Source organism: Salmo salar, chromosome 26, assembly GCF_965601325.2.
Source record: "Salmo salar chromosome 26, fSalSal1, whole genome shotgun sequence".
Taxonomy (NCBI): domain Eukaryota; kingdom Metazoa; phylum Chordata; class Actinopteri; order Salmoniformes; family Salmonidae; genus Salmo; species Salmo salar.
The window spans coordinates 13,714,078-13,786,166 of NC_138316.1; the positions used below are offsets into that span (position 1 = coordinate 13,714,078).

General features: G+C 44.5%; 1 protein-coding gene across 1 annotated transcript; it reads left to right on the forward strand.

The window, feature by feature from the left end:
* Positions 1 to 5,681: 5,681 nt before the first annotated feature.
* Positions 5,682 to 54,822, forward strand: LOC106587290 (A disintegrin and metalloproteinase with thrombospondin motifs 18). The gene is made up of 23 exons (XM_014175539.3): positions 5,682 to 6,206; positions 6,327 to 6,405; positions 7,176 to 7,495; positions 19,768 to 20,035; positions 20,559 to 20,758; positions 20,973 to 21,056; positions 21,164 to 21,314; positions 22,148 to 22,253; positions 23,180 to 23,317; positions 23,460 to 23,613; positions 24,572 to 24,667; positions 25,180 to 25,328; positions 32,502 to 32,674; positions 34,377 to 34,507; positions 34,637 to 34,760; positions 35,486 to 35,730; positions 39,483 to 39,603; positions 40,125 to 40,251; positions 49,382 to 49,586; positions 50,439 to 50,633; positions 51,022 to 51,255; positions 51,698 to 51,896; positions 52,000 to 54,822. The coding sequence occupies exons 1-23, from the start codon at positions 6,105 to 6,107 to the stop codon at positions 52,116 to 52,118; spliced, it is 3,720 nt and encodes a 1,239-aa protein (XP_014031014.2). The 5' UTR covers positions 5,682 to 6,104; the 3' UTR covers positions 52,119 to 54,822.
* Positions 54,823 to 72,089: the final 17,267 nt, after the last annotated feature.

Here is a 72,089-nt window from a genome sequence, read left to right on the forward strand (position 1 = left end):
TATATAAACTCATCTGTGAACACAGTGGTGTGGTGTGGCCTTGTTCAGTTTGGGGCCATCTGTGGCCACTCTACCCTGCATTGTCAGGACTGAAAAGAGAGAAGAAAGAGAAACATTGGAAAACAAGAACCATCTGGTAAACAACCACATTGTAGTCAAAGCAAAATGTGCTTTCCTGCCCTCTGTCCTACTTGCAATTTAACAGTTCCATAGGTTGAGCACATTAGGAGGGCTGTGGGTGACTGGCCTGACACCGTCGATGGCAACCGCAGTATCTCCGAAAGATAATAAATATTAACTGCACAGACAACCACACTCATAGAAAAATGTGTACATGCAGAACCCTTTACACAAAGGGTTCTACATTGAACCAAAAAGAGTTCTCCCTGGAACCAAAAAAGGGTTTTCCTATGGGGACAGCGTAAGAACCCTTTTGGAACCCTTTTTTCTAAGAGTGCAGAACCAAAGCTTTAGCTCTGAGAGCTGTTTGGTAACTAATTACACACGTATAGTTCCCTCCGCTACATTAACAGCAGACGTGCTTATTTTACCCTTCACAATCTCGTCACTTACTTATTGAAACTTTGGTAAGGTGAACAAAATCATATGTTTTTATATTTTAGCCCTAACTCTAATATCTGCAACAAGATGTTTTAAAATTATGTCATAAATTGCCATATTTTGCTTTGGCTAAGTGCAGTTTTAATTTTTTTTATTTTATTTAACCTTTATTTAACTGGGCAAGTCAGTTATTAAGAACAAATTCTTATTTTCAATGATGGCCTAGGAACAGTGGGTTAACTGCCTTGCTCAGGGGCAGAACGACATATTTTTACCTTGTCAGCTCGGGGATTCCATCTTGCAAACTTTCGGTTACAAGTCCAACGCTCTAACCACTAGGCTTCCTGCCGCCCCAATAAGAATAAGAATCATAAGAATCATAAAATATAATAATGCCAATCATAGGTACACAACCGTATGGTAAATACTGTCTATAATAGCAAATAACAGGCAGGGAGCTTATGGCACTGAAAAGCTATAGACAGAGAACTGCAGAAGTAGACTATACCTTAAGATGGCCCAGTCACAGCTGTCCTCTGTCAGCTCCCAGACATGGCAGGAGCTCAGGGGGCTTGCTGTGACACAGGTCACAGATGTGAAAGTGTGAAAAGTTGGTGGAGTGAGAGGTAATGGGTAGCTACAGCAGAGGTGTCAGTGTGCTACAGGTTGCCTAGACTGCGTCATGTCATGAGTGCAAAACATCCTACCCATACAGCCCACAGATACATACATATTTTAACACATGAATAGGCAAATACTCTGATTCTGAATCATTTCACATGGTCTAGTGAGTGAAGCTGGTTGGCCGAGGCGAGTGGCTTGGCCCCCAACCTTTTTAGATACCCCTACCCGAGGTATAACAAAACACAATCATGTTTTTCCATATATCCCATATTTGAAATGGATGGATGTGTAAAAATATTTTACTGCGAAAGTGGTTAAATTGATAGATTGTGACCCACCCCTTAACTCATTACAGAATAATGTAGGGCTCCCGAGTGGCGCAGCTGTCTAAGGCACTGCATCTCAGTGCTAAAGGCGTCACTACAGACCCTGGTTCGATTCAAGGCTGTATCACAACCACTCGTAATTGGGAATCACATAGGGCGGCGCACAATTGGCCCAGTGTCTTCTGGGTTAGGGTGTAGCCTGGGGTAGGTCGTCATTGTAAATAAGAATTTGTTCTTAACTGATTTGCCTAGTTAAACATTTTTTTAATTAAATAATGACTGGCTAGAGGGGTTTGGTCACATAAGCTCATGTAACTCAATATTGCTCAAATTTGGAATACAAGTAGTCAATTGTCTGCCCATACAGAAACAAACAATATTAGGATTTCTGAAATAATTGTGGAAATATAGACCTGTAAACACACAGATACAGTAGGTGGAAATACCAACTAGGAATATTTATTTATGAATGTGAATTACATTTTTTGGTAGCTGTTCAATAGACAACTTTCCAAGTCAAATGTGCTCTTATTCAGTGATGTATGGTCCTGCCTGACAAAAATACATACAGTTACACTTTTGTTGATGTTGTGGCTATTGTAATCGGCTCTAAGGAAAACAAGTGGGCTCAGACATTGAAATTACATTTTTTCCTTAAAGGATTTGGTATCTTTAGCCCCTAATCTTGCAATTAGGTCAGGGGGCCATCACAGATTATCATTATACTGTATTTTGCCTCAAATCCAATATGGCGTCCAAAATCCATTATGGCTGCCATAATAACATTTGATGGAGGTAAAATCACATGTAAATATAAAATGTGTAAATGAGAGGCCTTTTTCAGAAATGTGTACATTTTATTCTGAATCCAATATGCCCAACATGATTACACTCAAACACTTTCGCCTGCATGTTAGTAGCCCTTGTTCATTTTATATTGTGTTATTCTGTCTTTAAAATTGTTTCATAAGGTTCTTGGTATATCTAGGACTATGAGTGGCACTGCCATGCCTCTGTTGTGTTTGAATAGCCGAAGCCAACTAGTTTTTCAATGTGTGTTCATGCTTAATCTCAGCATATCAACAATGGGCAATTCCACACAATATAACAACAAGCCTTTCACAACACAAGCACACAGTAGCATAAGCAAGTTACAGGAAATAAACCATTATACAACAGTAGTGTATATGTACAGCCCTATTTTCCCCATTAAAGGTAAGTGTAGAAGGTTGATTCAAAGTCTTTGAGGTGACCAGGACATGAGTGTGTCCTCAAAGGGTGTGGAGACAAAGTAACCAGTGGTGGGTGTAGTTCTGGGGTCTGACCAGTAGCCAGTGGTGGGTGTAGTTCTGGGGCCTGGCCAGTAGCCAGTGGTGGGTGTAGTTCTGGGGCCTGGCCAGTAGCCAGTGGTGGGTGTAGTTCTGGGGCCTGACCAGTAGCCAGTGGTGGGTGTAGTTCTGGGGCCTGACCAGCTTGCACAGCTAACTGGTCATTCTGGGCAAGCTGAAGCAACAAGGGTAATATCCTTCATGTATGACTGGCAGGGTATTGGGGCTGTGGGGTGATCAGTTTCCATTTCTACAGTTAGCTAAAGGCATTCAGGAGATGCAGCTTGCATACCAAAGAGACCCATTGACTAACTGGAATGTTATCCTAGCCAGAATGATGCTGGGAATATTCCAGTAGTGGAATGGTTGGTTGTCTGGTTGTGAAGGAAAGTCTGTGAAAGGGCTGTCACAAACAGACTTGCCTTTAGATCTTTCCAATGCCTAATTGGCCTGTGGGTGGAGTTGTCTATGTTGAATGTGGCAAAAAAAATAGCACAGCTCCACACACATATACATTTGAAGATGATCCCTGAGCTTTGACAGAAAAGTAAAAAGGTTGCAGAGGATCAAGCATTGTACACAGAAGCCACTATCTCACAGTCAATCCCCAGCCACAATAAATAATCACATACAGCAAGTTTTACCTCTTGTTTACCATGGCATATGTCCTTATAGGGTTGTTGGAATTACTACACAGAACACCATATTGGATTTGGAATCAAACCTGGGGGGGCTAACCAATGTTCACTCAAATTTCTTTGGGCACTGAGCGCAAACTTTAACGTTGTTAATATTCTGTGCAACTTCGAGCAAGCATATTGGCTCCCAAGTGGCGCAGCGGTCTAAGGCACTGCATCGCAGTGCTTGAGGTGTCACTACAGACACCCTGGTTTGATTCCAGGCTGTATCACAACTGGCTGTGATTGGGAGTTCCATAGGGTGGTGCACAATTGGCCCAGTGTCGTCCGGGTTTGGCCAGTATAGGCCATCATTGTAAATAAGAATTTGTTCTTAACTGACTTGCCTAGTTAATAAAGGTTCAATTAAAAAATAAAATATATATATACTGTGAACACTGAGGCTGTACCTGCTTTAAGTTACAGTTATGGCTATTTGATCATAATGTAAGCCTACCAGAGTGGCCTACCATCAAAAACAATGGAGGAAATGCATCCCATAACATGGAAATAGCTGTTCTATCCTTCAGCCTACAGTAGCAGCAAACGTGTGGTGTTCAATGTAAGCCTACATTCCATGAGACTTTTGAAAAAAACATGCAGGGCTTGACATTAACCTGTTTATCAACTTGTCCTTCAGACAAGGAGGTGACTGGACATATTGTTGTGTTGTTTGATGCAAGAAACCACTTTACAAAATACAACTCATTATTATTCCCATAGCCTTATTACAGAGAATCAGACGAATTATGCTGCCCTCTGCCTATTGGCTACTTACCGTAGTTTATTGAAACCGGTCTCCAAATACACCACTGCACCATTAACACACACAAACAAATGCTCATTACCTGACTTACTTTTCAAAGAAATGTTCACGTTTTGTGCTCTTGTAGGAAGCAATCACTCCCCTGTTGCTGACTTCAAATGATCTATAACTGGGCCAATAACTCACTAATTAGCAAACAAAATGTGCGCAAGTGGCTACATGCAGCTCTTCCTTTGATCTCAAAACAAGCGCATGTACTCATGACCGCTCATTCTGTAAACAGTCCAGTTCAAAATTAACTTCACAGATGAAAAAAAAGTAGGCCTACTGCAGCTCTGATTGGTTATACCGCACTGGTCTGTGCAGATTACGGGCTGTGTCGTGCGTGTCACTGCAAATCGTGCGTGTCTGATGCGATCTGCCTTCAACAAAATCTCCTGCAGTTAGTATTGCATACTAAATCTTGCATAGTTCGTTTTGTTTCGGTATGTTGCATTGAAAGTGGCTAACATTGCGTTGATTCGATCACAATTTCTACAGTAAAGGGAACGTTGATATTGTTACCTAACAGGGGAAACTCTAGAAAATTGAGTGAAGTTCGATCTCGTGCTTCTCTGCATGGGTTGATAATGTTTTCTTCTGCGCGGCAGTCCGGGGGGAGCTGGGCGGCAGTCTTTAGAAGCGTAAATTGCCCCTAACATAATTTCAAGAGTAGGGGCTAAACAGGGCCGGTTTCAGGCATACACGACGTAAAAGGTCGTTTAGTATTGGCCACTAGCCTATACTCTTCTTGACAAAGGTGGGATAGTGACAAAGCCACTGACACATCCGCTAAATGAAAAAAACATACTAGGCTGCACGACTGAAAAACTAACCCCAAATGTGCAAAAAAGTATCCCTTTATGTTTACACGTAATTCACCAATTTGCGTGAATGACCTGTTGTAGAATATAAAAGGTTGCCTATAATAAGCCTATAATAACAAATAGTTCATTAATCTCTCTACTCTGGCCCTACATTTCATACAAAGGTCAGTCAGGTGGGCAATTTCTTATACAACTCCAGAAGTGGAATGAAAATCTGACCTTGAATTATAGGCTACACAGTTTACATCCAATCAAATACGTTCTGTATCTTCCTTGATGTGGAAAGTTGCATCGACCTGCAATATTCATTGAAGAGCTTTATATTCTTTCCCACTGGTTCAACGTCTTGCTTTGATTTACATTTGGTTAGTTGTCAACTATGGTCAATTCAACAAAAAAATGTGTGAAAAAAATACGGAATGTCCTGATGATGATGCCTTTTTGCAAATCCAATCAGTTTCCACATGATTCAACTTTATCACATAGATTTTTGGGGGGTTGAAATGACGTGGAAACAACGTTGATTTAACCTGTTTTTGCCCGGTGGGTTGTGCGGGGAGCACGAATTTGTTCAACTCAACACCGAGCCAAAGAGAGTTAAGAGTTTCCCTGCACAACAGTAGGCTACTCATCTCAGAGAAGATGATGCTCTTTGCTGATTGGCCCATCTCCGTTTCCACCCGCTGGTGCTACTTACGGTCTGCAGGAGCTGACTGTCACTGTTCACTGTAGAGAGCACAGTCAGCACTCAGGCGATTTGCTACCTGTTTCAGAAAGACGCACGAGTGCGCTTTACCTCTCCAGGCACAGCCAAATGGACCCGGCGGGCTAGACGTGATTACATGTAAAAGGCACCGAAAGAAATCAGCAATGTCTTACAGTTTCATTATCCGCTGCCACAGGTTATTACTTCTGTGTTTTCTGAGGAGGTAACAGAGGAGGTATTGCATGCCAACATGGATTGCCTTTTTCTTTTGATATGGACTTTGCCTATCCCACTTGTCAGCTGCACATCAGTGAAGATTTTATCCACTCTGTGGTTCTGGAACACATTGAAGGCAGGTGACAATTAACTGTATCATCAGATATACTTTTAAATTGCAGTAGGCTTGCCTGTTACAGTAGTACACTGTTGCGCTAGTTGTGCCATTAACTTGTTGCTACCTGTCGTTTTGCAGACGCTGCATATCTACTGCTCACATTCCATTTACTCTGTTTCGTCCACTTTTGCCAGTGACACCAGTGGACTGAATCATGGTTTGTATTTTGCACGGGCCGGTTGTTTACTTCTCTCCATAACTGATAAGACAATGGTTACTAACAGCATTGTAGTCTTCAGCAGTCTGTGACTTTTACAATCCTTCCGAATGAAACAAGAACAAAGCTACTGTTCAGAAAGAATAAAACGCATTACTTGTATATGTTGTGTCAGGTTTATCGATGAGTCACCAGGTAAAGCGCTCATGGTGCCTTGCGCGCATACTGCCTCTCGTCTTCTTGGCTGGTAAATTTAAGCCACGCGCGTTTTGCCGGTGAAGGAATTCCCTGCAGAAGCGGCAGTTTCCTCCTTGAGCAGCCGGCAACGGGGCGGGTAGAGTTTAGATGATTTACATTCTTTGATTTACCAATGAGAGTGGATGTGACTGTAAAAAACGATTTGGATTTGTTTCTGGGCGTTCCTATTAAGCCTACGTGGCGTCTGATACTCATCCTAACTGATGGGTGTCTTTGTGTTCTTATTGAGTAACTGTTTATTAGATTAATATAGCCTATGGTAGTGTAATAATGTTTACAACTTTTGGATCTGAAACTTGGTTTGATTATGAAAGGCCTGAATACACAAGCCAGTATGATATCAAAGACTCCCCTCATAAGTCACTTAAATATTATAACACTGTTTGATCAATTATATGTGATCAGTATAAATAGACTAGAGGGAGTTGAAATGTGTGCAAATGCTTTGTGCCAATAAGATGAACTTCTTGGATGTGGGTTTGGTGGTGACCTTCTCTGTGGTTCTCCCCCAGATTACATGTTTGTGACGCCAATTGAGGTGGATGCTCGGGGTGGGTATGTGTCCCACGATATGCTGCGGCGAGGTCGGAATAAGAGGTCCCTGCCGTCCATGGGGGGCCCTGTACACTACAGGATATCTGCCTTCGGGAGGGACATGCACCTGGACTTACAGCCTGCCATGGTAGTGGCAGAGGGCTTCACAGTACAGGTGCTGGGGACAGAGGGCATCACCACATTGGCACAGGAGCCAGCCCACCAGGACTGCTTGTATCAGGGATTTATACGCAACCTCACAGCTTCCTCTGCAGCCATATCTACATGTTCTGGCTTGGTAAGTGTCCCCTTGAGTCTTTAAACTTTATCCTGCGTCAGGAAACATACACCTGTTTTTTTTCTCGTGATTTAGATTTGTCACCTTTTGTCAAACCACCTTTATAATATGCAATGTAAGCAATGAAAGAGAAAAAGTGTGTGTGTGTGTTTCTGTGTGTGAGGAAGAGAGAGAGGGAGAGAGGGGTGTGTGTGTGGGAGTGAGAATGAGAGAGAGGGGGAGTGGGGAGAAGAAGGGAGGAGAGTGGAAAAGAGACAGTTCTGTTTTTTTTAAGTTGCTGGCCTTAGTGCCTCTCTCACTATTTTCTCCCTTAGGCGGACAAGCAGATCACATGTCCCACCCCGGACACTAGGCCTCCATAAAACATGCCTTTATTTTTGCCAATAGCCTCTACCTCCTTTGCTCCTTGCTCTTTTGTCCCTTGTTTGCCCTGCTTCCCCATCTCCGTTGTTCAGTGCAATTAAACCCAGGGTGAAGTTTCAGCCGCTTGGCTGGCAGTGCTAATCTTTGTATTGTTCTTTTCATTAGTAGTAGCTTCTCCACAATAAAACAGTAGTGACCCATTATTTTAAAACTGTGCAAGGACACAATGTCATTTGGGAGCAGATGCATTTGAATAGACTGGAAGGACTCTTTGATCTGTTTTCCTCCTCCCCAGTTTCCTTATTCTTTTTTTTCTTCCCAAGGATGACCTGAGGGCCATCAGAAATTCACTTAGTCTATCGTTTCTTAAAATGTGCTTCTACTTTTAGATTTCAGATGGAAGGGAGGGAGAGCCACATTAAAAGACCTACTTTTACAGTAGTACATTAAAACTGAAAAAAGGGGAAGAGAGAGAGAAATGCACAAGAAAGAAGGTCTGTCTGTTGCACTGAAAGAGGGCATAGCCTGGAGGAGTTTAACCCCACATGTCATCTCTCCTTCACGAGGAGCTTTGGATTAAGTACAAATGAGGACCCATTCATCCCCCTTGATCCTCAGCAGCTTCTTTTGCCTGGAAACAGAGGATAACTGGCAGTCTGTTTGGGTGAGAGCTTGATTTTTTGTGCAAGAAGAATGTTAATTCCGAGTTTGGAGTGGCGCTCCGAGGGAGGATGGTTGCTCTCTCTATGGGCCTATGGAGGCCCTCTTTGTGGTAGTGTAGGTCTCCACTGCTGGCACGCAGACAGACGGTCGGTCAGAGAAGCCCCAGCCTCCACAGTCCACCCACGCTGGTCCTCTTAACTACTGTTTGAGTGCATCATGCCCCAGCAGATGGAGGGGGATTCTGTTTTTAAATCAAGAACAGGCAGACTCTGTATTAAGACCGGGGATAGGGGATTTGCTTAGTAAATCCTGAATAATTTAACATGGTGTTTTTAATTACACTCCTCATGAGAAGGACATGTACTTCCTTTGTGAGTCGAAATTATTTTCTCTTTTTCTCTTTTCCGCTGACCTCAAATGACTTGAAGGCATCCGTTTAAAAAAACAACAACTAGTACAGCTATTGCTGGTTGCACACAGGAGTTCTCTGCCTGCATTCTCTGGTCCAGAGGTCACGGTGGTTGACCTCAGTCACTCCCTCTTTCAGGGTCACGCTGGTCTCAGTTCCTCTGTAGTGCAAGTTCAAAGCTGCTCTCCCATTCCTCTGTGAATGCAGGGAGAGATAAATTAGAGCTCCGCTGTCCTCGCCAGGTCATCGCTCCGTACACTGGGTGACAGAGCCAGCCCTTCCTCACAAGGACCAGTCCCCAAGAGCTGAACCGAACTCAACAAGAACTGTTCCAGCCCATTACCAGTAGGCTTGGATGCACTCTCTGAGACCTTCATTAATATGTCATTTATTATCTTATTGGACGGCGGGATCATTGGTGTGTGGGCCAGCTATATTGTTTGGCTGTTGAGCCATTAGATTGCCCCTTCAGCGGATTCCGGTTCTCTGGCTAAGCGTGTCCGACCATGACAAACTCGACCATGACCTTTCCCAAGCCCCCTCTTCCACGTCAGGGTGCGTGTCTCTCTAGTCTATACAGTTACAGCCACACCTTTGAAGGTTTTAAGTGTTAGCTGAGAAAACGATGAAACGCGCCTCTGATAAGACTTCAAGTTCATCTAGGGGGCATATTTTATGTGGTTGAAATAGTCTGCTTGCATAAAAGTGTCAACGATAACACGTTACGCACGCATTCACATTTTCTCAGGAGATGCTGAAAGAAAGAAATCATATTTCTCCACTCCTGTTCCGAGACAAAATTGACATTTGTTGTATAATTTTACTGCAAGAAATGCATAATTCTGCAAGAGTTAATATTATATTACTTTACATGTGAGAGGTTATAGGCCTGCAGTCAGTGTCCAGATTTCAGTCACTATTCCATTTAACCCTAATGAACTTCAATCAGGAATATTCTGTTTATTTACAGATACAGAGATACTCGCGAACGGGATATCAACGGTTCATGTAAACAGCTTATCCCGAGTAAGACCGAAAGCGGGATATGAGCTACCATCCGGAATACTGTGCGCATGTAAACGTGGTCTCTGTCAGACATCTCTCCTTTCAGTGTTTCCTGTGGTATTAAAGCAGGTCACGCTCTCTTAGGTAACCACATATATTCTGAGAACTCGTTTTTGTTGTTCTTCTTTATTTTATAAAAGAGGCTGGGAGGGTTAGGTGTATTCATTTCCCACAACCCCTGTAGAGTTTGGTGACCGGTTCTAATTAGGGAGGTAATTGAGTCTGTTTTGATGTGTTCTAGGGGTCTTTTTAATGATCCCCATGTACTAGGGGATGAGTGTGAAAACAAACCTCCCCTTTTCCTTTTCTTTCTCTCGTTCCCCTGCTTGTTGCTCGCAGACACCTCAAAGGAGGTTGTTTATTTTGCTCGGGGCCTTATTGCAGGGACAGTTGTGATGTCCTTTAACAATGATCTGAGGAAAGGAAACACGTCAGCAGACATGCACATTTGACCTTCTCAACAAGGTGTAAGTCGTAGGATGTTCCACTGTGTGAAAAAAAAGACACTCATTCTCTTCCGGTGGTGTGGTATTGGTCATGTAACCGGTTTAGTGGGATTATTTTTTATCAGAATTATAGTCGTACATATATTACTAAACATGAGTTATAGGTGATGTAGTGGCCATAAATGATTGTTCTGGAGTGAACTTTTCTCTGGAGAGTATCATATTTAAATGCTGTGCACAGGCCTGAAATAAACAAGATGGCTGATGATCAGTTCTTTCTCAGCACCTCATATGACCTACTGTAAACCACAACTCTCTCTGCTCAGTGTCCCATGGGCGCCATCTCCCCACAATGGGCTCCATATGGATGCAGGGCATACAGGGTGTAGGGCTGAGTCTGACACATGATGAGGAATTCTCAGGTAAGACTTTGGGCATTTGTACTTGTCCATTTTCATAAGAGGACCGGACCAATTGGAACGTCTGTTGGAACTCTGTAGTTACTATGGCTCCCTAGTCCCACTCATAACTCATAGGCTGTTATGCCACATACGATGTGAGCCGGTCATGTTGTGAGCACTGCAGAGGGAGATTCCCTGGTGGTCTCCGTGGTGACAGTGATGTAGTGCCCACCGCTAGATGCCAGTAGGCGAGGGAGCCAGGCCCTCGCCATTCTGCTCTTGTCACAGGCATTGTGCTCGGGTTTCTCACACAAGACGAATGAGGAGCGCCGAAGTGGTCGTCACTTCACAAAGCAGAATCCATACATATTCCTCGACCCGTCTGTGTCAGCACAATAGATGCAGTACCCCCTTTGTTAGGCAATATGTTATTTTCCGACAACGGTTCTGGCATGTCGTCAAATGAGGATAACGTTTTGACCTGTATGGCTGCTTTAGTGAACAATTTTTCTCTGTGTATAAGACGTGCACAAACATGGTTGCAGAACAAATCAAATCAACATTTATTGGTTGCAGATTTTGCAGATGTTATCACAGGTGCAGCTAAATGCTGGTGTTTCTAGCTCCAACAGTGCAGCAATACGTAACAATACAAAATAATACACACATAATCCCACACATAAAGTAAAAATAAAGAAATTAAGAAATGTCGTAACGAATCCAATTAACAACCCAAATAGCAATGTAACAGTAATCCAAATGCAACCTATACGTATCTACACTGGATTAATTTACACAAGGAATATTCTAGGAATGATATGTACAGCAGTAGATATATTAGAGTGAGCTATGTCAAGAATCCAGTATATAAATAAATATGCGGTGTGCATAAACAGTGTAACTAAAATGCAATGTACAGTAGTAGAAATATTAGTATGAGCTATGTCGAGAATACAGTATTTAAATACACAGTACACAACCCCATAGCAAAATGGATAGAATTGCAGGAAATTAGCTTCCTGAGTCTGGAATATAAATGATACATATGTATGTGAATGGTGAGTATAGACAGTATGGACAGTATGTGAATAGAAAAGGTGTGTATAGCAGTAGATTTTTTATTTATTGAACCTTTATTTTATCAGGGAGTCATACTGAGACCAAGGTCTATTTTACAGATGAGCCTTGAATTACAGAAATGGCAGAAAGTACACACATCAAAATATGAATACAAAATTCAAGTAGAAAGAAAAGCACAGTCATAAAAAACAAACACATTCATCAATAAGAAGGTCCTCAATCAGCTATATAGGATGAGCCATGTCTAGAATACAGTATATACATATAAAGTGGGTAAAACAGTATGTAAATATGATTAAAGTGACTGGTGTTCAATGACTGTACATAGGGCAAAAGTCTCTAAGGTGAAGGGTAGAATACTGGATGGTAGCCGGCTAGTGACCGTGTCCAAGGTTCAGGGCAGAGTACTGGAAGCAATGGAAACAGTAAAGATGTTAGCTTAAATTGAACACAGAACCATATACAGTATATCCCATATTTACTTCAATGTCTCTTTTCCCCTCATATCCTCTCCTTCTCTCTATTTCTGACCTCTGGTGAGTTTGGGAGGGACTGAGTGCCTGAAATAGTGGACTTCCCAATTTGGCCACCTGCAGAGTCATCATCCACTGTCAGAGGAAGTTGCTTCGTCGCAACTGGGCTGACAGGAAAATGAGGTGAACCTTGCCCATTCCATTCAGCTGATAAGGGGGCTGTATAACATCATTAGCCATGGCGTTTCCAGGCCCACCTGTGCTTTATTTGGAGAACAAGAGCTGCTCAGTGGGTGTCTATGCTCTTTAAAGGCAATTAGTGACGCCACACACTCTGTGGAAGGCTCTAGGCTAACGCTGAGGGAAACTCAAATCATTATTGGCCAGGTCGAATGATAGACATGGAGACATAGGCCGCTCACACAGACGAGGGCTGTATTTTGGACTGATAATGGCCTGTATCCTTTTACCATAGCTGACAGACACTGAGTGATGTGGATGCTCTGGTCTGCATTCGCCGACCCTGTTGTCACATGTAACGTTGAGCTGGAGTACAGATGTGTTTTAGAGCTTTATAATCACTGGCTTTGGGTTTCTCACACATCTCTCCCAGTCAACAGCATGTAAGCACTTACTAATTTAAAAATATAATGTCATGGTTGGGAGCCTTAAAAGCAGCTACAGTTTACACAAAGACAAGCTAATTACGTTTTCCCCCGCAACAGATCCTAAGGAACAAGCTGTAAATTGTGACCCGCACTTACACTGAAGACATGCATGGTCGAAATGTGTAAGGTTACAGTATGTAGTCACAGGCCTCAGAAAACCACATGAAAGCAAAAGCAAAGTCATGTTGTAATAGCTTCCATAGGAAAGTCCTCTGAGACCATTGGTGTATTAGCTAATTCCCAACATGTAGACTGTTGGGTTCGGAAAACTGTCTACTCAGAGTAACCATGTGCATTTTATGCTGTAAACTGAGAATGGAGGTGGGGGGGGGGGGGAGTCAGTCGTCTGATGTCTGCAGGTCTGAGGAGAAATAGACTGGTGTTTAAGAGAGGACATCTCCCTCTAATCTGTGTAACTCTTACAAGTGTACATTTAAGGAAATCACTAGAGGTCTGCCACATCAATATTACTTGAAGTCTGAGGACCTGGTGTCTCTTTACTCCCTGTGAAATTCCATACATCTCAAGTACCTTTCAGATGATATATGTTGTCATGAATAACATCCATTTAACAGCATGTTACTATACATAGCAAGACATGTATTAAATGTAATGCCAGATAGACGTTACTATCGGTATCTGCTTTTTCTGATATTTCATGGCTACTACTATGCTTATGTTTTCTTTGCATGTTGTCCCTCCAGTGTTCTACTTTTACATTTCATCTGGCAGTTCTTCTAGTCTTCTCAGGACTCTCACAGACATACAGTTCAGGCAGAACAAGAAGAGAGACGCACCACATCCCGACAGATGGAATCAATTTCCTCCCATTATCAAGCATAGGCACCTCCATCTGCTAACTGCTGGAAGATGTTGCTAGATATTTTACAGTAACGTTTGGTATGTTTCTGAGACAAATGGAATACATGTGTGATAATTGAGTGTGAGGTGGTGTGGGGGGTTGGCAGACAATGGGAAGCGCTAGCTAGCTAACAGTGGATTTCCTCCAGGGTGTTGGTTAACGTTTGTTGTGGGTTAAAGAGATTCCAGGCTAATATGCTAATAGATTTACACAGATAGAGGTTGGAACCTGGAAGAGGTTCTTTGTCTCCTCCATCTTTGTCTCTTTTACAGTTTCAGTCTGTGTGAGTAATTCGGTCGCTGTCAGATTTGTTAATGCTACAGGCTTCGTTCAGGGTAGCTTTACAAAACATATGCAAATGTTAAAAATGGGCTCATCTGGGGTGAGGTACTACTGTCACCACTGCAAAAATGAGCAGGAAAGATATATCTTTATTGATGTAATGCATAGCAGAGATTTATACAAATAGCATCCATATATCCATGCGTAGGCCTATATTGCTTGACAGTTTGCTGAGAGTTAGTTGGTGAGATCCCTAAACTCGTCAGTTCAAAGGGCTGGAGCAGTCACCAGGCTGCCAGATCTTTACAATGCAGTGGAAAAGTGTAATGAAATGACAGTGCGGGTTACTCTCAAGTCTTGTGGCTATTAAGTAAGTGGAATGGTTTCTAAGTCCAGAATAGCATTGTGTACCCTCCCCAAGTTTGTCAGTGTCTCCCTGCTCTCTGTCCTCACGCTGTCTACTCCTAGATTACGGCCTGCGTCGGGGGCTAGCTAGGGCTGGTTCATAAGGAGGGGTCCTGGCTGTTCTGGCTGACCAGCTGTGATGAAGACATGTTGTACTGTTATTCTCTCTCTGTCTGGACACAGTGTAAGGCCTGTGGGGCTCTGCCGAGGTCACGTTAGAGAAAAGAGGAGGAAAATGTGACACAGGAAGGCAAGGCACACAAGGTACCCTGTGGCTCGGCCAAAATAGACGTCACTGCATTTAGTGTAAACTCCCTTTTGATTGAAACCCATCAGTCGGAAAGAGAAATCACTCTGCCTCAACAAAGCACCGGAGCAACACAGAGAACGAGGCTGACAGACATCGACGGACGCCCGACGCCATTACTGCCCATTGCTATCATGGGAGAAACAGAACCAAATTTGACAAGAGCCTTTTGATCCTCATCGGGGGAGGAATGAGCGATACGAGGTGGTTTGGTGGTTCCGTCAGGTCCTGGGAGAAGAGAGATGGATGGGGTTATGGTGGACTTGGCCTCCCCAGAGTGCCCCTGTTGTACCCCTGTCCTGTCCCAGGAGGTGGGAGTCTGGGAGCGGATGCCTGTGCATGGTGGCAGTCTGCCATGGCCCGCCACTGTTTTCACAACAAGAGCTTCTGCGTGGCTCCCCCTTTGTGCGCCTATGTTTACTTTGCCACCTGCTAGTCTGGGGAAATGTGGATCAGGAGGGTGAAGGGGGAGGTGGGTGTCACACATAGAAAATGGACAGGGGTCATGGGGGTGTGAGGGGTGTGGATGACAATGCACAGCTATTTGGGCTGGATTTGGAGAGTAGGAGGTGAGATTAGATGGCATTCCATGGCCAGACAGAATGTGTGAGGTTCAGCACTCTAGTGATCGATCTCAGACATGGTCAGAGAGTGGAATGAACTGCTTAACGTGGTCATCAAATGGGAGAAAGGACAGAGGTTTGGTGAAACCAAACAAAAACAAACAAATTACCAGGTAATACATAATAATATAGTAGTGCTGACCAAAAGAAAATACATATTTTTTTCTCTAGTCTGCCAATGCTCATAGAGTCCATTTCACCATTATTCCTCTGTTTGTAACTCACTGTGGATGAGGCCAAGTGGATACACACCACTGTCTAACGCTGTCTAACCCTGCTGACATGAACATCCACAGCAGTGAACGGATGGTCTGTCAGAGGCCAGGGTGTTTATCAGCCTGTCTGTCTGTCTGGTAGCTCTGCCAGGCGGAATAAACCAAACCACTGCTTCTTCATTCTACAGCAACACGACACATTTCACGGACTGAGATAAATGCACGCTCAGCTAGCACAGCACAGCGAACTCTTCCAGAACGTCTTGGATGCGGTCGTTGCTGCCAGATTAATGTTAACTCTGTTCTTGTCTTATATTGCAAACCTTAAGCTGGAGGGCTGTTGCAAATGCATTACAAATGCTCAACTATAACTAACCAAAACTACACTGAACAAAAATATAAATGCATCATGTAAAGTGTTGGTCCCATGTTTCATGAGCTGAAATAAAAGATCCCAGAAATGTTCCATATGCACAAAAAGCTTATTTTTTCTCAAATGTTCTGCCCAAATATGTAAAGATCCCTGTTAGTGAGCATTTATCCTTTGCCAAGATAATCCATCCACCTGACAGGTGTGGAATATCAAGAAGCTGATTATTAAACAGTATGATCATTACACAGGTGCACCTGTGCTGGGGACAAAAATGCCACTCTAAAATGTGCAGTTTTTTCACATAACACAATGCCACAGATGTCTCAAGTTTTGAGGGAGTGTGCATTTGGCATGCTGACTGCAGGAATGTCCACCAGAGCTGTTGCCAGATCATTTAATGTTAATTTCTCTACCATAATCCACCTCCAACGGCATTTTAGAGAATTTTTTCAGTATGTCCAACCGGCTTCATAACCGCAGACCACATGTATGGAGTCGTGTGGACTAGCGGTTTGATGATGTCAACATTGTGAACAGAGTGCCCCATGGTGGCGGTGGGGTAATGGTATGGGTAGGCATAACGAACACAATTGTATTTTACTGATGTCAATTTGAATGCACAGAGATACTGTGACGAGATCTTGAGGCCCATTGTAATCCCATTCATCTGCCACCATCGCCTCATATTTCAGCATGGTAATGCACAGCCCCATGTTACAAGGATCTGTACACAACTCCTGGAAGCTGAAAATGTCCCAGTTCTTCCATGGCCTGCATACTCACCAGACATGTCACCCATTGAGCATGTTTGGGATGCTCTGGACAGTGTGTTCCAGTTCATGCCAATATCCAGAAACTTTGCACAGCCATTGAATAGGAGTGGGACAACACCCCACAGGCCACAATCAACAGCCTGATCAACTCTATGTGAAAGAGATGTGTCACGCTGCATGAGGCAAATGGTGGTCACACCAGATACTTACTGGTTTTCTGAACCGCTCCTCTACCTTTTTTTTAAGGTATCTGTCACCAACAGATGTACTGTATATCTGTATTCCCAGTCATGTGAAATCCATAGATTAGCTAATTAGGGCCTAATACATGTATTTAAATTGACTGATTTCCTTACATGAACTGTAACTCAGTAAGATCTTTGAAATTGTTGCATGTTGCGTTTATATTTATTTTGAGTATAAATTAAACTGTCAGCCTGTGGTGATGTTTGAAATAATATTTTACACCTCCATATAATGTAATGGTATAAATAAGGATTCTACAGTTGTATTGTATGTATTATAAATGTTTTATTAATTGGAAAGTGTTCTGTATCAATATGTCAAACTTTCAAAGATGAATCATATTGCTATGGATTGCCAAATGTAAGACTTGGTGCTGAGGCAGTTGCACATGGCCCATAGACAGAAAGCTGACTAGTGAGTAAGTGAAATGCATTCTCAGAGGTGTTACAGTAGCTTGTTGCCTTATGTTCTGTGATTGACCTTTGCCTAATTTATGAAACAATATTTTCACTTTTGACTTGAACATCAACCCCTCTCGCCACCTCCCTATTGCTCCATGTAATCATCAAACTGCACGCACACACACACACACACACACACACACACACACACACACACACACACACACACACACACACACACACACACACACACACACACACACACACACACACACACACACACACACACACACCACAGGGAACGAAGGGTGTTGAAGAAAAGCCTAGGTATCTGCCTCGGAGGATGACAAAGAGCCAATTTTGGATCTTTTCAATCAGTGGTTGTCTTGCTGACAGGGTTCCATAGAGAGGCTATCTCATACATCGTAGCCCTCCTCTAACATCTGAAGGGAAAGTGAATACCGCTGTGTTTCAGCTCTTTTCGCTAATCAAATTGATTCAGTCCCCTCCAGTGCTAGCCCCGATAACAGGACCATGCTGATGTTGAAGATTAATGGCCTCCCGCCTTAATGTGTTTTTACAGGCAGTCTCCAAGAGGTTGTCTCAACACTTTATTCCTTTCTTCGGAGTGTATTGGAATCCTTTACATGAAAAGCTGGTTAATTAAAGAGCAGTTTTTGGCAGAGGTCTGTTCAAAGGGACTTTTTTTTTGAGTTGTTGTTTCTGTTGACCTGCAAGCATTTTAAACACTACTAGTTAGCAACCTTTTACCAGTTACACTCTGACTGCACTATCATATATAAAGCTCTTGCATCATGCTACTAAAGTAATCCTTCTAACCCCCCCTTAAAAGATTTAGATGCACTATTGTAAAGTGGTTGTTCCACTGGATATTATAAGGTGAATGCACCAATTTGTAAGTCGCTCTGGATAAGAGCGTCTGCTAAATGACTTAAATGTAAATGTACTTTATATATTTTTTCACTGTATCTGACTGCTGTATCCATGGCGACTGCCAGTACTTAGGTTGTGCACAGCAGTTTTTCTACGGCCGTATTTGAGAGGTAAACTACACTGTAACTGAAGACTGTAATTTATACAGTAAATTATCAACAGTAGAATGGTACTGTTCCTAGAATACTAGGGCCGGTATCGCAATACTGGTTATTATCGTGACGAAGGAAACAAAACACAAAGCATACTTAACTTCTTTAGGAAAACTGCGCTAATGTTGGAAACAAACACCATTATGTTGTCATTCAGAGTCGCATGTATTTATTTTCCAAGCTATAGCCCACAATATTTTACTTACAGCAGGTTTTTAAAGGACCGAAAAGTTTGGTCTGCTTCATGTTTTCACTTTTGGGTACCGTATCATTGGAACGCCAAAAACATTTTGGGTGCATAGAATTGTTGTTTATGGCTCATTAACATGTTTTGAGGCGTGCCTTGTTTAGAGGCTCTATTTGTTGTGATCTAAAACACCAAATATGCATAAATATGTTGTAATGTGTAAACACTTTGCCTAGCCACCAACCTGCTTTTACCAATTCCTTGTAATTATAGTAAAATACTGTGAAATACAAACTCCTCCCCTCAATGAATTAAATGTATCCATTCATTCATTCTGACTACGGTAGCATTGACTTTTGTACAGTATAATACAGTCAATTCTACAGTATTGTACTGTGTGTAATTACACAGTACTTTCTTTGATACCGTATTTATATTACAGTAGGTGTACTGTAATATGAAATACATCATTTTACTTGCCACTGAGCTGCCTGTAAGTTACTGTCAAATTCACAGCAACCCCTTTACAGTGTAAGAGTTGGTTCTAGATTGTCTCAGAACCCACTACCCTTCTGGGTTAGGAATCCTGTGTTGAGGAGCAGCTGCCCCAGACTACCTCTGATATCCTGTGATATCATCCTGACAGACAGTAAGTCACATTCCTGTGGGAGCCTGACCTATGGAGACACCACCTTGTCCCAGGATTTCTTGTGTCTGTGTCTGGTTTGACATGACTCCTCTCCATTTTTATGTCCCTTTAGACCTTATCTAAAAACTGCTGACAGACCTCTTACTTACGCCATTCCTTAACACATGACAATCTACCTGACTTATTACTGATCCGACGCTCGTCTTCCTTCCACCATGATGACTGTTTAATGTTGATGAATACATCTAAGGCCCAGGGATATCTGTGCTCTTCAGTCAGGTCTGATCCGGATGTCTGATGATGAGTACTTCATCGCCCCCTTGCCCCAGCACCTAGCTGCAGAGCACGACTACAGCTCCCCGAGTGGACACCACCCGCACGTGGTCTACAAACGCTCGGCTGAACACAAAGTCCACGGTGGCCAGAGGTCTATCCACAGCTCCCAACCTGACAACCCATATCTACAGCGCCATCACCAGCATCACCACGACTACCAGCACGGGAAGCTGCAGAGACAACACTTCTGTGGACGCCGCAAGCAATGTATGTAAGGGAACTTCCTTATTATTATGACTGCCTTTGATCCGCTCACATGAGAAAAACACATTACAGTCACGTGGGACTGTGTGTTCAGGACAGTGGTAGTAAAGATGGTAGAGAGACATGCTTTGTAGTTTTATCACAGGAACAGAACGATAACAGTACAATGACAAATAAAAAATGAAGGTCAAAATGTCAAAATGTTCCACTACTGATTGTTTATGATGTAATAGTATATGATGTGTTTTGAAAGAAATAGTGCTAAGATAGTGTAGGGGTATAAAGTAGCTGGCCTTTATTGAAATGAATACTCAGAAGCAGCATGAGGAGTGAATGACTTTGAATACTTCCTGCTCTTTCAACGCTCTGCCGGCCCCGTGCTCTTATCAGGGAAAGGTCCAGGAAAAAGGAGGCGCTGTCATTTGAGCTCCTTTCCAAAGCATTTCTCCCCCTGTCTCCTCTTTCTCTCTCTTCATATCTCTATCCCTCCCTACCTGCCCTCTATCTGTCTACCATATCTCTGCAGACACTCCCAAGCCCCCTGCTGAGGATCGTCTCGTCATGCCTGATGAGTTTGAGCTCCCAGGCAGGGGGAAGCGATCGCCCATCACGTCTAACAAGGTGGGGACCCTGAATGTGGAAACTCTGGTGGTGGCAGACAGGAAGATGCTGGAGAAACACGGCAGAGAGAACGTCACCACCTACGTCCTCACTGTTATGAACATGGTGAGCAGGGGAGGGACACCAGTCAGTCAGTCAGTCATCAGTCATGTAACATATCCCAAAGTAGATTCTATCCTCAAGCAAAACCCTGGCCTAATGCTTGACAAGCAAAGAAAGTCACGATTTATGTATTTACATCACACAAAATGTTAAGCAACGATTCATTTTAACCGAAATGTTAATCTACAACTGGCAATCTGGGTTGGTTTCGTTTCAGGTTTCCAGCCTTTTCAAAGACGGCACCATCGGAACTGATATCAACATTGTGGTGGTCAGCCTACTTCTTCTAGAGCAAGATCCAGTGAGTCACATTGATCTGAGTGCTTGACAATAAAATCACCAGTCTCCCCAACGTCATGAATTCTCCAGTCTCCCCTTCTGATCTCTTCCTCTCTGTCTCCTTCCCAGCTCGGCCTGTCCATCAACCACCACGCTGACCAGTCTCTCAACAGTTTCTGCCAGTGGCAGTCGGGCCTGATCGGTAAGCGCCACGACCATGCCGTGCTCCTCACCGGCCTGGACATCTGCTCTTGGAAGAACGAGCCCTGTGACACCCTGGGTAAGAAGGGGGGGGGGGGGGTGTTAGGGGCGGGGGGGAAGTAGGTCAGCCAGAGCTCCTGAGGGGACTGTTGGAGATTAGAGCCCTTAGTCATGGTGCTGCTGGGGGATTAGACAGCACCAGAGATCATGGGGTCACTTCCAGGGTGGGCGGGATCCTGCATGCTCTGCCTGGACTCCCTCCGGCAGGGGATTTCACCTGCACTAAATACACCCTTGTCAAAACTCACTCACACACACTTACACACAAGTATGGCCATGCATACATGCACGCACTCACGCGCACACACATCTTACACCCATCCCGTTCTCTTCTTCTCTTCAATAGTGTGAAAGATTGGCAGCATTGGCAGATCAGTTAAAACTGAAGCATCAGCCAACTATAATTAATTCATCTCAACGGCCCTAAACCACAAGTATGCACTTTGGGACGTACAGTGTGAGGAGCAAGCGAGGCTTTGATTTAAATATGCTCTTTGTAACACAACCCACAGCTTTCATGCTACAATCCATAGCGTTCATGCTCTCCGTGGACCATTTAAACTGTAAAGACTGCCTTTATTGCCATGTAACAGCAGTCTTTGCTCCCTCTAAAAGCAAGATTTGCATTTTTTAGGTTGGCAATAGTAATGCCTGTATTGAAAATAAGTTTGTCTTGTAACACTGCTTACGGCTTTCCTTCTCCCAGAACAGTTATGTTGTCTGATGGTTTTTGTAGATAGACACAGTAGCTTTGTTTGAATACATATTTGAGCCTGATATCTCCCTTACAATACTCTTTTAAATTTCCTCCTCTCCTTCTCCTTCTCCTTCTTGCTCTGCTTATCTCTGCAGGTTTTGCTCCTATAAGTGGAATGTGTAGTAAATACCGTAGCTGTACGATTAATGAAGACACAGGACTGGGCTTAGCGTTCACCATCGCTCATGAATCAGGCCACAAGTAAGTCCATAAATGCCCTCGCAATTAGCACTAGCCATTAGCTTTACCTTCACATGCAGCAGAATAGACCCCCATGCATTTTAGGAGAACAGGAGAACACCTAGTGCAGGTGATGAACGTGTTACAATATAGCAGTGTATTCTTGGGACATTAGTCCTAAGAAATGCATGCAGGCTTAGTTTTTATAGAAAGTCGTGCTTAGTTTGCAATGTGACGGCTTTAATCTACAGTACTACATCAAAGATGCAAAAATACGGACTGAAACAATAGCATTACGCTAGCAAAGCACTTAATTTGCTCCATGACAATGTGTGAAACCATATAAAGTGCCACAGGCGATGGGTATGCTCTGTTTGTGTTTACACGTTTCCATCGAGATAAGAGGCAGTTTATATTTGACATTTGAGATTGAATTATTATGGTAAAGCCCTTTGCCTGCTTGGCACTCTCTCAACACAAACGGGAAAGAACCTGTTCCTTCGATACGCCGAGCCGGTAACATGTCAGAATTTATGTCATTTTCATTGGCTTAATCACTTTGGTCAAATTAATAGGAATCATTCCCAGAATTTGCACATTGTTCAGAGGAAAACCACTTCCAGGCCAAATACCATTCATCACTGACAAATTGAGGGGATGTCATTTCTAAATAGATGACGTCGTCTTTTACAGACTAGTGAACCTCAGCTATGTACTGTTCTGTAGGAGGGTAGACCTTAATGCTGTGTCAACACATGCCTGGTTATAACACATCTGTTTCTGAAACGAGCGTGAGGCAATGTGTGACCCATCGCACTCCATGGAGCGTTACGACTTTTATACAAAAATAAAATGTTGTAAGGTTACTAAGGTAAGAGTTCAAACCTCTCTCTCTCTCTCTCTCTCTCTCTCTCTCTCTCCTTCTTAATGATCTGTCTCTCTGGCAGCTTTGGGATGATCCATGATGGAGAGGGGAATCCTTGTCGGAAAGCTGAAGGAAACATCATGTCTCCAACCCTGGCAGGAAACAATGGGGTCTTCTCCTGGTCTGCCTGCAGTCGCCAATACCTCAGCCGCTTCCTTGGGTAAGCCTTATATATTGACCCCTGATATGGCTGCTATGCATGTAATGATGTAGTGTGGTTCTCATGCACCTGTTCGTGTTTAGGAGTCTTTCATTCTAGGTCCCTGTCTGATTGTTCAGTGTTTTTTGGTTTTATTCCACAGAACAGCTCAAGCATCGTGTCTGGTGGATGAGCCCAGGCAGATTGGGCAGTATAAATACCCAGAGCAGCTCCCAGGTCAGCTCTATGATGCTGACACACAGTGCAAGTGGCAGTTTGGCTCCAAGGCTAAACTTTGCAACCTGGACTTTGTCAAGGTACCTGACACTGATAGGCACATTCGTTACTGGGTTGCATGAAACTGCCTGACAAGGGTGCTACTGGGAAAACTAGGCAGGGTTTAAAACCAGTATTATTTAATTTGCATGATCTTTCTGGGACAAACCATTCTGTCTAAAACAGCCATATTTAATCTCCAATTACAGTATTCAAAACGGGTCCAACAGACTTGAACACAACCCTAAGGGAATGGGCCTCTATAAGCTTCCACTATAATACATTCAACAAGAAATGCATTGACATGCAAATCCAGCATGAATAAGGAACGGGTCAAGAAAAGGAGGTTGTGTGTGGGAAATCAACATCCACACCAGTCCATCTGTAGGATTAGTGCTCATGGTATAGCCTGCTCCATTGTATATCCCCCATACAACCTTTTGTGTTCTCCTGAACCCCAGCCCTAAGTTTGAATCCGTCTCCTGAACCTCGACGTAGGTGACTCTACATCTTAATTAACAAGGATTTGGGATGTTTGCCTCCCCGTGTTTCTTCCCCCTGTTGGGATTCTGCGGTCGTTTCGCACGGTGCAGAGGAGAGCTAATTAGCCGCGTGCTCTGCTCTTATGGCTGGCCGTGGCACACTAGCTCAGTCAGTCTGCTGCAGAGCTAGATTAGCACGGGGGGACCAGCTCTCTCACAACCCCGGTCTCGCTAGCTGTCTGCCAGATGCAATCGGGCGGCACGCCAGCGTGGCACAGGTCCACTGCCTGGCTCCCAATGCATCATCTCTCCATACATACTGCATTGTGGGAAGAAATAAAAGATACATGAATAGCGTGTTTCAGGGAATACAATGATTCGTTTTGACAGGTTTTTTGGAAATGGGGGATTATTGTGTGTAACCATGGCAGTGGGGTGTTGGTGGTGTAGTGGTGGTGTTCTGATGAGGGGAGGCAGATGCTGGACTCACTGTTTGGTGTTTCTGGTCACTCGGCAGGACATCTGTAAGTCACTGTGGTGCCACAGGACAGGTCACCGGTGTGAGACCAAGTTCATGCCCGCTGCCGAGGGCACCAGCTGTGGGACTGACATGGTAAGTGTACCATCTGTTTCCATGGCAATGTTGCCCATCGTGAACGGGATGGGAGGAGACAGGGATTTCCCTCTAACATTATCATTCAGCATAACACACTTTCAAACACACACAGATGTAAAAACACACAGGAACGCTTACACAAATGTCCAAGGCCCAGGCACAAAAGACAGGTTCACTCACAAATCCACATATGCACACACCTGCAGGAGCGTTTTGTGCATTGTTAAATGTCCCATAAGGACACAAGGCTCCTATTCTTTTTCCACAGTGAAAGATGATATTGGGAGAGAAAGAAAGGTGGTGATGTGTGTGAGTGTGTGGTTTGGCTCAGATAGACCTAGGTCTCCAGGTGTGGTGCTGGGCATTCACCCAAACCAGGAACCTCAGCACTGGGGCAAGCCAAAGATCCTACCACCGATACTAACTCTAGTTTTTCCTCTCCACCCCGCCCTCATCTCTCTCTCTCTCTCTCTCTCTCTCTCTCTCTCTCTCTCTCTCTCTCTCAACAGTGGTGTCGGCGAGGCCAGTGTGTGAAGTATGGTGACCACGGTCCGAGAGCTGTTAACGGTCAGTGGTCAGGATGGTTGGAGTGGTCGGACTGTTCCAGGACCTGTGGGGGAGGGGTGATGTACAGGGAGCGATCCTGCACCAGCCCCAGGTACAGTACTGTTAGTCATACTAGGGGGTCGGGTGGGGTCATAAGAGTTCACTACTGATTTAGAATCTCACTCTGGGCTCTTTTTATGCATAGCCTACTAAGGGAGAGTGGGGTAAATTGAGCAATTTTTTACGTTTGGTATCACTTTGTCAAGGGAAATATGGTATTATTTTTAACAAAGATATCTACATATATTTTAGGATGTTGTGTATCCCTGTAAATAATCCGAATTCATGTAAAAATTACAGTTTTTAAAACAAAGCTTGTCCCAAAAAAGTGGTATCTTGGCCGAACTTACCCCAGGGATGAGGTAAGTTGAGCCATGGGACAGGGTAGGTTAAGCCATCTACAAATTAACATAGGTCAGGACCTGTTGTTACCTCATATCCCAGCGATAATGCCTTGCATTACGCCTGTAATGAAAATACTTACATTTGCTCAACTTGCTCTTGGCTCAACCATTGGCTCAACTTACCCAATGGCCATTGGCTCAATTTACCCCAAGACAAACATTTTGACTATATTAGCCCACAAAGCTACAAGGATGCACTTTCATGCTAGGTTTAGGACCTCATATTCACACTTATAGAGACCCCAACTGCTGTATAGAACAATCTTAAAATGATCTACTTGAAACATCTAACACACCAAATTCATTTGACTTGGTGAAAATCCGTTTTTTTGGACCTAATTTGACTCCATAAAATTATGACCTCTTCCTAAATATTTGGTCAAATTATTTATGTTGTGTATGTTGGCTTAACTTACCCCTTTGGCTCAACTTACCCCACTCTCCCCTACCATAACAAGCCTAGATTTGCACTGGGTGAACTCAAGAACCCCTGGTAATACCCCAGAGAGGATTATTACTGTGATAGTTACTCCTCCCTCTTTTGAGGCACTTTACCTTGTCTAGCAGAGGTAACGCTCCATACAAGACGGCTGATGGATAGATGAGCTTGAGGCATGATTAGCCACATTTTACCTCAACTGTTGCTTGTCTTCGCTAAGTCTCTACCAGCACTACCATAGAACACATGAAGAGTTCCACATACAGTGTGTCTGCTCTGTGCAAACAGAAGAGGGTTGGATTTGGACAGGTAAACATGGCCTTCCTCCCAGTCAGCTCCCCCTGACTTACTAACTGAGCACCTGAGAGCGTGGCCTGCCTGCCAGTTGGCTGTCAGCCCATTAAACGCTATTATCTGTCAGTCTACAAACAGACAGCAGGCCAGATTAAAGGGTTCTCTCTCATGCCAGTTTAACCTGCTCAGCCCATGGTGTTACTCAATGCTCTGCCTCAAGCTACTCGTCCAATCTTCTGACTTCCCTAGGAAACACGAACCTCTTCTTCTTCAAGCAGTCACAGTCGAGGCAGACACTGAACACGGACACACACAAGTAAATATAGAGACGTAGCACACAAATGCCCCAACACTAGATTCAATTCTCAGGTCCATATTAGTTTGTCAGATCTTCTGTGCACTTGGGGGCTCCCAAGTGGTGCAGTGGTCTAAGGCCCTGGTTCGATTCCAGGCTGTATCACAACCAGCCGTGATTGAGACTCCCATAGGGCGGCGCACAATTGGCCCAGTGTCGTTAGGGTTTGGCTGGGGTAGGCCATTGTTGTAAATAAGAATTTGATCTTAACTGACTTGCCTAGTTAAATAAAGGTAAAATAATTATCTCTTTGCTAGATTGTTCTCATAATACGTCTGATTGATGTCAGGCTTTGTGTGCTTGTTGCCTGGTACACCCACTAGTAGTCAGATTGATGTGAAAGCTCAAGAAGATTCTGGATTAATTTGAGATTACGACTCCCTCTGAGGGCATGTTTGGCTTTGGAGGGCTTGGCTGCTTCAGAAAAGGACAAGGAGCTGAAAGAAGGAGGGACATTATTGATGGACAGGTGGCTTAGATTTCTTAGCATCTGGCTTGTTCTCAGGTTTGTGTCTTGCAGGATGGGATGTGATCATGCCTATTGGATAACATCCAGGCACTCAACCACTTTGATTGCATCAATGATATTGAAGACCTCAACTCAAACCTTTCCAGTGTGTTGAGAACACTGATTTCTTTGTTCCATAATATTGATGAATATGATGATCTGTTAGCCACACTAATTAGACTATGATCGAGAAATGTAATTCAATAAGACTATGATTTAGAAATGTAATGGCAGATATGATTTCCAGGACAGTTTAGTGTGTGTGTCTGTTTGTGTGAGTGAGTGTGTGTGCGTGCGCGCTCGTGCGTGTGTGATGGTGTAAGCCCAGGTGTTTCCTCCCAGCAGTTGCAGCAGGTTGATGGAGGACCTCTCCTCTCAGCACAGGCATGATAGAGTAACCTTCCCTGGCACAGGTGTTCCTATGCTGTCACTGTGTGTAAACCATGTGGCATGGGAAGTCCACCTTACCTTCCTCACTTACGTATGTCTCTTTTCGTTAATGGCGTAACGTCACAATGGCTTTTACTGGTACCTCAAATCAATACATGCAGTCAAAAGCAAGACAAATACAAAATCCCACAAGTGGGAACCCTCAATTGGATTGGATGTAGTGGCTCAGCAGAGAGTTGGAAACTACTTCTCCCTCTCCCCCAACAGTCTGTCCAGTCAACAAGCCATGTGTGTTGGAGGACTGGCATTGGTGAGGTGCTGTCCTGTCTGCTGTACCTGATTGTTCACTTAATCCAGCTTGGACCAGCCTGGGGAGAGAGAGAGCCAGACGCAGACAGACCCTCATGATGTATAATGATACTGACTGTATAATGATGCACATTATACAGTCAGTGATTAGCAGACAGACCATACATGGAGCTGTAGAAGTATAATCCACTTTAAGAGTCATGTTGATTAAAAATGTTTTGGGGCATTTAAGATGTCTTTTTAGTAAGAAGCAACCACTAAATCCTGGTTGATGTTGCGAATTGGGAGTCATGGCGAATCATGACCTAAAATTGTTAGTTTACCTACAGGACCTACATGATCTTAATTTGATCACCCTTTTGCAGGATAACTTTTCTGCAGTGCAGGAAATGTAAAACTTGTAGTGTATTTGATGTTTAAAAAGGCCTCTGAAGTTTATAATTTCCACTTAAAAATGTTCCCTTACGAAAAATGCATCCACCCCTACACAAATGTCCATTAATTATAATCCACATAATAGTTTACATTTCCTCTTGCTGCAGGATTATTTTCCTGCTATAGCAAACTGGCTCAAATTAATATCCTACATCTATACAGTATGGAGCAATGATATTTATGATATCATTGCCCTTTTAGGGCTCCTGAGTGGCGCAGCGGTCTAAGGCACTGCATCTTAGTGCAAGAGGTGTCACTACAGTCCCTGGTTCAAATCCAGGCTGTATCACATCCGGCTGTGATTGGGAGCCCCATAGGGCGGTGCACAATTAGCCCAGCATCGTTAGGATTTGGCCGTCGTGTAAATAATAATTTGTTTTTAACTTGACTTGACAAGTTAAATAAAAAAATCTAATATAAATGATACTTTACTTCTCTGCTGACTACTTTCTGTGTTTCTGACAGTTTGTGGTCCATTACAGTATTAGAATCATATCTACAGTAACTCCATTCTGAGCACAGTGTTTTCCCTTTCACCATTGGACTGTTGGATCTGTTTGTCCCTTTAAATCACATTTTAGCTCTGATCCGTGAGAACAGGAGAGTTTATTTTAAGCAATCTGTCAGATTATTTTGGCAGCCCCCTCTTGGTATAATCTGTGGTTCTGGAGATAGATTGCCCTCAATCTGCCCACTTGTTTTGGCTATCAGGCTGTAACATCCCCATGTAGTTTACAGATTAGGAGAATATGTTCTCTCCTCAAAAACCACAGAACATATTATGTAATGTATTATGCAATTATATTAAGTAAATATTATATCTTTGTTTGCAGAGCTTTAAAACAGTTTCAAAAGTTTCAAATCATCTTGAAGAGACTGTCGATAGCGAGCTAACGTACATCTTTGCAGGTGTTGTAAAATATATATTTTTTATCAGTCTCATTTTAATTTTGTAGTGAGGGAAGCCCCCTCTGAACACAGCAATCACCTGGCAGATGAAATAAATGAACAATCTTGATAAATATGGCAACATAGGTTGGTGTTTGATAGTAAAACCCTTTATAAGGTTGCATGGGACCGGAGATGATCAGATTGCCTGTTTCACGACAGCATCTGACAGGCTCTTAAAGATGCTTTACAAAGGCTAAAACACAGCAGTTATTGGCAGTGTGTATCAGGTATCAAGGTAAGCCCCATTTGCAGATTGTGTGAAGTAACAATGTTTATTGTAACAACAGGGGCATGCAAACGACAGGTCAAGGCAGGCAGGGGTCGATAATCCATAGTAGAGGCCAAGGTACAGGACGGCAGGCAGGCTCAGGTCAGGCAGAGTGGTCAGCCGGGTGGGTACAGAGTCAGGACAGGCAAGGGTCAAAAACCAGGAGGACGAGAAAAAGAGAAACTGGAAAAAGCAGGAGCTGAGACACAAAACGCTGGTAGGCTTGAACAAACAAGACGAACTCGCAACAGACCGACAGAAAACACAGGTATAAATACACAGGGGATAATGGGGAAGATGGGCGACACCTGGAGGGGGGGTGGAGACAATCACAAAGACAGGTGAAACAGCTCAGGGCGTGACAGTGTGTGCAGCCTGTGACGCTATCAGGTTGCAGACCCCTGGGTTAATCGCAGCCTGGCATAGGGGAGGTCCAGTAGGCTCTGAGGGGAGAGGTCAGTAGGGCTCACTGGGGGCTCCGCACCGCACAGAGGGGAGTGTGATCCAGCAGGGAGGCCCAGGTCCCAGCAGGCCTTTGATTCAGGTGGGAGTACTAGTGTGGCGTGACTGGGGAGGAAGCAGGGCAGCAAAGTAGGAGGTCCAGTGGTGGTTAGGGGTGGTCAGGAACCTGAGAGAGATGACCCTGTGCAGTGGTGGTTGCTGTGTGAGGGACAGGGAGGAGGATGAGAGAAAGGGGGGACAAGGAGGGGGAAGGGAGAGAGCAGGTGATGACTAGCCAGACAGGATGACCTCTAGTCCACTGAAGTTTGGACTCATTGCTGTCGCAGTGAGATTTAACGTCCCCCTGGGATGCTGGAGGTACAGCATCTGTTGAGAGAGAGAGAGAAGAAAATAAAAAGGGTATAACAAGAAGTTAAACTTGGCTGCTAGCCCCTCTTATGCATGTGAGTGAGTAGTCAGCTATCCAAAAAGTTTTGGGTGATTTTATTTGGCCACCCCAATTCTTCTGGAATTTTGATATATAAAAAAATGGAATTGTTGAACATGAAAGACTAGAAAAACACCAGCAAATCAGCTCCAAGTGATTTAGATTTTTGAAATCTGTTCCAAAGTATTCCCACACATAACAGAGAGATATATTTGATGGTATAAAAATGTAAGCAAGGTTTGAAATTATTATGTTTTAGTCAAATTTTATATTTGTTTGGGCTTCTTGCGGTCAATTTGCAGTCTACAAATGATTTGTAATTATGTTCCGGCCCCCTGACCACCCGCTCAAGAAAATATTTGCCAGCGGCTGAATGTAGTTAATGATCTTTTACTGCATCTCATCTCCCAGAATGAAACAAGTAGCACCCGAACCCCTGTTAGAACCAGACAACGTCTGGTTGTCTGCAGCCCTCATAAGCAGTCTAACATATGGGCCTGTATGTCTCCGTTCCTAAGCCCTATTAGGATCAGACTGGGAGCTCAGGCCCAGATCTCTGCACACAAAATGAGCGGCGCTCTGCAAACAGGAGGTTTACACAGACACCTTTAATAGAGCCTGTCATTCTGGGCCTTTCTGGCAGCTCTGGGACGCACCAGAAAGAGGTTTGCCACCCAGGTTTTATTTGTGACAATCCACTGTTATCAGCACGTGCATTTCTCTGTGTAAGCTCCGCTCAGATGAGTGTTGACAGTAAAATATATTATGGAATGTGTGCCACTTTGTTGATGAACATAATACACATATCATGTTTTTGCTGTGTGTGGTTTGATAGGTATTAGTGGTTTGAGGTTTTATGCTTTACCACAAATAGGGTTTTTTTAAATTGTGTTTTGCTTTGCTGTTTAGTGTCTGGGCTGATGTTGTTGTGTTAGCTACATATTTGATCTTGCCAATGAAATCCAATAATATTTCCCAGAGCTTGTCTGGGTGACTATGACAAGTGTTGTGTTAATTTGTTTCTATTTTGGTTGGCATTTTAACCCAGACTGTCTACTAATGCACACCCATCTACCCAGGGCTTTTGAAATGAAGACTTATTACTCAGTTACTTGAATGAATCATGGAAGACTTTCCTTCTCATTTAACAACGCACTGTTCCCCATGTGTGAACACGCAAGCACACACACAAATACCAACATCCACACATTCACTTAGCTGTAAGTGAACGCTGGCTCTGCTCCAGCCTAACGGAGATTCATTTGCTTTGAGGTTAGGCAGTGGAAGCCTGCCCAAGAAGTGCACCGCTCCACTTTAAAACAGCCTATCAGGCTCACAACAGGGAAACGGTGTGAGTAGGTTCCACAGGAGGTTGGTGGCACCGTAATTGGGGAGGACGGGCTCGTGGTAATGGCTGGAGGGGAATGAGTGGAATGGTATCAAATACATCAAACACGTGGTTTCCATGTGTTTGATGACATTCAATTCGCTTCGCTCCAGCCAATAATAATGAGCCGTCCTCCCCTCAACAGCCTCCACTGGTAAGTTGTTCCTAAGAACAGAAGGCCTTTTCTATTCATGTGGCTGACTGGAGATACTTGTGGCTGCTGTCTTCACAGGAGTGGTTGGGAACCTGGATGAAAACCCATTAACCTGAGTAGTAGTGTTGTTTTGAGGCTGTCGTCGGATACTTTGTCTTGACTTGATCTTGTTGAGTCTTAAATGTGATTTATTTCATTCTGCTTTGAAACTGTCAAAACAGGGCCCTAGAAATGTTGGCTTGAGTCCCTTCTCAAGCCACCGGACTATTTACATTGATTGGTTTTGTACACTGCTGCTACTCGCTGTTTATTATCTTTCCATAGTCACTTCACCCTTACCTGCTGAGGTAATTTGTGTTGAACGTGAGGAGAAGAGAATGCCTGCCCTAACCTATGTCACATCTGTGTTGAGTCTACGTGGGTTAATTGTCTGTTGTTTTAGGCCACAACACAACGGGAAGTTTTGCCAGGGCTCCAGTCGTCTCAACCAGCTGTGTAACACAAAGCCGTGCCAGCCCAGCGGAGTGAACTTCCGTGCCCAGCAGTGTGCTGAGTACAACAGCAAACCCTTCAGGGGATGGTACTACAAATGGAAGCCCTACACCAAGGTGGAAGGTATGGCAACTATTTGTTCAATTCCCCCTGTAATTAGGAACAGGGTAAATGTTGAATGAGCAAATAGAGTCCATCTAGAATGCACCTCATTCAGCCAGATTTTATAGATTCGCTGTTTGTTAATACAGTGCAAGCTTGTTAAAAGTGCATTTAATTAACATTGCAGATTGATCAAAGCGTTATGTCCTGTTTCAACTCTCAAATTAGGATGACTTTTTGAATCTTTTGTGACAAACCTTGTTTACTAATTTTAATGTTGAAGCCAAAAATGTGCCTCGTGTGCACCATATCAATGTGTCAGTCTACTCATGCCTGGTAGTGCTGATAACCTGTCAGTCTAATCTACATGGAAAACATGTAGCCACCTGCTCTCTCTCAGGGAGAAGGAATATATTATAAAGGAAGCCCTTAAGGCAGGTTTTACCTGTGTCTACAGCATACATACTGTATGAGTGAGAGAGACAGGAGGGAGAGAGAGAGAGAGAGAGAGAGAGAGAGAGAGAGAGAGAGATAAAGAGCGATAGAGAGAGTTTGGCTGTCACACCATTTACCTTAGTGAGACGCTGATTCATGAAGATGCAAGCAGTAGATCCTGAAAAGCCTCTTGGGGCCTGAGTTGAACGGTCGCCTCCGTGATTGTAGAGTGATTCCACACCGCTCGCCCTCCTCTCTCTCTCTCTCTCTCCCCCTGTGGAGGGACACTCCCTAAGGCCCAGCCCCCAGAGCAGCCTGTAGTGTCTGACCGTGGCACCATTTCAGAGGACAAGCTGAGGTATCAGGAGGTAAGGGCAGTCTTATCCTGGTCGAACTGGACTCTAAGCACCAAATCCAATAGACTTCATGAAATCAAGTGCCTTGGCCTACAGAAGTGAATTACTACCATTAAATGTCAAATAGAAATCCATAAGATGCTTCTGGAATGCATTCAGTGGTTCACATCCTCGGTAATGGAAGAGATTGACATTAAGGCAAAACGGAAGGAATCTGAATAGCCTTAGTCCCAAAACTGAAGCTGGTCAGATAATGATGCCCCTGTGCCACCAGGCTGTTGCCATGCTGCTGGTAACACCCCTGTCATTAGACTATGACTGTGTGTTGTACAGTAGAACCCGGGAACCCATGTCTGTAACACTGTGTGAGATCTGTGGAGAAGCTACCCTCCCTGACGTATGTGAATTGTGCCAGAGGTCTGCTACTCCTTTAGTCCCCAGAGGGTCTGCTACTCCTTCAGTCCCCAGAGGGTCTGCTACTCCTTCAGTCCCCAGAGGGTCTGCTACTCCTTCAGTCCCCAGAGGGTCTGCTACTCCTTCAGGCCCTAGAGGGTCTGCTACTCCTTCAGTCCCCAGAGGGTCTGCTACTCCTTCAGTCCCCAGAGGGTCCGTACATTGCACTGCAGTGGACATGCATCGTTAACACAATAGAACCCTGAATACACTATTCAGCATTACTCCATCGATTGGCTCCTAACTTGCCCTCATCCACTGGCGAGTACGGTTCCTTCATTACCATAGGCCTTTCCCAAGCCCCACATTGTAATATGGAGAGTACCAGTGACAGAGAGAGGCCATACGGAGGTTTGTCCTCTTTATGTAGTCCTGGAGACTCACATCTGGGAAGGAGGAATTGGTTAATGCACAGGTGCAGAATTACCTCCATGATCTTGTTTATAACACATGTTAAATCTTCTCTATGTCCTCTGTAGCTGAGGATATCTGCAAGCTGTACTGCATCGCTGAGGACTTTGACTTCTTCTTTGCCATGGCCAGCAAAGTCAAGGATGGGACGTCCTGCTCAGACCACAGAGGGGACGTGTGCATCGAAGGAGCCTGTGAGGTAAAGTGCAGATTTGAGGAACATGATGTACAGCGACGCATTAACTACATCTAAGTCTACTGAATGTGATCTAGAACCCCGGCTGCTGTCTGTGTTATCTAAGTTCCTTCTGTTTCTTCCATCTTGTAGCCAGTGGGTTGTGACCAGGTCCTGGGCTCTAAGGCAACTCTGGATGCCTGTGGAGTTTGTAGAGGGGACAACTCCACCTGTAAGTTCTTCAAAGGCCAGTACGTCCTCCAGCACAGAGCTAACGGTACGTCAAACAAGAAGACTGACGGGTCAAGAGAGTGGGAGCTCTGTTGTAGGACATTTCTGGCACAGTGTTATTGGGGCAGAGTTATCTGAACATGACAGGATGAATTCTCTAGCAGATGCCACTGTGGGGGAGACAGTCCCTTCCTCCAGACCTCATACTATACTCTCACAACTGGCTAAGATCACTGTGTGTGTGTGTATGTATGTATGTGTGTCCGTGTGTGGCCCTTTAAGGGTCCAATAGACAAAGCTCTGTGACTGAACTGAAAAGTGACCGCTTGGCAGACCTAGATGTTGGGTCATGGAGCACAGGCTGGGGTTGCTTCTAATACAGTGGAAAGTTATTTATGTGGCAGCTTGCAGGCGTCGTTACACCAGGGCAGCCGTATACTGCAGAGAGTTATAATGGTTTATGCTGTCTCAGTGAATTAAGCTTACTGTCTCACCTCTTTACTGAAAACACAGCACCATATGATCATGTTATATAAAACACTGTGTAATTCAATGTACAAAGGTAAGATTAAAACCAGGGAAAGTTGTTAGTTGAAAGGAGTTTTCTGCACTGGTAATCTACTTTTGGGTTTGGTCTTGATGATAATGCATCCCAATAAAATACTTGAATATACCCAGGACAGTGTTGCCATGTTGTAAAAAATATGAATCTCTAATAAATCAATTTCCTGACTCTCAGAAGGTAAATGAGCTCTTTCTCTCCCTGTTCAGAATACTACGCCATGGTGACCATCCCACCTGGAGCACGGAGCATCCGTGTTCAGGAGATGGAGATCTCTACCAGCTACCTGGCTGTGCGCACCCTGAAGAAGAAGTACTATCTGACAGGGGACTGGACGGTGGACTGGCCTGGAAAGTTCCAGTTCGGTGGGACGGTGTTTGACTATCAGCGCTCTTTCAACCACCCAGAGAGCCTGTACGCGGCTGGACCCACTAATGAGACCCTGGTCTTTGAAGTAAGCTGCCCCTTCGTCCCCGTCTACCCTGACGTCCGTTAGCGAATTAGCGGTGACAGGGCCTTGGCACAGGGCTCGGATGCTCACTCAGATGAAAACAAGGCTGGGCTGTAGTGCAGGGTGGGCGGGAAAAAAGAGAAAACTCTCAACAACAACGAGTGGTGCAGGGGAGTAACGCTACTGTTCAGGATTAATTGTGTCCTGATTCTGATGTCGTCGGGGCTTTCATCTCTATAATCAAGAGGTCTGGGGTTCAAACAGCTCGCCATGCGCTTTGAACTTCCAGATTCGTGCACTTCATGCAAAAGAAGAAAAAATCTGAAACCAGGCCAGCGGCTTTAACTTCAATAGAATGGCAGGGAGAGGTGTCAAGCATCTCGAAGAGGTGGCCGAGAAAGAGAGAGAGAGAGAGAGAGAGAGAGAGAGAGAGAGAGAGAGAGAGAGAACGACAGAGTGAGAGAGAGGAAGAGAGAGAAGGGAGAAAAAGTGGTTAATTAGGCTAAACGGGCCGTCATGCTTCCATATTCACCACTGAGGTCAAAGTGGGTGGACACCTCACCTTATGTGTCACAGGCTCTAGTATGTGATCCTATGATTTAGTGTTTTCCTTTTTAAAACGTGTTGTTAATAAGGATGTAGACATAGCAGCTGGTTGGACACTGCACAGTTTACACACCCTTAGCACATTCTTTTGTATTACCTGTCAGAGCAGAGGCCTAAGCTCTGAGGTAAATGCAAGCCATTACTTGTCGTCACTCATTGCTGCAACTGATGGTCGAAAAGAATAGAAATTAAGCTCCTGACAGTCGAATGAAAATAAGTGTTATTGATTGTCCTTGGAGAATAAGTCACTCTCAAGGTTGCTCATGCTTTAGTTTGTAGATTTAAGAGTTAGGGTGTTGAGAGGCAGAGGATATATTCCCCAGATAGCTATGTAAACGGTGGCAAGCTATTTTCTCATGCCCTTTGAACTCTTAAAAACAGAGGGGGAAAACCAGGTGAGTTTGGAAAGTTTGGTTTGTTATCTATCCACCAAAGGCAAGGTGAAAGTCATGTAAAAGCTAGTTTGGACAAAGCCCTCGGCCTCGGGCTACCTGTGAACTGAGAGCTGAAGTTTAAATGGCGCCTATAAATATATGAGAAATGCCATAGTAAAATCCCTGGAATGCCTTTCAGTAATTTTGGTCATTTTGCAGAAAGAGCAGATTTGACCATGTAGTTTCTACATGTTTATCGACATGTTTTTGTTAGCTTTACATCACCACACACAGTTGGAATGACCTGATTTGATTGACTTTAAAGTGCTCCATTCTCAGTGTGGTAACGGCATGCTGCTCGCTGCACTGACATGGTTTCTCCCATGTAGCCTGAGAGTCATGTGTCCACTAGTGCGGTTAGCAGTAGCAGGGTTAGCAGTAGCAGGTCGCTGATCTGCAGATGAGAGGACATTAATCTCTCTAAGTACGTTCCGTAATTACAAAAAAGAAGAGAGAGGGACACAGTTTAAAAGATTAAAAGAATTCTGCAATTGAACTGTATAGATCTGAAGAGCTTGGGTCAGGGCACAGAGAGAGAGACTTAAATACATTCCAAATTAAAAAAGGTAGCAGAAAGGGAAGGAAACTGGGTTCCACTGAGCCTGGCAGATCTTTTATGCTTTCGTGGAAAACTAGAACAATGTTGATGGCTCTGAGACCCTGACTCGGCTAGAAACAATTCATGAAAACAAATGTTGAAGAGTGGTGAAGGTAAACTCTGACAGTGTTCATGTATATAGCCTAATCAGACAGGAGAATGGCCAGAAAAAGGCAGGGAGAAACGAGACACAACATATGGTGAGCTCTAGGGATGTTATTTGAAATAGATAGGGATTATCCTCTGTATTGACATTCTTGTGGCAAAGTGTTTGGTGGGGTCACGTCAGTCGAGAGCAGAGGATTGTGGACCTGGGCAGCAGGCAGGCAGCAGGTGATGCTGGGGAGTTGTAGCCATGTCTGCCACTCTGTAATTCATCATCATTTTCCCCTTAGCCTAATGAGCGCTACAGTGAAATGAATAATATACCCTGGGACAAAGTATTAATTATTATTTTCATAGGCATTAATCTACTCTAATCATGTGAGAATGGCAAAATGAGATGTTGTTAGATTGTTGGGTTTTTGTCTGTTTGAAACCACTGTGGCATATCAGAGAGAAGTCATGGACAGTGAATTAGGTTGAGGCTTGGATGGAAGTGGAGGTGGGGAGAAGGGCATTAAGGGCTGTGGACTATCCCAGGCAGGCAGGGTTAGGGAGGGATATCTCGTGTTGTGTCTGAAGTCAGGGCTCCAGATGGACAGGGGAGCCCCTGGGGCTGCGTTCTGGAACTTGTGTTTGCTGTGCAGTGCCAGCAGTAAATTTGGACCGGTCCTGGACAGGCTAGTGTGAAAGGGTCCAATGGCACAGCTCCAGGGCAATATATTTAGCCTGGAAGCTCTGGGGGTTAGCTTAAAGCTTTATTAAGTTCATAGCTAAGTCAACATTTTCCACCTCACTTTCTCTTTCCCCTAAACCCTCTCTGCAACGACTCCTCTGATAACGCTTTCAATCCAATTCGGTTCTCACCATACCTACTGCCGAGGTTCTTGGTTTCTGTTACCTGTTGTGGACTCACTGGAGAGTGCCTCTGGAGCCCGTACAACTCAGTACAGAGCAGTCTCATGTTCGCATGTCCTGCTTCACTGAGCTTTGGAGAGCGCACGTTTCAACATCTATCCGGATGCACATAAAGTTCATACCGCTGACCGTGCCCACGGGACAGATGTACAGTCATTTTATCTGATCCCAGTACATTGAACAGGAGGACCTTTCCTTCAGACATCTGATGCCAGTACAGATGTCTTCTCCATGTGTAAACCCCCTGTCTTTACTCTAGTTGGACTACAATAGGGATAATCTACGGTGAGGGCTGAGGCTGTTATCATGTTTTGCTGGTAAAACTCTGAACCCCCTGTAGTAGTTAAAGCATGTGTGTGTGTGTATCTCTTACTGGTTTACATACACAACAACATTTGAGACAAATGTTAGAGTTTGATATGAGAGACAATTACTTGTAATAGGTAAATAATTAGCTATTTGCTTGCATGCTTGAATCTATTAAGTCAGTGTCACTGCCGCTGGGCATTGTCAACAAATCCCTCAGTTGGGCGGTTTGAATATTGACCCCAAAATGTTTTGACCAAGTCTATGGGGAACAAAGCAGCCCTTCATTTTGAGAGAGAGCTTTCCACTCCATTAGAAGCAACCCCAGCCTGTGCTCCATAATCCAACATCTATGTCTGCCAAGCGGTCACTTTTCAGTTCAGTCACAGAGCTTTGTCTATTGGACCCTTACAAGGGCTACACACAGACACACACACACACACACACACACACACACACACACACACACACACACACACACACACACACACACACACACACACACACACACACACACACACACACACACACACACACACACACACACACACACACACACACACACACACACACACCTCCACAACGGCATTGTCACCAAGTCACCAGTTTCCTGCCACTTCACTTGTCTTAGCTTTTCATTGTCATTCTCTATGGTCCATTGCTTAGAACCACTTCAGGATATGCTTAGCCTTGTCTATTTTGGCGGGGAGGGGAATGACTGCTAACCCCCCCTTTGGATGTGCTAATACGTATCCAATACCTCACTGTCATATTCTCCCTCTCTCCCTCAGATCCTGCTACAGGGTAAGAACCCGGGTGTGGTGTGGGAGTACACCTTGCCCCGCAGTGAGAGGAAACCCAACTACACATGGGGAGTAGTTCGCTCTGACTGCTCTGCCCCGTGTGCTGGAGGTGAGCCCAGGATGAGAGAATTCCATGAGTGTGTGTGTGTGTGTGTTTGTGTGTGTGTGGTGCATTGGGTTAGCAGGAAGTGCATTCTGGCTCATCAAAAGCATCTTTGTAAGCGACAGTGAAAAGGTTGCACGGTCTCCCTTGGTCCTTTACAGACCTCCCTGAGTACTTTATCCTATTCACTCATCAATGTATGTCAGCGAATGTGTGTGTGTTTTTATATGTGAGCCTGGATCAGTGGCTCCCTTGCTCTATTCACTCTATCCCAGTAGGGAGGGTGAAAGCAGACAGAGCAGACAGAGAGCTCTAGACAAGCTTAGAGCAGAGATTGCTATCTGCACCCAGTCACTATTTCGTTCATACTTTACTTTAGTTGTCAAGCCCTCCCGTGTTGCTCAGACAGGAGAAGAGTGTGGGCTTTGTGTGTGACCTTTTCAGTGGTTGTAAAAGACAAGGCAAACTGATAAGAATGATGTCTGTCTGCCTCGCTCTCCTTCTCTCTCTCTTTTTCTCTCTTTCAGGTCGGATCTTGACAAAAGCCATCTGTTTGCAAGATCAGCGGACCCAAGTCAACTCGACACAGTGCAACCCTCAGACCAGACCAGTGCTCAGCTCTCACCTGTGCAACACGCAGCCCTGCCCATCCTAGTAATTAACCCTCTCTTTCTCGGTCTCTCTCTGTCTCTCTGTCTCTCTCTCGCTTTCTTTCTGCCTCTCTCTCATTCTGACAGACACGTACCATAACCTCAGCCTACTGTCTGTGCTGTAGTTCCATTGGCGAGCTGCTGTGGCTTGGTCTGGGATACTGGTGTGGTCTCTTTGCTGCGGGCAGGGACCACTCAGCCTTCTCTCCCTGTTGCGTCCTGCTGGAGAGCCCCGTACGTTCCCTACCCAAGGCTCCGGCTCCCAAACCAAACAGGATTAACATACCCTCCAGACAGGGGCAGGCCGGCCTGGTATTCCCAGCGCTGGCCCCCGCTCAAAGCCACAGCTTCTGGACCAGGCCACAGGAGAGAGCTGCCCCAGCCCCACTCATGCTCAGTTTCACTCTGCCTGACCGTCTGAGTACTGCTCGCACTGATAAGGCTCAGCCCAGAGACAGCTCTGAAGAAGACCTCCGCAGCCTCTCGTTTCTCCTCAGTGAGTGGTCTTCACCACCGGAGAGAAAGAATGAAGATGCTAGAAAAAGTCAGACAGAGATCACAGATTAAATTATTAGCCCATTAGTAACAACTGTCTGCTAAATTGGGATAGTCAACAATGTTCTACAACCACAACAGACCAGTAAAAGTAATTTCCAAAAACTTACTGGGCATCAGGAATCCTTTCAGACATTTTGGTTGATCTCATCATTCGGGGAATTTATTTCAGACACCAACCATTTTCTTCAGACACTGGATGCAATTCTCAACTTTGCAAATAAAAGTTGGGATATTGAATGGATTTCACTTTGAGCTCTGCTCCAGTGACAATCCATTCAGTTCCTATGGGACTGACTCGATTTACGATGCTCCATCTTCAAAGGAACAGCCATGAACCCGTCCGTAGAGAGACTCTTTGAGCCTGACACGCTGACAAAGAGATGACAAACGTCTCTCTCTCTCGCCACCCGCCTGTCATCCTCTCCTTGTTGTTGTCTGCCTGTGTTGTCTGATGTCCCACCCCTGCACTCACGTTACAGTACAGCGTATGTGAGTGATGGTGGGTGAGGGGGAAATCAGGACCATACGACTGTTTCCTTAAAGAAACAATAATAACCAGTGCAGCTTTCCCTGTCAAAATCTTGACAAATCGTTCAATAACAGTGGGTAATTGAAATGACTCTAAGCCTGGTGGGAGTCAGTGAGTGCCTTTGGTGTGTGTGTTGTTGTGTCAGCGCAGTACTGTTGCATCTTGGGGAGTGCGTTGGTACATCATTCTATTCTACATCATTATTTCTCGAGACATGTTTGTAGGCCTGGTGCTAGACCACTTAAACCACTCACTTTCTTCTGTGTTCAGGGGACTATCGTCGTAGAAATGTGACAGGAGCACATACCACAGAGATCATCTTCTCTTCTTCTGTGGTATGTGCTGCGGTCACAATTCTACGACGTCAGATTTCCACAGGCGGCTCACTGTATAGAAGGCTAAGACCAGAGACTGTGCTGCCCGCCTGTCTCTGAGAGGGTTAATAACCAGCCAGGGCGCTATCAGTTACAACTTAAACATTCTGCCACTGTTTTTCTGTGAGGCTCCCACCATTTGAGAGGGGGGTTTCTTCCCTGTAATCTGGGTCAAACTATATCTGTTATCTAGGGGAAAGGTTTAAATGGACCAGACCACTAATGACCTCCCCCCGTGTGAGCTGGAGAGGAAGTGTGCCGTCCAGGTGAATGATATCATCAACATAAATCCAAGAGCAGAGTCCTGTTCATCAGTACCAGACTCCTGAATCAGTGGACCCTGTTTCCCGCTGATTAAGTGTCAGGATTTATGGGATACCTTTTACAAATACTTCCAAACTGTATGGGCATGCTATCAAAAACAGAAAAGGAGGAGCGTAAAAGAGGCCCTCTTTCCATCGACTATCTGCAGTGCTGACAGGTCTGTCCATGTTTTATTATAGAGAGAGAGTCTGGATCCCCACAGGGCCAGATCAGTCTAGCCAGCCAGGAATCCAGCACTCAGTCCCAGCCCTATTGCGCCAACTCCAGCCCCAGCACCGGTCTAGAGCCCCAGCCTCAACCAGACAATGCAGGCTTGCCTGCAAGGGCCACTTGCTTGCAAGCAGTCACTGTGTAGTGTGGGGAATGGGCGAGATCAAACACCCCGAGGCCCGCTAGGAGCCAACTTTATCTGCCAGCCCAGGATGTCACCGGAAAGATAAAGGTTAATGCCTTAAAGAGTTTTGCAGTTCCCCTGGTGCATCCGTTTCTACTCTCTCGCTCTCTCCTTTCTTCTGTCTGTCTCCCAATGTTACTTTTGCTTCCCTTCTTTATTTATTTGATATGATTATTTATTTAGTTTATAGTTTATTTAGTGCTCTGAAGAAGATTCCTGTAGGCAGGCTGCAGCTGTAGAGTTACTTGTCTGGCTCTTCCTGGGTAGTTGTGGCACGTGTACCAAACTACGGGAGAAACAGAGAGACATCAGCAGGTAGGCCCAGAGCAGGGAGTAGGAGGAGGTGCTCAGAGAGGCTGCTGTTTTAGAGTGGTGCTTGAAGTTCTAACCTGAAGTGCTGTTGGTTGCTGTGCAACTGCTACTTTACACTTGAATAGATTGTTAGTATAGTAACAGGTTGTGCATCAGATGGAAAGTCAACGTTTGCCAGTGAAATGCAGCCCGTACCATGACAGTAAAATGTAACCACTGCATGAATGTAAAGCCATCCAGTATTTCTCAATATTCCCAACATTTTTCAAGTTAAATTGTATGGCTGGAAATATGGGAGTTATTGAAAGATTCCAGAAATACAAATTACAGCTAAGCCAACATTGGTTTGCAGTGAAGCACAGTAGTTCAACCTCATTCCAATGACATATTCTTATTTATATGGCAGTGAAAAAAGAGAGAAGAGAAATCTGAACCGGTGCTTTGCTAGACGGGCCGTGTTTCTCCCCTCAAAATTGCAGTTCAGCCTTCTCCCTCATTTATCAGAGATGGGTTTGAAGGGAAATGAAAGGTCTGACAGAAGGGCAGTAGGAGTGGCTGGTCGGCACCGGAGCCTCAGAACTCGACTGAGTCAGCTGTCCGTCCTCCATGCCCCTGGTCATGTGGTAGTTGGAGCAGTCATTTGTGCTAATCTCCCTGCGCCCAAAATGCCAAGACATAGTCTATTTTAGAGGCTGGCTGCTTTCATCGGAGGCTGAGAATGATCCACAGATACCAGAAGGCCACAACTAGTGGAGACGCTGAGTGTAGAATCCTGTCCCTCCCTACAGCCAGACCAGACCAGACCAGGCCAGGGGAGAGGAGAGTTGGGCTAAGGGGAGCTCTAAGGGGAGCTATGGGGTTAGCCTTATACTGTATGGTGGAAACCTTGCACTGTTTTAGTATGTTGTACACAAATCAAACCACATTTTATTAATCACATATTTGTAAAAAAAAAAAAGTGGACTTACAATGAAATGCTTACTTACGGCCCTTCCCAACATTTTTTACATTTGTTTTATTTAACCTTTATTTAACTAGGCAAGTCATTTACATTTACGTAATTTAGCAGACGCTCTTATCCAGAGCGACTTACAAATTGGTGCATTCACCTTATGATATCCAGTGGAACAACCACTTTACAATAGTACATCTATATCTTTTTTGGGGGGGGGGGGTGTAGAAGGATTACTTTATCCTATCCCAGGTATTCCTTAAAGAGGTGGGGTTTCAGGTGTCTCCGGAAGGTGGTGATTGACTCTGCTGTCCTGGCGTCGTGAGGGAGCTTGTTCCACCATTGGGGTGCCAGAGCAGCGAACAGTTTTGACTGGGCTGAGCGGGAACTGTGCTTCCGCAGAGGTAGGGAGGCGAGCAGGCCAGAGGTGGATGAACGCAGTGCCCTTCTTTGGGTGTAGGGACTGATCAGAGCCTGAAGGTACGGAGGTGCCGTTCCCCTCACAGCTCCGTAGGCAAGCACCATGGTCTTGTAGCAGATGCGAGCTTCAACTGGAAGCCAGTGGAGTGTGCGGAGGAGCGGGGTGACGTGCGAGAACTTGGGAAGGTTGAACACCAGACGGGCTGCGGCTTTCTGGATGAGTTGTAAGGGTTTAATGGCACAGGCAGGGAGCCCCGCCAGCAGCGAGTTGCAGTAATCCAGACAGGAGATGACAAGTGCCTGGATTAGGACCTGTGCCGCTTCCTGTGTAAGGCAGGGTCGTACTCTGCGAATGTTGTAGAGCATGAACCTACAGGATCGGGTCACCGCCTTGATGTTAGCTGAGAATGACAGGGTGTTGTCCAGGGTCACGCCAAGGCTCTTAGCACTCTGGGAGGAAGACACAATGGAGTTGTCAACCGTGATGGCGAGATCATGGAACGGGCAGTCCTTCCCCGGGAGGAAGAGCAGCTCCGTCTTGCCGAGGTTCAGCTTGAGGTGGTGATCCGTCATCCACACTGATATGTCTGCCAGACATGCAGAGATGCGATTTGCCACCTGGTTATCAGAAGGGGGAAAGGAGAAGATTAATTGTGTGTCGTCTGCGTAGCAATGATAGGAGAGACCATGTGAGGATATGACAGAGCCAAGTGACTTGGTGTATAGCGAGAATAGGAGAGGGCCTAGAACTGAGCCCTGGGGACACCAGTGGTGAGAGCACGTGGTGCGGAGACGGATTCTTGCCACGCCACCTGGTAGGAGCGACCTGTCAGGTAGGACGCAATCCAAGAGTGAGCCGCGCCGGAGAGGAGGATCTGATGGTTCACAGTATCAAAGGCAGCAGATAGGTCTAGAAGGATAAGAGCAGAGGAGAGAGAGTTAGCTTTAGCAGTGCGGAGAGCCTCCGTGACACAGAGAAGAGCGGTCTCAGTTGAATGGCCAGTCTTGAAACCTGATTGATTTGGATCAAGAAGGTCATTCTGAGAGAGATAGCAAGAGAGCTGGCCAAGGACGGCACGCTCAAGAGTTTTGGAGAGAAAAGAAAGAAGGGATACTGGTCTGTAGTTGTTGACATCGGAGGGATCGAGTGTAGGTTTTTTGAGAAGGGGTGCAACTCTCGCTCTCTTGAAGACGGAAGGGACGTAGCCAGCGGTCAAGGATGAGTTGATGAGCGAGGTGAGGAAGGGGAGAAGGTCTCCGGAAATGGTCTGGAGAAGAGAGGAGGGGATAGGGTCAAGCGGGCAGGTTGTTGGGCGGCCGGCCGTCACAAGTCGCAAGATTTCATCTGGAGAGAGAGGGGAGAAAGAGGTCAAAGCATAGGGTAGGGCAACGTGAGCAGGACCAGCGGTGTCGTTTGACTTAACAAACGAGGATCGAATGTCGTCAACCTTCTTTTCAAAATGGTTGACGAAGTCATCCGCAGAGAGGGAGGAGGGGGGGGAGGGGGAGGAGGATTCAGGAGGGAGGAGAAGGTGGCAAAGAGCTTCCTAGGGTTAGAGGCAGATGCTTGGAATTTAGAGTGGTAGAAAGTGGCTTTAACAGCAGAAACAGAGGAAGAAAATGTAGAGAGGAGGGAGTGAAAAGATGCCAGGTCCGCAGGGAGGCTAGTTTTCCTCCATTTCTGCTCGGCTGCCCGGAGCCCTATTCTGTGAGCTCGCAATGAGTCGTCAAGCCACGGAGCAGGAGGGGAGTTCCGAGCCGGCCGGGAGGATAGGGGACATAGAGAGTCAAAGGATGCAGAAAGGGAGGAGAGGAGGATTGAGGAAGCAGAATCAGGAGATTGGTTGGAGAAGGATTGAGCAGAGGGAAGAGATGATAGGATGGAAGAGGAGAGAGTAGCAGGAGAGAGAGAGCGAAGGTTGCGACGGCGCAATACCATCTGAGTAGGGGCAGAGTGAGTACTGTTGGAGGAGAGCGAGAGGGAAAAGGATACAAGGTAGTGGTCGAAAACTTGGAGGGGAGTTGCAGTGAGATTAGTAGAAGAACAGCATCTAGTAAAGATGAGGTCAAGCGTATTGCCTGCCTTGTGAGTAGGGGGGGACGGTGAGAGGGTGATTTCAAAAGAGGAGAGGAGTGGAATGAAGGAGGCAGAGAGAAATGAGTCAAAGGTAGACGTAGGGAGGTAAAAGTCACCCAGAACTGTGAGGGGTGAGCCATCCTCAGGAAAGGAACTTATCAAGGCGTCAAGCTCATTGATGAACTCTCCAAGGGAACCTGGAGGGCGATAAATGATAAGGATGTTAAGCTTGAATGGGCTAGTGACTGTGACAGCATGGAATTCAAATGAGGAGATAGACAGTTAAAACAAATTCTTATTTACAATGACGGCCTACACCGGCCAAACCCTCCCCTAACCCGGACGACGCTGGGCCAATTGTGCGCCGCCCTATGGGACGCCCGGTTCTGATACAGCCCTTGATTGAACAAGGGTCTGTAGTGATGCCTCTAGCACTGAGATGCAGTGCCTTAGACCATTGTCCCACTCGGGAGCAGAGAGAGAAAATAGAGAAATAATAGAAAAGTAAAACATGTAATAATAAAAGTAATAATAGTTACACAATTAGTAACAACTTGGCTATATACAGTTGAAGTTAGAAGTTTACATACACCTTAGCCAAATACATTTAAACTCAGTTTTTTCACAATTCCTGACATGTAATCCTAGTAAGAATTCCCTGTCTTAGGTCAGTTAGGATCACCACTTTATTTTAAGAATGTGAAATGTCAGAATAATAGTAGAGACAATGATTTATTTCAGCTCTTATTTCTTTCATCACATTCCCAGTAGGTCAGAAGTCTACATACACTGAATTAGTATTTGGTAGCATTGCCTTTAAATTGTTTAACTTAGTGTCAAACATTTCGGGCAGCCTTCCACAAGCTTCCCACAATAAGTTGGGTGAATTTTGGCCCATTCCTCCTGACCGAGCTGGTGTAACTGAGTCAGGTTTGTCGGCCTCCTTGCTCGCACACGCTTTTTCAGTTCTGCACACAAATGTTCTATAGGATTGAGGTCAGGGCTTTGTGATGGCCACTCCAGTACCTTGACTTTGTTGTCCTTAAGCCATTTTGCCACAACTTAGGAAGTATGCTTGGGGTCATTGTCTATTTGGAAGACCCATTTGCGACCAATCTTAGCTTCCTGACTGATGTCTTGAGATGTTGCTTCAATATATCCACATACTTTTCTTTCTCATGACGCCATCTATTTTGTGAAGTGCACCAGTCCCTTCTGCAGCAAAGCACCCCCACAACATGATGCTGCCACACCATGCTTCACGGTTGGGATGGTGTTCTTCGGCTTGCAAGCCTCATTATGGCCAATCAGTTCTATTTTTGTTTCATCAGACCAGAGGACATTTCTCCAGAAAGTACAATCTTTGTCCCAATGTGCAGTTGCAAACCGTAGTCTGGCTTTTTTTATGGCGGTTTTGGAGCAGTGGCTTCTTCCTTGCTGAATGACCTTTCAAGTTATGACGATATAGGACTCGTTTTACTGTGAATATAGATACTTTTGTACCTGTTTCCTCCAGCATCTTCACAATGTCCTTTGCTGTTGTTCTGGGATTGATTTGCACTTTTCGCACCAAAGTACGTTCATTTCTAGGAGACAGAACGCGTCTCCTTCCTGAGTGGTATGACGGCTATGTGGTCCCTTGGTGTTTATACTGGCGAACTATTGTTTGTATAGATGAACGTGGTACCTTCAGGCGTTTGGAAATTGCTCCCAAGGATGAACCAGACTTGTGGAGGTCTACGATTTTTTTTCTGAGGTCTTGGCTGATTTCTTTTGATTTTCCCATGATGTCAAGCAAGAGCCACTGAGTTTGAAGGTAGGCCTTGAAATAAATCCACAGGTACACCTCCAATTGACTCAAATGATATCAATTAGCCCATCAGAAGCTTCTAAAGCCATTACATAATTTTCTGGAATTTTCCAAGCTGTTTAAAGGCACAGTCAACTTAGTGTATGTAAACTTCTGATCCACTGGAATTGTGATCCAGTGAATTAATTATAAGTGAAATAATCTGTCTGTAAACAATTGTTGTAAAAATGACTTGTGTCATGCACAAAGTAGATGTCCTAACCGACTTGCCAAAACTATAGTTTGTTAACAAGAAATTTGTGGATTGGTTGAAAAACGAGTTTTAATAACTCCAACCTAAGTGTATGTAAACTTCCGACTTCAACTGTACACCACCGGTCAAAAGTTTTCTATTTACTACATGATTCCATATGTGTTATTTCATAGTTTTGATATCTTCACTATTATTCTACAGTGTAGAAAATAGTAAAAAATTAAGAAAAAGCCTTGAATAAGTAGGTGTTGTAAAATTTTTGACCGATAGTGGACACGGGGTACCAGTACCGAGTCGATGTGTAGGGTTGCGAGGTAATTGAGGTAGATATGTACTAGGAATAAAGTGACAGATAGTAAACAGTAGTAGTAGCGTATGTGATGAATAAAAAAAAGTTTGTGCAAAAATGGTCAATGCAGATACTCTGGGTAGCTATTTGGCTAGCTATTTAGCAGTCTTATGGCTTGGGGATAGAAGCTGTTCAGGGTCCTGTTGGTTCCAGACTTGGTGTATCGGTACAGCTTTCCGTGCAGTAGCAGAGAGAACAGCCTATGACTTGGGTGGCTGGAGTCTTTGACCATTTTTAGGGCATTCCTCGGACATCGCTTGGTATGGAGATGGATGGCTGGGAGATCGGCCCCAGTGATGTACTGTTTATGTTTAGATTCTCATGTGTGTGCTGCGTGCAGAGGTGGGTGCTGATGCTTGTAGAGCACATATGCAGTATATTTGTGTGAGTGTGTGTGCGTGTGTCTCTGTCCTTCCTGTGGGCACAGGGGAGAGAGTGATGGGTGTATTTAGACCCCAAATAAATTATACATATTTAGGAAATCTGTGGTTCCTTGCCGGGATTAGGGATCTGTGTCATGTGGTTGACACGCTTATGACAGAGGTTAGGAGGGGAAAGTAAACAGCCAAATCATCTGTTTGGAATGGTTCCCTGCTGACTGTGCTGAGTTCAGCAGTTATTCTGCGTGTGTGTTTATGACTGTGAGATTATGTGCAGGTTTATGAGTCACTCTAAGAGCTATACCGCCATTCTGTTTCTCATAATTCAGTGACTCTTTTTCGAGGGGCATTTTTTTAGTTTGGTACTTGGGCTGACACATCTCTCTCCATTTCTCTCCTCAGCTGGACGACAGGGGACTGGGGGCCCTGCAGTCGGTCCTGTGGGGGTGGGCAACAGACACGTCACATCCAGTGCTTGCGTAAGGTGACGTACCAGCGGGAGGAGGTGGTGGCTCACTCCCTGTGCCCGGTCATCGCCCCAGCCCAGGTGCAGCCCTGCCACACCCAGGCTTGCCCACCTGAGTGGAGCTCGGGAGCCTGGTCGCAGGTAGGCCACACTGCATGACATGCCCATATACTGCCTATTATAGTTTGAAAAAGGCCATTTTGTAATTCTTTTTTAAATTGCTTCTATAAGACTTTGAGATGTGTCAGCTAGCACTGCAATTAATTAGCAAATGTCTGTGGTGGCTTAATGTATGGGGAAAACACTTCTCTGCCCTCTGCTGGACACATGGTTAATTGCGTACACCCTGGCCTGAGAACAGGACACAGACTGCAGAGAACTATTTAAATCATATTATCATCATTAATCGCACACCATTATTGTGAGTCCCTCAATTTAGTTGGCTAGGCAAAACTGACATGGCCAGATTTAGGCTATGATACCTAGTCGTGATCAGTGTTCTCCATCTTAGTCAGTAGTGACTGAGATCTCCATCTGCTGTTTCTATAAAAGCCTGTCTGTCAGTGATACCGCAGATACCTGGAGGGATGTTTCTCTTTACTGCATTATCTGATGTATATGCTTTTATTAAGCAGTGCATAGTATATGGTACAAATAAAATAACTTGAATTCCAGGTCTTTTCACGGCTTATTCAATACTTCAAACATACACTGTTACAGTACGTTATACTGTCTTTCAGAGTTCTCAGGCTATCTCAAGTTGAGTGTGTCTCTTTGCAGAGAGAGCCCAGAGTGATTTAGTGCACTGACTACATCCCTTATTAGCTACATCCCTTATTGGCTACATCCCTTATTGGCTACATCCCTTATTGGCTACACCCCTTATTGACTGCATCCTTCACAGGGTTCAGACGCAATTCATTCTGAGCATGCCTCCCAGTATGAGTTCAGGCTGAGTTTACCAGACCCTCTGTTCCTCTGCTCTCCTCTCAGTGTTCCAAGTCGTGTGGGCGTGGGATGAAGAAGCGTGGCGTGTTCTGCAGAAGCACTGACCCCGGAGCAAAGGCTGTGGTGGTGCCGGACAGTATGTGTAAGCCACACCACAAACCCAAGGCCCAGGAGACCTGCGTTGTGCGCCGCTGCCCCAAGAATGACCGGCTGCAGTGGTTCACAACACCCTGGAGCGAGGTAGGGACTCACGGAGACAGACAGACGCAGATGCTGTACAAACACACCCACACATACTTTGTATAACCTTGTACACACCGACGCACAAAGAAACCCAAACATGCATTGAAGATTGTCTAGACAGAAATGCATTTGCGACAAACATACACATCCAGAGTGCTGATGCTGTGTCCCCTCGTCAAAACAAAGCAAATAGCCTGAATACCAAAGGCAAACATTTCAGACATTCACTTTATAAGTTGAACACTGTTGCTATGGCGATGCGGGGTGACCTTGCCTTGTTCTCTCCACTGGGGGACCAGCTGTTCTCTCTGAGAGTTCTCACATTGTCTTATTCTCTCCGTTCTCTTTTTGCTAATGGTGCCTCCTCTGGCCATTCTCTCCGCAGTGCTCCACATCCTGTGGTCCAGGTGTCAGAAGGAGAGAGCTGCGTTGTAGGGAGAGGGATTCACAGGGGGGCTACACAGAGTTCCCTATGAGAAGGTGCAGGAACCTTCCCAAACCCTCTGGGGAGCTCCAGCAGACCTGCAGCACGGGGCCGTGCCCAGAGCCTCGACCTGTCGTCCCAGGAAGGACAGCCAGTGCAGTGGTCTTGGGCTGGTACTCTTCTCCTTGGCAGCAGGTATGTATATCCACTCTCCATCCACCCTGCCTGTTCTCCCAGACATGATGGGGATTTATGTTGAATGGATGTGGATTTAGTGAAACATCCTCTCTCGCTCTCGACTCTCGACTCTCGCTCTCTATCTCTCTGTTGTCAGGCCCAAAGGGGGTGGTATTCATGTATATGTATGTAGTATCTACCAAGGCAACCTCTTACAGTCTGACATCTGACTTCCCCTTGATCAGGGGGCCTGTGATGTCTGTATGCACGTAGGCTCTCTCTCTTCTCCCTAGACATAGCTTGGAGGTAATGCACATGGTGTATGCATTCGTAATCTATTCTATGTACGATCTTCAACCACCTCTCTCTCTCTCTCTCTCTCTCTCTCTCTCTCTCTCTCTCTCTCTCTCTCTCTCTCTCTCTCTCTCTCTCTCTCTCTCTCTCTCTCTCTCTCTCTCAGTGTTCTGTATCCTGTGGGGGAGGGGTACAGTCCCGTTCTATCCAGTGTCTGAGACAGGGACGTCCTGCAGCTGGATGCCTGAACCCCCAGAGACCCATAACATCCCGGGCCTGCAACACACACTTCTGTCCTGCTCCTCGTCCTGCTCCTCCTGTTCACGTACCTGCCCACATTCCTGCTCCTGGGCCAACCCTCAAAGGTGAACTACTTCAACAACTCATAGAAACTATCGTAAAGTTCTGTCTGACACTTTTGTTGGTGCGCGTTTAATAACACTATCCCCTTGATCTTCTCTCCATCAGACGAACAGTCTTGTGTTGACTTCTTCAGCTGGTGTCACCTGGTTCCTCAGCACAGTGTGTGCAATCACAAGTTCTACGGACATCAGTGCTGCAAGTCCTGCAATGGCAAAAAGCTATAAGTTCGGAGGACTCTTTTTCCCATGAGCCTCTAGCTGCAAATTGCGTAATATGCGCTACAACTCTAAAGGTTGCTGTGGTTGAAAATACATTTTGGGCCATAATGCACAAGAGAACTGAGGTGCAGTCTCTGTTCCTGGAGTACTTGACTAACAGTGGTTAGCAAAATAAAAGAGAATAATCTCCATCTTTCTGGATACGTTGTGCTAAAGATGGCAATGTGGGCAAAGACATTCATGCGAAAGCAGCATCTCATAACTGGAAATACAGTGCAACTAATCATTGCAGGACATTCTCTGTGTAAATATATGTATTGTATGTCCTGATATTGTCAACATCTAACTCCAAGTCACCAAGAGAGCTCTGATAATATCTGCATTTTAGCTCACTCATGTTTTGGATATTTAAAGGCATCTGGTTTCAGACGTCATTTTAAGTTATTATGGCACACATGTAATTTAGCATTTGTCAGGTATACCATGGGCTTTGTGTGCTGCATGTGCTCCATGTTTCAAGCTCTTTACATGTAGCAGGCTACCTATCACAGAAACTCAGCAGGTTCAATAATTAGACTGTACATTATACATGTAAAACTTTAAAAGGCATTTTGAAGTTGATCACAACTCCCAAATGCACTTATCAGGCCTGGTCCCTCTATCTCTCATGGTTCATAATTGGTGCTTTATTGTGTAACAAGAGACAGTACTTACAGTACATGTGTACGTTCCATACGTCTTCATGTTGTGAATACATGCATATTTGTGTATGAGAAAATAACATTTGTTGACCCATATTTTAATGTATGCTCCAAGTGTCCTGAGCAAGGCAGTTAACCCACTGTTCCCCGGGCGCCGGTGACGTGGGCGTTGATTAAGGCAGCCTCTCACACCACTCTGATTCAGAGGGGTTGGGTTAAATGCGGAAGACACATTTCAGTTGTATGCATTCAGTTGTACAACTATCTAGGTATCCCCCTTCCCTTTCTTGTGAAAATATTGGTGCAATTCTGACAGCCGCCGGGAAACCGTATGTTCTTTCCCCATCCATCATAATGATAAGGAAACATCCTCTGTCTATTGGGCCAGCAGCACTGAACCTAGGTCCTCTCACACCGGGTAGATATGATGCCAAATCATTAACTAGCGCTGGGTATAGCCACAGAGGATCCCCCAGACTTCCACCACTCATTCATGAAAATCAATGTCTGCAGGCTAGTAAAGGGAGCTGTGGATGGGGCCGTGTCAGAGAAGATGCTTTCTTTCCTCGGCCTGGCCAGGTGGGAGATGTGGAGAGAAGTGGTAGGCGAGAGTTGGCGGCATAGTTGGGAGGGAGGAAGGGGTAGCCAGGGTTGAGGTTGTCACTTGCTCTCGACATACTTTTTCAGAATGCTAATTAGTCACAGAGCCTGGCGTGGTGGGAGCAGACAGACTTTGGGGGGGGGGGGGGGGGGGGGGGGAGCAGAGCAGAGCAGACCAACAAAGGCCTCTAAAGAGGGCTGCTGCATACTTCACTCTGTTTACTCTGCCCCTGCTCTCACCATCCAGACCAGCTCTGTTTGGTTTGTTTGAGAAAATGTCAGCATCCCTCCACTCCCCCGCTCCCTCTCTCGTGACCCCCACCTTCATTTTTAGCATCAGTCAGTGCTATGAAATACTGTAGATCGCAGCTACGTGATGGTAAATCCCATTTTTGCACTATTGGCCATGTGGAAGGCAATGGGATAGCCAGTTGTACAGACAGAAAAGGCAACCTACTTCCAGCCAGCAGGGAGAGAAACAGGAAGACCATGGCTAGAGTGTACGATGTTGTTTGCTGTAAATCATAAAGATCCTAAGTCTCCCCCTGCTCCCCAGAGAGGGATGGCCCCATACAGAGAGAGCTGTCTGGTCTGGTCAGAGGCTCTGTGACCAGGGAGTTGTTTTTCCTCCTCCTCAGCCTGCTCTCCATCAGTGGCTTGGAATGGAGAGTGTAGAGGGACAGAGAGAGAAAGACTGATATGATCGTGAAGGACATTCCTGAGCGGTGGCTCTCTCTGTCTCTGGTCTGGCCTACTCACGGCTAACACTGTCATTATCATGGGAGGCTACCATTCCTTCCAATACCACAGCTTCCTCCCCTGCCTTCACCAGGCCTGAACAGCATCCCTGCAACCTACGCTCACAAAGGGTCAAGATGGACTGTTGACTTTTCCTTCTCCCTTTCTTGCTATACTCGCATGGTCATTTTATGTTTTTGTTTGTTTGTTATATTGGTTATGAACTAGTTTCCACCAGGGATGGTACTCTCTCTGTGTTATAAAACCACTCAATTAGTTTCCAGTCCCTGTGAATTGTCTGTGTGAATTATCTCTAGTTAAGTGTGTTGAACTAATGCTCTCAAATAGACTTTCAAATGTCACATTGGGCTGTAGGAGGACATGGGAGTGGGGAATATTTGATTTTACGTGTGTTTTTCATCAGCCTTGCATCATTCATATTTCTATATGTGTTGTTCGTGTTATTTTCTATGTCCTGTACAGTTGTTGTATACTCTATTGTCTTTTCACCTGTAAAGACAGGAAAAGTGTGTAATTTATTACAGTTTCATTGGATCTGAGATACTGAACACTATTGGTTGAGAGGGGAGCTGCTTGTAATATAGAGCATGACCAGTGTAATATTTAATAATTTTTCTCTAAGTTTTATAATAAAACTATGACAAAATGTATTCCCCCTACCTCTCCGATGCTCCTAATACTTTTGTGCCAAACTCGGCGGGAGGGATGATTGGGTTTAATCAACACGTTTCTCTCAATCTAACCTGAATCATGACGGCAGGAATCCCCCATCATTTCCACTGCACGCTTACTACCCTACTGAGAGGCAGGCACGGCAGGGTGAATTCTAAACACCTAGCGGATCATTGCAGCCATGTTGTACATTTTCAGGGGTAGTGATGGGGCTGGGAGTTGTCGGTTTTTCAGCTATATTCTTTCCTTTGTTCATGGGAAGATGTATGCCTTGTCATGGTCCTGTGCATAACAGCCCCCTTTGTTTCATCCATGATCACCAGCCCGCTCTCTGTCAACTCCATCCTCCCCAAACACTCACAACACCGCTCACATACAGACCTGTCACCACGGTACAGTGCACCCTTTGGTTATTTCTCCTCATTATCTACTTCCGCTCATTTATTTAGAAATACACTGTAGAGATGATTCATTTCAAAGAACATGCTACTGTGTCTCTGTATATACTCTGTCAGCATTCAAATGGGTCTGTCACTGTTTCTGTGTTTTGATTTGAAGCTGAAAGACGACAGTCTTTCTCTTTCTTTCATACTGAGCATTGAGTTAGTTGTCGTGGGTGTTTCTCAAGGCAGTGGAGCACAAGTTGCCATCTGACCAACTCCAGCTAAGTTGTAACTTGGTGGTAACCCCTGCATGCCACGATCCTTCAGCCGCACTCAGGCAGTCACCTCTGATCCTCCCTGTGAGGTGAACCTTTGGAGAGCTGCGCACTTCTGACAGTCATTCTAATCACATTTGAACAGAGCTCTGTCCGTAAGCGTCTCCTTTTCTGTGCGAGAGTGATCTCTCTATGTCTCCCAGCGCTCAGGCTAAGGGCAGACTTCAATCGAAGTGAGAACTGTCATATTTCAATGCCACCTCTCTCATCACCACTACAATGTCAGACAGAGTTCACTGAGCACGTACTTGTGTGTGCGCGCACACACACACACACACACACACACACACACACACACACACACACACACACACACACACACACACACACACACACACACACACACACACACACATTCTTCTCGTATGCACACATTCTCAGACAGGGTGTGTGGAGTCTGTCTGATATTCCCAGTGGGGTTATATCAGGGGGATTAGGGCATCAGGTGGGTTTAGATCTGTGTGATTGTGCAGGAGCCCAGGCACACGCCTCATTTGTTGCTGTCAGGTGAAGTTGCCCATTTTTCTCTGTAATTTAAAGATGGCAGGTTCCTTCGCCCCATTTGTCACTGGCAAAAATCTCTCAGATTACCATCTCAAAGGAATTGACAGCTTCTCACCCGCCGTTATGTTGCCATCACATCGACTGAATCAGAAGCCAGCACAAACCCCCCTCAACCCCCTCTAGCCTTTCACCCCCACCCTCCCTAGTACCCTCCAAATCCAGCCCTGAGCCCTGACTCCTAAACCTTCCCAACTTTGTAGAGGTTGACTCGCAGCATTAACCCCCCCTGTCTGAAACACTACTTGGTTTGTGGAGTGACACCTATGCTTTAGTGCTCTCATAGGGGGATCCAGTGGTATTAGAGCATCTCGCTGCATTGAGCACAGCAAGACAGGGCTATGAGAGAGCAGCGGAAACCATAGAGCCACCCCATGTAGTGTAAGTCAGTCAGGACTGGCAGATTGGAGTGGATCCAAGAGGTGATCTGTCCACATGGAGTGTACACTTCTATAAAGCTGATACACTATGTTTCTCATGGTTGTCATAGCGAGACGACATGAGGTAATAAGGTGTTTGTGTCAATGTGACTTGGTTTGTAATGAAGGGCGTAGTCTTCAATTGATAAGGGCGTAGTCTTCTTATCAATTGGTTCTATAGCCATGGTGATAAAACACAACAGGAGCATACTACATGACACATTTGTGGCCTTGTCTGTGTATGACTTTAGATTACAGGCATACTCTATAATATCACAATGAACATCTGAGCACAAGGTTGAAACAATCATTTCTTCAAAGTGCAATTAACCAAGCCATTGCCTATAGTACAGTAGATGTACAAACTCAAGGCTGAATGTGCATTGATATCCTGAACAGTGATTATGCAATAGAGTGTCCTATCAGCATAAACAACTACTGTAACTTAAAGGAGAGACTGTACGTGGCTCTGGATAGGAGCGTCAGCTAAATGACTAAAATGTAAATGAAAAATGTAATGTTATTATCGTAGTTTAATTATCTGGATTCATAGTGAATCCTTCTCAAGATCAGTTATATTTCATTCCTGAACAGACACTTCATAACAACATGGTGGCCAAATGTGTCTATGCCTTTATGTTTGTGTCCACCTGCACATTTCTCAGAGTTCTCTCATTTTCTTTCCACTCTAAATAATCCTTGAATTGCTTATGGAGAATTTACAGCCACATTCCTCTGCAATCCCATTCAAGTTCATTGATTAAACCTGTTATTTATTTTATTTTGTCCTTTGGGCTATGCATATTATTGATCTGTGTGTTTGTGGCGGCCCTCTCTCATCTATCTTCCTTTGAGCGACTCGTTCTCATCATTTTCCCCTTGAAATGTTAGAATTGATTACGATCCACATCCCCGTGGACACCAGCTGCAGCCACCGAGCCTAGCGGATCACGCTCTGACCTTGAGCAGAGGAAACAGCAGCAAAGTAACAGCAAAGGATTCAGTCCCTCTCTCTCTCTTTCTCTCTCTCTCTCTCTCTCTCTCTCTCTCTCTCTCTCTCTCCTCTCTCTCACTCCTCTCTCTCACTCTCTCTCTCTCTCCTCTCTCTCTCTCTCTCTCTCCTCTCTCTCTCACTCTCTCTCTCTCCTTCACTCTCTTTCTCTGGCATTGCCTTCCCTCTCTTGCTCCAAGGCCACACTGCAGAATTTCATGACTCTTAAATTGTCGTAATGTATATTCGGAAGACCTTCCTTTTGACACCTTTGAATTAATCAATGTAATGCTGTGAGCGGATCCATTTCCACTGTTGTATTTCAAAGTGCTGATGTGTACCCGACTTGTAAGACAGCGGCCCACCCCCCTCCCTAGAGATGCATGGCGTTGGAGGACATCCATTTATTTTACATAGTAATACAAACACTGGGGTCACCTATAGTACTGCCAACCATGTGTCATTTTGTGGGCACATACAGGTCAGAGCAACCATTTATGATTAAGCACTGGATACATTATTAACGTTGAATCTGACTGTACAGTAAGCTACAGTTCTTGTGTAAGGATAAAGACAAAATGTTAGGACAGTGACACTGACTGTGCTGTGATGGAGACACTCCATTCTAAAATATATCTATTACTTTTCCGTCCACCAGAGGACAATGCTCACCAAAAAACCCGCTCCGACAGAGTCCACTACATCCTCTTCTCAGTAGACCGTTTCCTTTGCCAGGGTGACCCGTATTGTCTGAACAAATGATGAATACGTAAACCAGAGATAAGCTATAAATGTTTGAGGAACAAATCACAGTTTCTGGTGTTTATTATAGGCATTAAATCAGTAGTGCAATTGTCAAAGCTTTAACCGAAGGCATGTTATGTCATGTTTCCTCCCATATCAGAATTTGTATTGCTAACATGCCACCTCGTGTTTGATAATATCCATTTGATAATAATAACCTTTGCATACTACTGTACTTTATACCTTATTCATGTCTGGCCTCTTCTGACAAGCATCTGTATGGATTGTTATTGTGTGATTCCATTGATATGCATTCCTAAACCATTGGTTACAAATACAAACAGCGATAGTAAGAGCATTCTTGTCCCAAGTGTTACCCCTGATGAATAAGGGAAAACTGGCATTGTTTTGGTGTGCCAGTGATCTAATAGGTAAATGGAGCACTACCCTGCCAGCTAAGGGAAAACATTAGCACACCAGACAATAATCACACAAGGTTGAATTCTTTTTTGCAAACAAAGCAACAAGGTGTTGTTTTGCAGGGCCAAGGTGCTCTCCAGCGTCATCGCAAAACAAGGAGAGCATTTGTATGTAATTGGCCAAGGTTAGAAACCTCAATAAATCAAAGAGGGCCAGCATCGCTTCAAACAAGGACAAGCAAGCAAAATTACTTGGCCTACTAGTGAAACACTGTTTCAAAGATAACTATAAGCTGGCAACATCGCATGCACTACTGTATGTGGTGCATGAATCATCCGCTGTTCAACTGTACGTATCTTTTAGGTTGATATATTGTACTATTGATTAAGCTTTCTCATTATATTTGCACATTTTAACAAGCCTTTAGCGTGAATCCTTTCTGAACCTCTGCACTCCTCCGTTAGGAAACAATGACTTCTGAGAACAATGTGAAACCTGCTTGATGCGGCTTAGGCAGCATCTAAACTAAACCCTAAACCATTGACAGAGCGGCTTTTTACAACACCCGGAACAGAACAGGAGCTATTTTTATGTGCAGCCGTCTCTGAAGATCCCTCATGCAGACGTGTGATAGGCAGGTATAACTCAAGACAACTCCCTAAGACAACAGCAGCAAACCATTACATGGATCTCTGCGGCTTCAGAGCTGTCAGATTTGTCCCTGAAATGGAGAAAGTAGGAGACGGCGTCCGTGACGGCGTCCTGTGACAGGCACTCCACACAGTCAATTCTTTTCACATCGCCTCTGGTAAAGTGAGCATGAAAGCCACGAGGTATTGCAGCGACGCTATTTGCCGATGTTATTACACACAAAACAACTGTCACCAAAAACGAAGGAAACAATTCTGATGGGGCTGCATGCCTTAGACTTAGCTCGGTCGGCTCGGCAAAACGCAAAGCAAATAAAGGATACACACCTCTAATAACTCCTGAATAAATAAATCATATTTACAAATGGATCTGCTTATTAGACATAGCATCAGCGGGTGCCTCAAGCTCCCTGTGCTCTACCATCTCACTGGAGCTGGCGGAACAGCTGTCAACAACGGTAACAATTACAATAGATATCAGCACAAATTAAGCAAATCAATCAGCCCACCTGCTCCCCTCCTTCTCAGAACAACAAAGGATAAACAATCATTAACTTTCTCGTGAGCCAATGTGCACGGTTCGTTTTGGGGAGGCTCGGGTTTTCCTATATGAGACCGTGGGGGGAGGTGGAGGGGGTTGGTGGTGAGTAGGCATGTCTGACTGCGCTGTGGAGAACCAGTTATCCACTGTAATCTTCCTTCTCAGCAGTCCACCAACCCTCAAGGAGCCATTGATACCTTGTCTGTCCCCTGCAATGGCCTCAATTAGTGGAGAATTAAAGTCCCATTCCCTGGATGAGATTCACAGGGGATGGTGGAGCTTAATTACACAAGTTCTCTGCATGCTGTTGTGGAATGATTGCAAGGCAAGCACCCAAAAAGAGCTATTTAGAGGCTAGCTTGAAATCAGCAGGAGGTATAGATTAGTTATTCAACTAACTCAATGGTAAAGAACCAAAAGAGTTACTTTATTGTGTCAATGCTTCCTGCTGCCTCCAACGGGAAAGACAAACTGCAGCAAAAGTGACGCATGTGTACATGAGGAGCCTACTGCGAGAACTCCACTGCCATTTGTGGCATTTTCATAAGGGGATGAAAATAGCAACTCAATTTATAGATAAGTATAATCACAGATGATATCATGCTCCACATCATATTTCTATGGCAAACCATTACCCACAGTATTAGGCAGGTACAAAATGACACCATTTTCTAATCAGAGATCTCAATACAGGCATTATAAGTGGGTGGAATGTTAATGTGTCTGTTCTCTCTCTCCCTGGAACAAAAACCAAAGCACCATTGAGCTTTTTATAAAGTCCAAAGAGCCACTTGTGCTCTGGGAGATGGAAGTGCTTGCTATTCTGGCAGCATCCTTGATCATTGAATACCCAAGAGCTTTGGTGGTCACCGCATCCTTCCCCATATGTTATTTATGCCTTCTCTAGGTCAGCCTGGAACACAAAGAGGCACAAGTCACTGAGAGAGGGCAGATACTAGGGGAAGGTGAATGTTGATTTAGACTGTTCAGACCACAAGGGACGATTCTCATTCATCGCCAATCCCTCGGTTGCCGCAGGTTCCCGATTTATAGCTGAGCCAAAGACATCCAAAGACATCTCTTCGCAAGAGATGACTTCCAGACGGCGTGTTAACATAGACAGATATGTGCACATATGAACACATACATGCATACATATCCTCACCGTCATGCATACACTCCTCTGACAGCATCTGAAAAGAGAGCGAGAAAAAAAAACTCCCATGTGGTTATGCACACGTAAGCATGGCAGTACATCAAAGCCAGACTAGACTAGTACAGGTCGTAATAGTTGAATTGATGGGACCCGGAGTGGAATGGATGGCATTATCTCGCTATATGCCGTTTCCATTAACTGTGTACTCAATTGGGCTACCCCAACACCTAAATCTGACAACAACAGTAGGACTGACAGAGACTACAGTGGTTCAGACAGCGATGCTTTATAGTGCCTTACAGAAGTATTCATTCCCATTGGATTTCTTCACATTTTATTGTGTTACAAAAGTGGGATTAAAATGTATTTCATTTAAAAAAAATGTCAACCATCTACAGTACACAAAATACTCTGTATTGTCAAAGTGGAAGAAAAATGTGTAGTTGTTGCATAAGTATTCAGCTCCCTGTGTCAATACATGTTAGAAACAGCTGTGATTCTTCTTGGGTAAGTCTCTAAGAGCTTTTCACACCTGGATTGTGCAATATTAGCTCATTACTCTTTTCATAATTCTTTAAGCTCTGTCAAGATGTTGGGGATCATGGCTAGACAGCCATTTTCAAGTCTTGCATAGATTTTCAAGCAGATTTAAGTCAAAACTGTAACTTGGCCACTCAGGAACATTAACTGTCTTCTTGGTAAGCAATTTCAGTGTAGATTTGGCCTTTTATTGTAGGTTATTGTCCTGCTGAAAGGTGAATTCTTCTCCCAGTGTCTGGTGTAAAGCAGAATGATGCAGGTTTTCCTCTCGGATTTTGCCTGTACTTAGCTTCATCCCATTTATTTTTATCCTGAAAAACTCCCCAGTCTTTGCCGATGTCAAGCATTCCCATACCATGATGCAGCCACCACCATGCTTGAAAATAATGAGGCAGTTACTCAGTGATGTGTTGTGATGGATTTGCCCCAAACATAAGTCTTTGCATTTAGGCCAAAAAGTGTTTTCCTTTGCTGTGTTTTTTTCTCCCAGTATTACTTTAGTGCCTTTTTGCATACAGAATGCATGTTTTGGAATATTTGTATTCTTCATATTCAATCTGTCATTTAAGTCATTATGTTGAATGTATGGGGGGCAGAGGAAGGGTTAGCCATTCAAAAATCATATCAATCCCTATTATTTCACACAGAGTGAGTCCATGTAACTTATTATGTGATTTGTTAAGCCAGATTTTACTCCTGAAATTTTACTCCTGAACTAATTTAGGCTTGCCTAAACAAAGGAAGTGAATACTTATGCAACAACTATATTTTAGTTATTGAATTTCTATCAGTCTTTAACACATGTACTTTGTAACATATTAAAATGTGAAGAAATCCAAGGGGGTATGAATATTTTTGCAAGGCACTGTATCTCTGTGCTATGGCAAGACAGCAGTGGAGTTCAACTTTCAGCTAAAGCTGACAAATTATCTCCCTTCATTCATGCATTCAAATCTTTATTTGCTCCAGAACAGTTCTTGCGGGTAGTTTAAGAGTTGGGACACCTTTTGAGTTCAAGCGTTGTGTTTTCTGTGCACGTTTAACAGACTCTCCCCAGGCGGTGCTGCAGCTTGCGTAAAAGCAGTCCACTGAGGACTCATCAGCTGGTTGGCATTTGATCAATGCAGAGGTCCCTTTGTGCTGGTAACCCATAGATAAAAGACATTGTTATCAGCTGCTGAGGATCAGCTGCAGATAGCCGTGTCTGAGAGGGAGAGCTGGCGGGAGGCTTCAGCAAGTGGAGAGGGAGGCGGGGGGTGGTGGCGCAGTGGAGTTCAACACCTTGATACAAGCCTTTACAGCTGTCAGAGGGCCCCAGAGAGATAGTGCGAGGGAGAGATGAGGAGAGAAAGAAAGAAAGAAAATGGCATCTAAATGACAGGCAAACCACAGCAGGCTAAAGTCTATAGCAGCAGCGTTCATTTAACCAGGCTGAATGCTGGACATAGGAAAACGATACATATCTCCATATGCGACTCACACCCTGTGTGGTTTGGCCAGTGGGAGGACATTATCAAAACACGAGTAAAGCTTGACCGTGCTGGGAACAAACCACATAGCATGCTGGGAATAGGAAAATAATATAGGATGGTCAGGATGGTCATGACTTTCTGTCCTCACCTCACCAGTACACGCAGCCTGCCCAATCAACCCCCCGGATACAGACGAGACCAGCCATGCACCCTGTCCGTTATTAATGTTTAATGATGGACAAAGACTCAACAATATTTCACCTCAGACTGATAATACTGAGGCCTCCATTAATCTGGCCTGGATGAGACATTCTTGCCCTCATTCTGGCATCCAGTCAAGACAATGTCATCATTTATCATCAGTTCTAAATGAGGGTGGAAAATCTGTTATATTCACCCTCCATTCTTACAAGTTACTTTTTCAGTAATGCTGTTGACAACTTTGTCAACAGTTTCCTTTGTTTCATGTAGCCACCGATATTCAATTTAACATCACAGAGGTCATTTCAGAGCACTACTTTTAAACAATATAATGAATTAAAGGGCCCAATTCCATAGAAAATGGAATACACAGGACCCGGGAAGAGAAAAAAAAATGGCTAATTCCGTCGGGTGTGTGACAAACAGAATAATGACACGATGAGCAGAGTGCTTCATTTGATGTGTATTACTCATTGTGTCAAAGAAAACAGAAGTACAACAAGAAGCTGACAGATAAGCTGTATTGTCCCACATGAAAACACATGAAACACAGACACATATGCATACTGCCTACAGCTTGAAAAGAGCTGTGTTTTCTTTCTCACAACATTTGACAAGACAGGCATCAATTTGCAGGAGAAAAACAAGACAGAGTGACGCCTTTATTTATTGCGGAGAGAGAAAACTAGGGAAGCTAATGTCGCCCTTGCTCTCAGCAGCATGGTTTGAATCTGCACGAAGGAGAGGGGAGTCGGTGGAGGTGGGTGTGTGTGTGTGGAGGCAGCGGTTGAGGAGAGGAGAGGAGAGAGAGATGAAGAGGGATGAAGGAGCGTTTGACGTGGTGAATGGGCCAGGCCACCGGGTGTCGGTGATGTGGAGGAGCATCTAATTGGAGAGGCTCTCTTTGCATCATGCAGTCCTCCCCAGATACACCGCCTCGTGTCGGTAAGCACTCTTAACGCCGCATCCATATGCAGAGCTAGAAAGCAATCTCAGAAAGCTCTTCTCCTTAAATACAAACTATCAGTAGGAGAGATGGAAGATGGAAGAAAACACTTTTTTCTCTCCTCTACTCGCTCTATGTAAAGTGGGGGCCCTGAGTGGGAGACAGTCAGCAGGAAGGCCAGGCTCAAGGCCCCTGTGGGGTTGCAGGACCTTTTACCTCCCCTGACCTTTCCAGACACACTGGAGACCTCCCTAGTCTCATCCCTACCACCCCCATACTGTCCCCCATTGGCTACTCAGCACAATGTAAAAATAGACCATTAATAAAGGTGTGGAGAATGGAGTGCGTTGCCAGGAGGGCTGTGGGATTATCTGGCTAACCAGCTGTGGGAGCTCATAATCAATGTGGCTTGGTGCACTTTGTGAAATGTTAATGGCCAGGCTGCCTGTGTGGAGCAGGAGACTGGAGGTGGCTGACGCTGGGAGATTGACAAGGTTTATCGCCTACCGTGGAGTGCCCATCAGCTACTTGTCCACCATGTGACATGGCCTGTCATGCTGCTGTTTGTCACAGCAGCAGAACCGCCCACAGAGGAGGTAGGAGGACATCCTCCTGTCACCTTGTTGTTTCCAGGAAGAGAAAGCACAGGGCAGAGGAGAAGGCAGCCTCTGGGTTGTGTTAGAAGGAGATGAGTTGTGCATGGATGTGTGGTTTAACTAGGAGAAAAGGAGAAGAGTGTATGGATGTGTGGTTTAACTAGGAGAAAAGGAGAAGAGTGTATGGATGTGTGGTTTAACTAGGAGAAAAGGAGAAGAGTGTATGGATGTGTGGTTTAACTAGGAGAAAAGGAGAAGAGTGTATGGATGTGTGGTTTAACTAGGAGAAAAGGAGAAGAGTGTATGGATGTGTGGTTTAACTAGGAGAAAAGGAGAAGAGTGCATGGATGTGTGGTTTAACTAGGAGAAAAGGAGAAGAGTGTATGGATGTGTGGTTTAACTAGGAGAAAAGGAGAAGAGTGTATGGATGTGTGGTTTAACTAGGAGAAAAGGAGAAGAGTGTATGGATGTGTGGTTTAACTAGGAGAAAAGGAGAAGAGTGTATGGATGTGTGGTTTAACTAAGAGAGATAAGGCCGCTACTATGCTACTTATTGGCTTATTTGAATTCTAAACCTATTGAGCAGAGAGTTCACTCGCACACAGACACCCACACACGCAAGCGGGCACACACACACACACACACACACACACACACACACACACACACACACACACACACACACACACACACACACACACACACACAGTGGTGTGTTCAAGACCACCTAAAGCGAGACCAAGTCAAGATCAAGACCGGAGCAAATTGAGTCTGAGTCAAGACCGAGACTGTAACAATGCGAGTCCAATCCAAGACCATGATTGGAATCGCCAACATAATAAGAGTTGAAAATGTCTGTGTTCATAATTCAGTCGAACATATGGATTATTTATGCATGCTGAGAAATAAAAAGACACTTTACAAAAGATCACTAACTAAATCTGGCCTATAAATAACAGATACAAATACAAAATATGCTACAACTTCCTCCGGTTTCCCTTTAGCGAGCGCGCCACTCTCAAACTATTTCCCCTTGTCTCCCCTACTAGCAGGGCAAGGAAATTCCGACAAGCACGACAAGGTTTGAGGATATTTTCCCACTAAAATGTAAAGGACAGTAATGTTATGAGTAAAGTAGGAAGCATACTTTATAAATATGTATAAAGTGTGTCATGAAAAGAGTGTGGATATTTGGCCTAGCAAAGCGGTTTTATGTGTTGACTGAACGGGGCTGATAATTCTGTTTTTTTCCACTCCGCTGGTGGTCTCGGGAAGAAATTACAAGTCCTCATTGTCCAAGACCGGAGACAAGACCAAGACTGGTCTCAAGTGTTTTACTAACATGTGTGTGTAATCCCATTCAAAATCCTATTTTCCCTAACTCCTAACTCTAACCCTAAACCTAACGCCTAAGCTTAAAACAGTATTTTTCCTTGTGGGGACTGACGAAATGCCTCCACTTGTCAGAATCTTCCTTGTTTTACTATCCTTTTGAGGACTTCTGGTCCCCACAAGAATCGTAATACCAAACACACACACACACACACACACAAACACACACACACACGTGCAAAGCATACACATATACACATTTGATATCTTCTGGGACCACAACCATCTCCTCCCTCTCTATGTATCTATTTTTATCCAGCTGGAAATCCATGTTCTATGATGTATCTCCAGGCTTCCCTCAGTGATCACAGCTTTCTTCCCCACAGAGACCTGTGAGGAATCTAACATGGATCCCCAAGTCAAAATAAAACATTTCAAAATATGACCCAGGATGACAGCCTTACGCCCAAAACTCCCTGCCTTCCTGACCAACGCATTCAATGCTTCCTTCAGTACTCCCCACTTGGTAAACAGTTTGAGCACATCATTAAAAAACACTGGTACATCTTGAGCACTGATCCACAACTGGAAAACACGTTTAAAGAACCCCCACGGGTAGTCTTCAGACGCGCCCGTAACATCAGTCAAATGGTGGTGAGGTCTGATCTTCCACCAGTGCCACGCAGTATCTTTCTAGACAATGTGCCGGACGGTAACTATAGATGTGGCGGGTGCACCCAGTGTAACTTCACAAACAAATGCACAATGTTCAATCACTCTATTACGGGCAAGGCCATTAAGATTAAGGGCATCATTACATGTTGCACAAAAAATGTGATATCCCTGATCAAATGTATTTATGGTCTATTCTATGTAGGAAAAACCAAACGAGCTCTGAAAACAAGGATAGCAGAACACAGGAGTAATATCAGGACCCTAGACCAGAGAAACCCTGTGGCTGCTCATTTCGTGGAGGCTCGTCACAACATTAGCTCTTTGGCATCGAACATGTCAAGACTCCCAGGAGGGGCGGAGATACTGATTATCTATTATTGAGAGGAGAATTGTATTGGATTCACCGTTTGTGCACCATGTCTCCTAGAGGTCTGAACCAAGAGTTTGATATCAGTCCATTTCTTACAGGAATATGTCACTTCACTTTGATTTGTCTTGCCTTACAGGTTACCCACTTAGTCATTTTGTAAATATATATTATGTTTTGGAACCATTGCATACACCCATCTCATTGTTATTTAATTATTAGAGATAAACGTGTTTTTTTTTGTTGCACCCACCATGCGTCATGTCCGCAATGGTCATGTGAGGTGAAATGTGTATATTTTGGGATGTGAACACTCAGTGTGTTTGACCTGACGAAGATCTGTTTCGGATCGAAACGTTGTCAATAAAGCGGTGAATTGGGATCTTTAACAATGTGCCGGCCTTCTTGTTCTATACGAGTATTCTTTATTAGCCAATCGCCTAAGTTTTTTAAGGATGTGCGTATGACCACAAACTTTTGCACATGTGATTTCTAATTCCAAGTCTCCAATGTTATGCTATGACATTACAACAGTCAAACCAGTCCCGAATGAACAAACATACAGTATGTGTCACACACATCCACTGTTCTTATTTTTCATTCCCAGACACCCTGACCATGCCTTAGACCTTTAGAATCTGTCTGTTCTCCTCTTCCTCAGATAGACTGACCTTTCCCCTACACTTCATCCACTGGTGAAGACAACAGCAGCTGAGACCAGCTCTGGATACTATGCATTACTGGAGGAAATAGGATGGTGGATCGGGCTCAGTAATAGCAAGTATAGTGTTATAGCACTATCTAAATGATAACTCAACTACATTAAAGTAGTCAAACCTGTTAATAATGAATAATGATTACACTGGTAAATTCACAAGAGATGCATGTTAACAGGCATTAGGGCTGAGTAAAGGAGTAGAGCGTTGGCTATAATGATATTAATGGAAGAGCCTTTGAATTCTGGGATTTCAGCACAGTCAATTCTTAAATCAATATTCTTTTCATGACTTATCTTGTGTTCACATCCTCTAATAATAATAGTACATCATTATTGTGTGCACTATAAGTGTGCCTGTATTCAGGGCCCTGCAGTCTACCATCTTCATTGCAAATACCTTTGCCTAGTCAAAACCACATGATTCGTCAATGTAACGAAAGTGCATTAAGTAATGACCATTTTCATAATTGTGTTGCATTTTACCCCTCCTCCCTCCCACTGCATCTCTCCCTCGACCTCCGCTCGTCTGTGGTGGACCATAAGCATCAATTTGCGGGGCTGTCACACAAATGGTTATTAGGCAGCGCCTCTGACTCTTTCATATCATCCCTTAACAATTACAGATAACAAGATGAACATTGGAAATGAAAAGTCATCAGGGTCCCTTTCACCGAGTGTGAGTGTGCGTATCGCCACCCTCCATCTCCACATTAACCTTGGCTTTGTGCTCGCTCATGCTCTGGCTGCTTTATTGGGTATTATAATCAAGAGCGGTACGGGCAGCACCATTCACGGGTTGTGTAGTCATTTTCAGCCTTTTTAAAAACTCCATCTGCTTTGCTGAAAAGATTTGAATTTTCGATACAATCACCCTCCTTGACTTTTAATGCAGCAACATACTGTACTGTAGGGCTGGATAATTGTGTGAGCCTGGTTGTAAATGCTACCTGTCTCTCTTAACGAGAGTGTCCATGTAGATAACCCCAGCGTAGATGCATTATGTGCAGCTGAAAATAGTCATCCAGTGTAAAGTGAATGCAGGCTGATACTACGATTTTGATAGAGAGCATCAGTGCTATGGATCTTAAAGTCTGATTTACTGCACACACAGCAGACTGAGAGTGGATGAAAGAGAGAGAGTGAGTGAGAAACCGGACAGAGAGATGCTAAATGCTGTAACTCTGCCTCCTGTTTTAGGCGTTGTGGATGGAATCTGATAACAAGGGAATCCTGTGCCGTCCCTTGTTTTAGACTTACAGGAAAACACAGCACGTTTTGTTGTTTATCATCAATCCCTTCATTAGAAATCAGCCAGATTAGCCTTCACAATCTCACAGATGAGAGGCTAACAAACAGAGCACACAATTACCATACTAATGCACATCAAAGTAGTTCCAAGTGGTCTTTCCATGTGAGCTTTAAGTCCCATTGCTATGGCAGTAGCGGGGATAATACAACTCCGACTGACCTGCACCACGCAGGGATAGGAAGAGTGGAACACAGACACAGCCAAGGAGCTGTAGATGAGTCCATCAAGCATGAGGACAAAGAGTGTGTACACACATAAAAGATCCTCTAACATTCGATGTTACCTAAACCTAGGAGCAGCTAATGGATGAGGGCTGCCAGGTTTTCCATTATAGTCTCAGACTCTCAGAATGAAGGTCTACTTATCATACTCTCACAAGATGGCAGTGTATCGCCTTGGTTCCTCTAAGACAGTGGATGCCAAACTTTTTATAATCCCGTACCCCTTCAAACATTCAAGCTCCAGCTGCGTACCCCCTCCAGCACCAGGGTCAGCGCACTCTCAAATGTTGTTTTTAGCCATCATTGTAAGCCTGCCACACACACACTATACGATACATTTATTAAACATAAGAATGAGTGTGAGTTTTTGTCACAACCTGGCTCGTGGGAAGTGACAAAGAGGTCTTGTAGGACCAGGGCACAAATAATAATATAATAATCAATAATTGGAGCTCTTTGTTTAACCATCTTACATATTAAACTTTATTTGTTCATCGGAAATTGTGAATAACTCATCACAGGTTAATGAGAAGGGTGTGCTTGAAAGGATGCACATAACTCTGCAATGTTGGGTTGTATTGGAGAGTCTCAGTCTTAAATAATTTTCCACACACACAGTCTGTGCCTGTATATAGTTTTCTTGCTAGTGAGGGCCGAGACTCCACTCTCACATAGGTATGTGGTTGCAAAGGGCATCAGTGTCTTATCAGCGTGATTTGCCAAGGCAGGATACTCTGAGCGCAGCCCAATCCAAAAATCTGGCAGTGGCTTCTGATTAAATTACATTTTCACAGAACCGCTTGTTGCAATTTCGATGAGGATCTCTTGTTCAGATATCGGTAAGTGGACTGGAGGCAGGGCATGAAAGGGATAACGAATCCAGTTGTTTGTGTCATCTGTTTCGGGAAAGAACCTGCGTAATTGTGCACACAACTCACTCAGGTGCTTCGCTATATCACATTTGACATTGTCCGTAAGCTTGAGTTCATTTGTACACAAAAAAATCATACAATGATCAGTGGTGGTTCTAGACCATTTCAACAATAATGTCTAATGTAACTGGCCCCTCTAACAGTACAACTGGCCCCAGCCAAGCTGGCCCCTCTAACAGTTGTACTGTTAGAGGGGCCAGTTACATTAGACGTTATTGTTGTCATATCGTTTTCTTCACTGCATTGCAGGCATTAGCAGGCAAAAGACCATGTTCATAATCATCATCGTTGCCACTGTCTAATAACGGATGTAAAAAAAAGTACGATAGCAAAAATTAGTTACGTAAAAATGATTTCATACCCCAGATTTAGGGGGGCCACAAGGGGGTCCCCCCCAGAACCGCTAGTGACAATGATGGAAAGACCTGTGTGCTGTCCATGTTAATGCAGACAGAGATGAGCTCCAACTTCTTAATCATAGCCTCAATTTTGTCCCACACATTGAATACAGTTCTGGAGAGTCCCTGTAATCCTAGATTCAGATCATTTAGGCGAGAAAAAACATCACAAAGATAGGCCAGTCGTGTGAGAAACTCGTCATCATGCAAGCAGTCAGACAAGTTAAAATTATGGTCAGTAAAGAAAACTTTAACCTGTTGAGGGTAGGGGGCAGTATTGACACGGCTGGATAAAAAACGTACCCGATTTAATCTGGTTACTACTCCTGCCCAGTAACTAGAATATGCATATAATTATTGGCTTTGGATAGAAAACACTCCAAAGTTTCTAAAACTGTTTGAATGGTGTCTGTGAGTATAACAGAACTCAAATGGCAGGTCAAAACCTGAGAGATTCCTTTACAGGAAGTGGCCTGCCTGACCATTTATTGTCTTTCTTTGACATCTCTTTCAAAAACTTAGGATCTCTGCGGTAACGTGACACTTCCCATGGCTCCAATAGGCTCTCAGAGCCCGGGAAAAACCTGAATGTCGTCATTCCAGCCCCAGGCTGAAACACATTATCGCCTTTCTCAAGTGGCCGATCAAGGGACTGTGGGCTTAGGCGCGTGCACTGGCTGCCCCCGTCTTTGTGTTTTTTCCTCTGTTTGCCGAAAAGGAGATTCCCGGTCGGAATATTATCGCTTTTTTACGAGATAAATTGCATAAAAATTGATTTTAAACAGCGGTTGACATGCTTCGAAGTACGGTAATGGAATATTTAGAATTTTTTTGTCACGAATTGCGCCATGCGCGCGACCCTGATTTACCATTTCGGATAGTTTCTGGAACGCACGAACAAAACGCCGCTATTTGGATATAACGATGGATTATTTGGGACCAAACCAACATTTGTTATTGAAGTAGCAGTCCTGGGAGTGCATTCTGACGAAGACAACAAAGGTAATAACATTTTTGTTATAGTAAATCTGATTTTGGTGAAGGCTAAACTTGCCGGGTGTCTAAATAGCTAGCCCGTGATGGCTGGGCTATGTACTTAGAATATTGCAAAATGTGCTTTCACCAAAAAGCTATTTTAAAATCGGACATATCGAGTGCATAGAGGAGTTCTGTATCTATAATTCTTAAAATAATTGTTATGCTTTTTGTGAACGTTTATCGTGAGTAATTTAGTAAATTGTTAGTAAATTCCCCGGAAGTTTGCGGGGGGTATGCTAGTTCTGAACGTCACATGCTAATGTAAAAAGCTGTTTTTTGATATAAATATGAACTTGATTG

What these genes read in the sequence shown, in the direction of transcription:
- LOC106587290 (XM_014175539.3), top strand. Translation starts at nt 6,105, where the DNA reads ATGGATTGCCTTTTTCTTTTGATATGGACTTTGCCTATCCCACTTGTC. An exon ending in CTGTGGACGCCGCAAGCAAT is followed by an intron (nt 20,036 to 20,558) that starts GTATGTAAGGGA and finishes ATATCTCTGCAG; the next exon opens with ACACTCCCAAGCCCCCTGCT. An exon ending in TCCTCACTGTTATGAACATG is followed by an intron (nt 20,759 to 20,972) that starts GTGAGCAGGGGA and finishes GTTTCGTTTCAG; the next exon opens with GTTTCCAGCCTTTTCAAAGA.